Genomic DNA, 72,089 nt, shown 5'->3' with positions numbered 1-72,089 from the left:
TAAACAACATGCATATTAGCATAATAAAATATTACTGCATGTGCAGGCAACTATTTCCCATCATGTGTCACATTTACCGAATTTAACGAATAAATGTCAAATGATACTTAAATGCCTGTTGTATATTTTACAGTCCAGAACAAATCATGCCCAAGTGGGCTTTTAACTTGGGTATATTGTTCAAAGTGTAGAGCCATGATTCCAATTCTGCCCCAGTGGGCATGAAGTCCAACACCTGAAAAAAACACGAAACAATACTTTTTAGCCTGTGTGCCCCCATCAATTACTATTACAGAAAAATTCACAAGTGCTCTTTAAAATCACTTTCCTTTAAAAGTTGCAAATTTCGACAGAGACGCGACAACAATTAATTAATTTTTGCGCAAATTACACCAGTTACTCATACAGGTGTACTGCTAGCTCTTCCCCAAGATTGTGCCCACTCGGTTGGATGGTATTATATTTAATTATATATTTGGACTCTAGTTTTCGTAGATCTAGCCATCTATTCCCACCTCTTTCTTTGTTTTCAACACAATCTAACACCGTAAATGTTAGCAGATTAGGATTCTGATTGTGTACTGCAGCAAAGTGCCTCGCTACTGGGTACTGGTGGTTCAAGTTTTTTTACGGCTCTTAAGTGTTCTAACACTCTGAGTTTAGCTTGTTTTGTGGTGCACCCAATGTAAAATTTGTCACAGGGACAGTGTAATGCATAAATGGCATAGTCAGTCGTGCAACTAAGGTGTTTGGTGATCTTGTGTGCCTCTTGATCTTTAGAAATCTTTATCGATTTACAATTTCTACTTGTTTTACATGCTTTGCACCGTTTACAAGGAAAAAATCCTTGTATAGCATTTGCTTTGGGACATTCTTTGATTAATGTGGTACTCAGGGTGTCCCTCAGTGATTTTGCCTTCATATAAGTCAATGATGGTGCCTCATGTATGGCCTCACATAAATCTTTATCCAATTTCAGGAACTTCTGTAAACTGCGTCTCACTTCCCAGGACTGACTGTCATAACGTGTTATGAATCGAATTTTGTCATCCAAAGGACGTTCTTTAGGGATCAGAAGTTCTTCCCTAGCTTTTTGATCTACCTTTCTTTCTGCCTGTTTAATGATTTCATTGGAATATCCCCTTTCACGAAATCTTGCTATCATGAGTTCTTTTTCTTGTTCATATTGTAGCTCTGTGCTGCAATTTCGTTTAGCCCTAGTCAACTCTCCCAATGGTATGCTTTTTATGAGTGTAACAGGGTGACAACTTTCAGCGTGTAGGAGACTATTCCCAGCTGTTTTTTTGCGGAATAAGGAGCTTGTTAGAACTCCATCCTTAACCTCAAGATTAACATCCAAAAATTCCAAATGCGTCTTACTCATGTAACTAGTAAATTTTAGATTCAGAACATTATTATTGATAATTGTTTCAAATTCATGAGCTTGTTCGCGGGTGCCTCTCCAGACACAGAAGATGTCATCTATATAACGCAGCCAGAGGACGGCGTGGGTACTGAAGTGGGAGATGTTGCTCACCTCTTGCTCCTCCCACCAGCCCATGAAAAGACCAGCAAAGCTGGGGGCAAAGCAAGTACCCATCGCCGTCCCCCGTATCTGTCTGTACATCTTTTTATCAAATATGAAAAAATTCTTTTCAAGGCATATCTGCATCATATCCAATATCATGTTAGTGTGGCTCCAGTGGGAAATAGACCGTTCCTTGAGAAAGTGTCTACATGCCTCTAAACCCAAATTTTGGGGAATGCTTGTATACAAACTGACAACATCAAAACTGATCATCCAATAATCAGAATTCCATGTAAACTTGTTAATTTTTCTGAGGAAGTCAGATGTATCCTTTATGTATGATGGTAATGACTGGACTAGTGGCTGCAAAAAATGATCAATGTACCTTGAAGTTTTTTCTAATAAACTACCCACTGAGGAGACAATCGGTCTCCCTGGTGGTTTACCAAGATCCTTATGTAGCTTAGGCAGTAGGTACAGTGCTGGCACCATGGGGTATTTACACAACAGGTATTTATATTCCTCATCTTCAATGATACCACTAACTTTCCATTCACCAAGTTTGTCAAAAAACTTTTGCTTCATATTGTTATATTCTTGTTTTGTGGTCAAAACATAGTTCTCATGATCATTAAGTTGCCTGTACCCTTCCTCTAAATACATTTCAACAGGCCACAGAACAACATTACCTCCTTTGTCGCTGTTCCTGATAATTACATCGGTCCATATATAGATATATACATATATATATATATATATATATATATATATATATATATATATATTAGGATTGACAAAGGCTTCTGTGAAGCCGAAAAGCGCCTCCTGAAGCCCGGGGAATAATAAAGATGCCATGTTCCTGCAGCTCTCGAGTACGTGCCTTCTTCTTTGGGAGCAGGATTGTTTGTTCATATATATATATATATATATATATATATATATATATATATATACACATACTCCGCAGTGTCTTACTAACTCGAGGGATTGAGAGCTCCGGTGTCCGCCGCAATGATTGGGAGACGCATGCGGTGTGAGATATTTTACCTCCGTTAGGGCATTGTGTGTCGCATGGCTGCCCCCGCATATTGAGTTCCTGAATCATACAGCTGTAGCAGTCCAAGGGGACCCGAGGAGGCGCTTTGGATCCTGGCTGCAAGGGAAGGAGTCACACCATCCAAGCCTGCAATAGACATTGGAGCCGGTACCATTTTGGTTTTGCCCCCCACACCACCAGCCCAGATGCATGAACATGATTCATGCTGGGAGTTGGAATTCGTCTAATGGTTCACGACCCCCAACAGGTGAGCAGATTTCGCTTGGGGAGGAGCCCAGTGTTGTTAGCACTACATCAAGTGGAGCAGAGCAGTTGGATTCATTATAAGACTCTTGTAGGTGCAGGGCGCTGAGGAAAGCTATATCTGCCGAAATGCATTCGCCGCCACTAACCTGTACAGCTATGAAATAAAGTACCTCCAAAGATACCCCCTCTGGCCTCCGCTGTTTTCTCTTTGGGGGGGGGGCTCAGAACAGACCTGACTGCGGGCTGTGGGGGCATCGGCTCCTCACCTTATCCAAACGCTGTGAGGGGAACGGCTGGACTCGCAGCAAATCTCGCAGCGCTGTGAGGGCAACGGCCGTAGTTCCGAGTAGGGAACTACACATCCCAGCAGCCCCGGGGGCGGCGCACATTCTCCACGCCACCAGCGCGCCCGGAGGCGCTTAAAGAAGCCGGAGCACCGTGAGCTCCATGGAGGCTCTGAACAGACCTGACTGCGGGCTGTGGGGGCATCGGCTCCTCACCTTATCCAAACGCCGTGAGGGGAACGGCTGTACTCGTGGCAAATCTCGCAGCGCCGTGAGGGCAACGGCCGTAGTTCCGAGTAGGGAACTACACATCCCAGCAGCGGCGCACATTCTCCACGCCACCAGCGCGCCCGGAGGCGCTTGAAGAGGACGGAACACCTCTCGCACCGCGAGTCGCGCGCGGGAGAAGCCCGGGACAAGGGCGGGGCCATCTGTGGCCATCAGGGGCCAGAAGAGGCCGGGACGGGACACTCCACTTGGCCTCAAAGATGGGGAAGCGCTAATTGAATACTAAAGAGGGTGAAGGTAAGAACGCCAAAGTGCCCAGGAAGTCCGAGACAATAATGTCTTATCGAACATCGGCAGTTGGGGCTTTGAGCACAGAAATTGCTGATGCAGAAAAGGAACTGGGACTAGATATACCTTCTAACATACAAACTGACTCACAACTTCGGGATTTATTGGACTGTGCTCCCCCTATCCCACTAGAACCAGACATCGTACTGATGAATCCCCCGCAGGCTTATCCTGTTGCACAAGACCCTACGGAAGCACCAAGGACCAACAAAGTGGTACAGCCTGAGGGTCTTCAAATCTGCCAATTCTAAAGGTAAACACAACGGTTCCTGGAAACAGCTTAAAGTAAGATCAGACATGACACCCAACCCTAGCCATCCTGCCCACTTGGTCGATCTGGTGGAAGGCCTATTTGAATCACGCTTGGAGCCGGCACTTGTGAGTATCGCAAAGGACATATTGGACACCATGAACTCTTGTGTGGCAAACCTCTTAAAGAAATGTGAACATATTGACGAGTTTATGAGGGAGTTCAGGGAACAACGGTATGACTCTATGCACAGAAAGGAGGAGCGAGAGAGCTTAAAGCTGACTGGTAGCCAGAGGGCATCCCCAGAATTACGGACCTGTCAACCTCCCCATACCCAGCCGACGATCCAAAAAACCCAAGGGATAAGGGTCAACTTAAACCCAGGGGGGCAGCAGACCAAATCCATGGAGCCTAGGCCATTACTGCCCAGTGGCTATGAGCGCCCTGCCGCTGGGCCTGGCCATACAAAGTTACGTATATTAAACCTCCCCCGATGCTGCACCCTTAGTGGTAATTCTAACTGGGGTACCGTGCCTAGCTAATGGCTTTGTGGAAACTGATGTTGATCTTTTGAACAGGACAAAAAGGTGGTGTTCCCAGCTAAGGAGTGGGAGTTTTGATGTAGCATCAAATATCATCATGGCAAGACGGGTTGGGTGGGTAGGGAAGAGAGACAAATGTATACCGGGTGACTGTGTGGTGGTTAATTTTAACAGGCCAAATGTTGCCGATAGCCTGCTGTGGGACGGTTCTGAGATTGATGGTTCTGGCATTAGGCCGCTCCCTTTGGGCTATTTTTATCCCCCTCCTTCCCACTCACAGATTAAATCTCATACACCGAAAGTGCAACTGCCATCACGTCCCCACTCTAAGGCCTTGATATGGAGAATAATTCCTATCAAACACGACAGGCCCTATTGAGGGAAGAGGGCCGGGTCTCAGACCCCCCAGGCTCACCTAGCTCACACCGCGCAGGAATGCACCCTGGATTAATTCTGTCAAATAGGTTCTCTCCCCTCTCCAGTTTGGAAACCAATGATTGACTATCACACTCACAGCAGGGTGGCATAGGACAGAATAGGCAGGTTGAACGACATCCCACCCACAAATTACTAAGTTGGAATGTGGCGTGGCTGAGAAACAAAGCTGCAGATGAAAGGTGAACACATTTTGTGACACAACACGACATTATCGCACTACAGGAGACCTGGGATATAGGAAGCAACTACTGCCTGAATGGGTATTGCAGCTTCTCCGTGAAGGCGGACTCTGGCCTTGGTGGTCGACCAAAAGGAGGGTTACTTACGCTCATATCTTTGGAATTAGTTGGCTCCTTCAGAAAGCTGGAGACGGCCTCAGATAATATTATGTATCTAGAGTGGGTTAACCCCAATTATTCAACAGTTTTGTTGATACATTTTTATAATGCTCATGAGAAGGATCTACGGAATACTCATCTAAGTTCCTTGGTGAGTTTTATAGATGAATACAAGTCAAAATATAATGCTTCATTCAAAATAATTTTTATGGGAGACTTTAACATCCATCAATGTGGTTGGGATTGTTTGGCAGAACAGCAATTGGGCCCCCCTGGATCCATTACCACACACTTCGAACACACCTCACAAGGGGAAGCGCTGGAAGATTCACTAGCTACTATGAATTTGTTCGAGGTAGATGCGGCAAGGTGGGAGGACAGGGTCCCGACATTGAAAGGCAGAGATGCTGATACCGTGATTGATTTTAAATTTGTCTCAGCTGGAATAGTGAATGTGGCCTCATCTTATGAAGTTGTAATCTCAGTTTTCAGTGATCACAATCCCCTGGTACTGTCGCTGACCTTTGGTGATGTTATTATTATACGGGAGGGGAGCCTGATAGACACTAACAACTTAATACCCAAGGATCAGGGCAGGAGACTTAATTGGGCAAAGGTGGTTCCACAAAAAACACACTACATAGGATAGGGTCCGAGGGCTAGTTTAATGACTCCATACTAGATACGTGCCCCAAACAATAACCTAATTAATACAGAAGAAATATCTAGGAGTCAAACAAAAACTCTCATCACAAACAACTATCGACGTGACACAAAAGAGAGGGTGTAAGCTAAATTAATCAGTGACACCACATGATACTATACCAACATATTCACGTGAGGCACATACCCAGGGTGAGAATTTTCCCATCAGTTGTCTATCTGTTCCACCACTGTTAACTCATATGGGTTCTCCTTAGCCAGGAGTTTAGTGCGAACACAATCACACAAATGGTAAGAGTAAGAAGACCCTGGCTATTTTTACCAGTGAACGGTGTTGATGTAATATGACAACTAAAAAAAGCAGTGCAAGTGAGTGAGTAGTGAAAAGATAAAATTAGGTGAGACTGAGTAGAAGTGAAGCCTTTAATGTTTTCTCTCAGCTCCCCAACGCTAAAAACAATAGTGAAGTGACAGATTTAACAAAATATCTGTTCAGCAAGTGGTCGACATGTTTCTGCATATAAGGAAGATTATCTATGCATTCATCGGGACCTAGTTGTTGCTACTGCTGTAAAATTAGTGAGAAATAAAAAGGAATCATATCACCTGATTGTCAGGTTCAGATGCTCCACCACAATCTACAAAATATAATCACATCAACAGAACATGAAGGTGACAAGAGACAAACACTTTTATAGAAATACACTCATCAGTAGTGTTACTTTTGTGATCATGTCAATTCTTATTTCTAGACACGTATTCATGTGGTAAATAAATAAATAATACCCTATTTTTGAATGTATAAATGAATAACAGATAGCTCAATAAATAAGAGTCAAGATTCGAGGTAGTAGGAGTTTCGCAGGTTTATTACAGCATAAATGACAGGAACAGGACAACCTGCATAGGAATAGGATGGCAGGGCCCAGCAGCGCTGCTGGGGTTGGATCTGGGATGAGCGCGCTAGCATTTAATAACAATACACAAGCATATATAGTAAAACAGTTGCATTACAGTACATATGATAGGCGGAGCAGTGGGTGGAGCAAAGGGTGTGACGCGTAGCAGTCGCGAAAGATAAGGGTGAAAGTGGGTGTAACAGGGCGTATACATAGACATGTGATGCAAACGTAACAGAATATGTCATGAATGGGGCGGAAACATGGAGGGGGCTACCTAAGGAGCCGGGACCTCTAACCTGGTGGTGCGCGCAAACTAGCAATGACGTGTTACTAGGAGAAGCTGGGGGCTATGAACTCTGTGCTAGGAGCAGAGACTGAAGTCTGGAGAGTCAGGGCGACATGTACCTAAGCAGTATCTAGTATCTGATGTTTAGAGAACATGTTGATATAAACTAGAAGTCAGGAGGGGAAAGGCTAACTTGATTCTAAGACTGGACCATGCATTATTCTACATGTAGTGCGTGATGAAGAATATGAAATGACCATTAAATGCAGTATTTCTCTAACGTGGAGACGTGAAGGCTAGACAATGACGGAAACTATTGATGCAGTTCAGTAGCTTAGGAATGCAGAGAAGGAGGACTGAACTGATAACTGGAATCATAACATACTCTTGGCAGACTCAGAGGCAGAGCCAGGGTGAACCGGGCACTGCGAGGCAGGAAGTAAGTGAAGGGTCGAGGATACAGGTGGGGGCTGTATCGCTCCTCAGCGAGGTTTCAGGAGACAGGAGCTGAATCTGGTGTCCAGGCCCTTTTGAGGCCTAGAAACGGGGACTTTATAATGAAATAACGTGCACACTGAGAGACGTGGCAACGTAGCTTTGCATAGGCCTGATATTCGTAGTATTCACGAGGACTGGAAACTGACATACTAGAGGTGGACACAACTATAATTGCGTCTTGAATCGAACATAGGGAATACATATGCATATTAATCATGCACACATAACATATGATGGATGACACGTAGGGACACAGAACATGGCAGAATTTACTTTTCCACATTCCCTCCTTGTCACTACGTTTCCATCAGGAAACATCAATATTCATGATACCATCTATCATTTCATACAGTATCATTTGCTCGTCTCGAATTATCCTGGAACGGGATTTAGAACGGGGCTTGGGATTAGGAATACAAGAGGTAGCACAAATGCCGCAAATCGCAGGGCCACATTGTATACAGAGACAGCAGCTGAATATGATCGCTACTGCAATACCTAGGAAGGACAATATTTTCCATCCCCATGCGGAAATTATATTCCAGAACCAACCGGACCATGTCCAGGTACCTGGATCTTGGTGTATCAGATGGGCAATTTTATGGAGTCTGGTTATAGCTGAATAAACAGACGGCGCGTTATTTGGAATGAAAATGCAGCAACTAGATCCGATGACTCTACAGGCCCCGCCCCTATCGGCCAGTATGACGTCAAGGACGAGACGATTCTGTAGAACGACAAATCTCATAGCAGATTGCTCTTCGGTTAAGTTACCTAGAGCAGAGGCAGTCTCATTTACTACAGCTTCGAGGGTTCTGGTTAACCTACGGATCAGTTTACTATTCTGGATAGGTCCTATAAAGAAGAAGAAACCTCTGTTGAAATCTGTATACTGTTCTAGAGCAGTTTCAGTATAATCGACAATTGGGGACTCCCTTCTATGTCTAATGTGTACTAGATGTGTGTTTCTGTGATAATCAGATGGGGCTAGGAAAACAGGTGGCAGTAGGAAGGCAATGTAACAGGTTCCCTCCCAATCGAGGGGCAGACGAACATATGCAGTTTGACCACAAATAAAATAAGAATGACGTGAAGCTTTGAAAATAGATTTCCCACTGTCACTATACTTGACAATAGTAGTACAATCACTATGTCCTACATGTACAGAACCATAATTTCGGACACATAATTCGCCTTTGACTGGTAATACTGAAATAGCAGGTAAGTCTGGAGTAGTATCAGACTGAACATTCAGGACCATGAAATTCGAAGAATAGTTACCTAAATTATACACTTCATTTTCTAGATCTAAACCTGTTCTGTGGGGGAGACCTTGCTTGTCTGGGAAACATGTATTGTTAAGAAAAGACATATCTGTTGAGGATGACGTTAACGTGGACCATGCTCCACACGAACCATTATGTGAAAATGGATAAGGAAAAAGTGGCAGAACTCCCTTCGGTGTCTGGAAAGGGGGGAGTTGACCACACACCCAACAATTAGTGGCATTGCTGGTCTGGTGTGAGTAATGTAACATGCGGATGAAAGAATTATTTCGCATAGCGAGGCGGTAAGAGAGTTCATGGGGAGGTAGGTCACTAAACATGTGCTCTACAGTAGCATTAGAAGACATATTTACATGAAGAACTGGGAAATACAAGAAAAATGCATAACTGGTGCAGGAAATCATAATGCTGAGAAACAATATGAAACTTAGAAAAACTATACATCGGATTGAGTTTTGACTGACTCTCTCACTATGGGGGTCTATTTTATACATGTCAGAAACAGTCTAACCGTTTCACCTAGGGGAGGACTTAGACAATCAAACTGACTGACTTATTTTACTAGACCGGAGTTTTAACTTATACTCCTGTTGCGGAGTTTTCTCTAACAGGGGGGGTGTAGTAACATTGTCTTTTGCGGGACAGTCCTTAAAAATGGTGCTTTGGCAATCCTTCAAATCCTGGGAAATGTTCTTTAAGACGGGTTTCAGTCCATAAAACTTTTTTATATGAGAAAGGTGCACCCAGCCTTTGCGACCTTCCAACTTCACGGCTGTACGGGTGGTGAGGAGGACCTGTCGGGGCTCCTTCCAGCGAGGCTCCAGCGGACTTGATCTGTCAAAATTCCTCACCAACACCATGGATCCTGGAACGATTTCATGCGGTGCCACCTCGGTATTGTCTGGAAATGCGGCGGCAACCTGTGAACGACATGAGTTGAGGGCAGACATCAAGGAAGCTAGGTAATCTGTCAACATATTACTTGAAACATCGGTAATACTTCGGCGTCTAGGAGTACCCCACATGTTAGGGGGGCGGCCGAATACGACCTCATACGGGGACAGACCTGATCTGGAATGTGCGACCATGCGCATATAAAATAAAGCAACTGGTAGAGCTACCAGCCAGTCCACACCTTTTTCTTTGCATACTTTGGCGATACGGATTTTCAGAGTCTGATTATGTCTCTCTACGAGACCGGCTGCTTAAGGATGGCGTACACAATGAAACTTCCACTGGTACCCTAACAACAGGGAAACGTGCTTCATGAGTTCAGATGAGAATGGCTGACCGTTATCAGAATATACGACTCTAGGGAGTCCATAACGGGGGAAGAACTCACGAACCAACTGCTTGGCAGTGGTCGCGGCGGTGTAATCTGGAACTGGATATGCTTCTGTCCACCTGGACAAAGCGCATACAACTACAAGGACATACTTGAAACCTCGACATCGCTCCATCTGAATATAATCCATCTGGAGGACTTCAAAAGGGTGGTCAGGGGGCTGGAATCCACCTTGTTCCACCGGGACACTTTTACCTGGATTAAACTGACAACATATCATACAGGTAAGGACTTTCTGCTTGGCTGCAGCTCGTAAATGCTTGTTGAACCAAATGTTCTGGATACTGTCTAACATAGCTTTTTCTCCTAAATGTGCTGGACTATGTGCGGTATTAATAATGACTTGAACCATAGAGTCGGGGAGAAACCATGTTGCTCTACCCTTCGTTAACCATCCTTGATCTGTCTGGACCCCTCCTTGTTCGGACCATTTCTTAATTTCTTCGGGAGTAGCATGTAACTGGATATCTATGACATCTTGAGTAGGGTCCTTAACTGTCATACATGTAGTCGGATCTGGAGTATGTGTCTGATTAACTGGAATGTCTGGAGTCTGTGCTGTAAGCTTGGCTGTGCGATCTGCTAGATCATTACCTTGGGAAATAATGTCAGTAACTTTCGTATGTGCTTTGCACTTCATGATAGCGATAGATGTCGGTAAGTGTATGGCATCTAACAGAGCTTGAATAAGGAGACCATGCTGAATCTTGGTTCCATGAGAAGTCATGAAACCTCTCTCCTGCCAGAGCACTCCGAAGTCGTGTACGACTCCAAATGCGTAGCGTGAATCTGTGTAAACATTAACTTTCAAGTTCTTGGCGTGTATGCAGGCTTGTGTCAGAGCAACTAGCTCTGCTGCTTGAGCGGACAGGGTGTCAATACGGTGTGTCTCAATAACTTCAGTGTCAGTAGTCACTGCATACGCGGCGACTAGTTCTCCTGTACTAGTTCTCATGCATGAACCATCCACATAAAGTGTCAGGTCGGGGTCTGGTAACGGAGTATCTGTCAGATCTTGTCTTGGCTTTGTCGTAATGTTAACTACTTCCACACAGTCATGTGTGGCAGAATTCGAAGTAACTGATGGTAACAGTGTAGCAGGATTAAGGATGTTGCAGCGTCTGATTTCTATGTGTGGCTGGAATAATGTCAATTCATAACCTGTTAAACGTGCAATTGTCAAGTGCTGAGTCTGTGTTCGGTTTAACAGAACTTCCACGGAATGTGGAACCTGTACTGTCAGGAAATGTCCTAAGACTATGGAATCACTTTGCCTGATAGCTAGTGCTGTGGCTGCAACTGACTTGAGGCACGCAGGCAGAGCCTGGGCTACAGGATCTAATGTGCTCGAAAAATAAGCACAGGGCTTGTATTGTCCTGCTTGATCTTGTGTGAGAACAGATAATGCTGCACCTTCGCGTTCGGTAACGAAAAGTGTAAAAGGCTTACTGTAGTTCGGTGTCGCTAGAACTGGAGCTTGGCATAGGGCTTTCTTTAACTCATTGAAACTAAGTGTATGTTCAGATGTCCAAGGGAGAACAGTCGATACGGCTGCCTCCTGTGTCGTTAACTGTATCAGTGGTTTGGCCAGAAATGCATACTGAGGAATCCATTGTCTGCAATAAGAAGTAAGGCCAATAAAAGCACGTACCTCCTTCTGGGTCTTGGGCTGAGGAAGACTCGCTATTAGCTGGATACGGTCTGGTGTCAACTGCCTACCCCTCTTGGACAGTAAGTGTCCTAAGTATACCACTTGCTGGACACAGAATTGAAGCTTAGAAGGGGACACCTTGTGCCCCATCTCGGCTAGGAAATACAAGACTGTAAGGGATGCTTGCTCGCAAGCACGTTCAGAACGGGCTGTGATCAGTAGATCATCGACATACTGGAGCAGGGCAGTGTCAGTTGGCATGTGAATGTTGTCTAGTTGTCTCTTAAGTGCTTGACTGTAAATGCTAGGGCTTTCTGTGAAACCTTGAGGAGCGCGTGTGAACATATAGCTCCTTCCATTTAAACAAAATCCGAAAAGGAACTGGCTGTCTGGATGAATAGGGACACTGAAAAACGCGTTCTTGAGGTCGATTACAGTAAAGAACGTGGCTTCGGAATCAATGGCTGTTAATAGGGAAGAGATGTCTGGGACAACTGGGTACTGCGGAATAATACATTTATTAAGTTCTCGTAGGTCAATCACTAATCGATATACTGGGGGTGCATTTGGATCAGTACGTTTCATGACTGGAATGATCGGAGAATTACATACATTGGAGTCAGTTTCTACAACCACTCCTTGAGCAATAAGCTCGTCAATAATTTTGGATAAGGCTGCTACAGCCTCAGGTGGCAATCTGTACTGTCTGATTCGTGGTAACACTACACCTGGCTTGAGAGTCACACGATAGGGTGTGATTTGCATGTAACCTACATCAGTTGGACCTTGCGCCCATAAGTGCTGTGGAACATTAGACAGTCTTGAATCAAAATCTCGTAATACATAGTGACCCTTAAAGTCACGTAGGAACAGTCGTATTCCCTCTGGGGAACAGCATATAACTGCACCTAACTCTTTCAGTGTCTTAATGCCTAATAGATTTTCTGGACATGACTTAGTAAGTAACAGATCAGTAGTGCGGGACAATGGACCTACTTCTAGAGAAACTGGCTTTGAGATCTCATTTACGATAGGCTTTCCTGAAAATCCAAGGGAAACATTTCTTGAGCCTGAGAGCGGAGCCCCTGGAACTTCGGCGTGACTAATTGTGGTCCTACTTGCCCCTGTATCAATCAAAAACTTTCTGTCTTTCCCTAATACTTGACTATGAACATAGGGACCTTCTTGATCTACAGGTATCTCGATGAGAGGCAAGCCTACCTCCCTCTCTAGGCTGTTTCATGAATACTGTTGGTACTCTGGATACTCAGACTGTGCATACTGGTACATCTGCTGTGTGACATGCTGTGTTGCAGCGATAGGCTGCGGTGCTGTAACTGTCTGTGGTGCATTCTGTAACTGAGGAGTCTGTGAAACTTGTTCTTGTCTAGGCGGACGTGGTCTTTCTTTAGTCTTACCAGTAGCTATGTTGTGTTTCAGAACTGCACACTCGTTTATAAAATGACCTGGCTGTTTACAATAATTGCAATTCCCTTTAACGGGAGCTACAGGATGACTGGCTTGATTTGGACCCCTCTTCTGACTGTCTTGAGGAACAGATTGTGCAACTAGTACTTTCATTTTCGTGTCTTTCATACGTTTTCTTTCATGTTCCTGCTCTTCTCTGATTCTATTCTGGTGGTATTGGAGCATCTGCAACATCTGGGACGGGGTATTAGCTTGCCAGGTACTTTCGACTTTCAGAACTCGATTTTTAATTGGTGAGCTTGAATTCTCGACTAATTTAGTAACAAAAAGGTGAGGGTATGACTCACTACTTGTCTTGAGGCCACTGTTGATGCTAAAACATTTCTCGAATCTAGAATAAAAATCACTAATATCTTCGTCTTGTTTCTGTTTACAGGCTGAGATTGCATCCCAGTCTTCCTTTCTAGTTGTCAATAATCTAGGTAAAACTTGAATCAATAATTCAGGTAATTCTTTACATTTATCTCCGAGACCGGTACCTGGTACTCGTATCTTATCTTCAGCTTCTAGGACTGCCCAATCGATCTTTTTCTCTCCCACCTCCCAGTCTTTTTCCTTGAGCTTTTCATACACCCCTGCGGGCAACAGAACCTTTAACATTTTAATTATATCTGGATACGTGTATTCTCCCATACGGAGCATGTCTTTTAATTCTCTATGGAACCCTGCTGGATCTTTATCATGACAGGGAATTAATTTCTTCATCTCCAGAAGTTCCATCTTTGTGATCGGAGTGTATACAAACACTCGCTGCATTTCGCCACCCGTTCCTCTAACTGGGTGGACTTCTCGTAACGGATTCTGTCTGTCTATGTAAAATGGTTTACTTTCTGGGGGTGAGACATGAACAAAATGCGGGTTCAGAAACGTTCTATATTTGTGGCGCTGTTCTAGAATGACACTAATTAAATCGGTACCTAGACCTCTCCATCTATACTGGAGTAACTCGTTCAGGATATCATGTAACGGACCTGGATCAGAATGTTGACCCTCATACAGAGTAATGAGGTGCTGAATCATATACATACCCACCAGTCGTTGCTCGGCTGGGGGCATTTTCAGAAACATTTGTGCCACTATTTCGTCTGGAAAAGTGGTAGAATCAGTAATCCATCGGACTGCTGATCGGGCTAGTTCTTGTTCATGCATAGTACTTAACTCACTGTAACCGATTCGTAATTTCAGAATGTGATCGGTAGCTTGAAATACTTGTTCTAGAGAACCTTGGTCTGGTACTGGATGATGGAACGTAGACTTGGGTTCTAGACGTAAATGGCGATCTGGAAATCTAGGTTGTCCTACATACGCTATTCTGGCGGAATTCTCGTCGTCTAACTCTTCAGTATCAGAGTTACTTTCTTTCTCGTTTACTTGTGCTGCTTTACGCTGTTCGTGTAATTTTATTATTTCTTTACGGATTTTCTTGTACATACTCTCCATAGCACCGATAGTCTTGTGCTTACCCTCGGCTATACTATTACTCCACTTCATCAGGGCTTTCATTTCGGCCTGATTTTTGGACGGGTAATCTTGTTCTCTTATTAGACAATTAATCAGAAACTTTAATATCATGAGCTGGGTCTCAGCTTTCCTTTGGGACATGACATCACTAATACTTTCTGGATCTTCCCCTGTACGGATGAAACGATATATTCTGTCTAGATCTTCCTTCATATCTGGTAGGGTGACTAGATACTCGGCCACATTTCTTACGCGTAATGAATATAAAACCATATCATCTTCGCCTGGGACTGGGTCATAGCAGCATTCGGCAAGGGATTTTCTTATTTCTGCAACAGACAGTCTAGGCGTACGTTGTGACGCTTGCATATGTAATTCGGCTGCCGTTAAACGCTTATGTGGCGGCGGGGTTCGAGGAGGACCTCCTCCTGCGGCCCCTAGACTAGAATCATCAACTGATGCTTTTCGTCCTGGCAGGGTGGGAAAATGGAATGCGGGCTGGACTTGTATGGCGGGCTGGACCGGGGGGACCGTAGCAGGTGCTGCAAAGGGTGCCCCGGTGTCTGGAGGAACGGGAAGTGCCTGATTTACAGGGACTGGTGGAGCGGGAACAGGATTTGCATATTCTGGGACTGTGTCGTCCAAATAGGACGAGATGAAAATATCAGCTGCGGTTGGTTTGTGACGTAACTTGATCGGAACTAGTGGTGGCGGAAAATTACTGGATGCCTCCGGGGTCGCTTTTGGCAAGCCCTCGGCAAGAAGAGGATACATACCCTTAATGAGGGCATTCCTCTGTCTGTCTGACTGTTCGGCTTTGACTTGTTCACCTATCTCGATTAGTTCTTTTTCTTGTGCTCGTTCTGAGGATTCTCTACTTAATTCTGACTTTCTGATTTCCTTTTCAGTTCTTTTATGAGCTTCTTTACGCCATAGCTCGATGGCATCTTTCTGTGATTGTCTGGCTTTCTTTTTCCATAATGCCTCTTCTACTCGCATGATGCATTCGGCATCCCATGTACCCGATACGGGCCATCTATACTTTTCTTCTAACTGTTTTGTATACTCTACCCATAAATCTAGATATAGTATGGCACTTATGCCATGCTTCTGATACATAAAATGACCTGGACTGTCCCTAGGCGGGACTGGAACTGCTTCCTCTAACAAACCCTTTCTAGTTTTTAACTGACGTAATTTTGAAAACAAGGGCATGACTGGACTGTAATCTAGACACAATACAATACACAATGAACACGATACTTATTCCCCATTCATACCACGATATTAAAATACATGAAAAACATTATGAATAACAGTTCGAACAGAATACTACCTGGAATACGGAACACAGAATATATGACTTTATATGAATTTTCTCGAGAACAGAACTGACTGGAACAGAAACTAGATGCACTGCTGAAACAGTACGAAACTTACCGGTCTCATAAAGAGACACGTCAGGACCCGCATCCACCGAAGTGGACACTACGTTTGTGTGTCTGGGTACCACCAACCCACGGACCAGAGTCAATTAGATTGACCCTGTCTAGATACTACCCCAGTAATGGTACTCACCGGGCAGCAAGAACGGAAGGCCTCGGACTGGACTGGACTGCTTCGACGACGGACAACGAACTTCGGACTTAAGTTACGGGTGGACCTCCGGATACCTCGGACCTTGGACTCTTGGCTTGGGCTCTGGTCGGGACTCGCCGCATTCCTCCACCGCCTCGTCTGGATGCTGGACCGCCTCCTCCGTCTCCTCCGTGGGCCTGAGGGATACTTGAAGCAGAAATATCTGCATGTGCACGGTATGGTTCCGTCACGGCTGCAGAGGGTCAGGGGGCCGGCGTGGCTTCACCGGCGCGTGGGGAAAGGGCAAGTCCCTGTTCGGGCGCCATTATGTGGTAAATAAATAAATAATACCCTATTTTTGAATGTATAAATGAATAACAGATAGCTCAATAAATAAGAGTCAAGATTCGAGGTAGTAGGAGTTTCGCAGGTTTATTACAGCATAAAGGACAGGAACAGGACAACCTGCATAGGAATAGGATGGCAGGGCCCAGCAGCGCTGCTGGGGTTGGATCTGGGATGAGCGCGCTAGCATTTAATAACAATACACAAGCATATATAGTAAAACAGTTGCATTACAGTACATATGATAGGCAGAGCAGTGGGTGGAGCAAAGGGTGTGACGCGTAGCAGTCGCGAAAGATAAGGGTGAAAGTGGGTGTAACAGGGCGTATACATAGACATGTGATGCAAACGTAACAGAATATGTCATGAATGGGGCGGAAACATGGAGGGGGCTACCTAAGGAGCCGGGACCTCTAACCTGGTGGTGCGCGCAAACTAGCAATGACGTGTTACTAGGAGAAGCTGGGGGCTATGAACTCTGTGCTAGGAGCAGAGACTGAAGTCTGGAGAGTCAGGGCGACATGTACCTAAGCAGTATCTAGTATCTGATGTTTAGAGAACATGTTGATATAAACTAGAAGTCAGGAGGGGAAAGGCTAACTTGATTCTAAGACTGGACCATGCATTATTCTACATGTAGTGCGTGATGAAGAATATGAAATGACCATTAAATGCAGTATTTCTCTAACGTGGAGACGTGAAGGCTAGACAATGACGGAAACTATTGATGCAGTTCAGTAGCTTAGGAATGCAGAGAAGGAGGACTGAACTGATAACTGGAATCATAACATACTCTTGGCAGACTCAGAGGCAGAGCCAGGGTGAACCGGGCACTGCGAGGCAGGAAGTAAGTGAAGGGTCGAGGATACAGGTGGGGGCTGTATCGCTCCTCAGCGAGGTTTCAGGAGACAGGAGCTGAATCTGGTGTCCAGGCCCTTTTGAGGCCTAGAAACGGGGACTTTATAATGAAATAACGTGCACACTGAGAGACGTGGCAACGTAGCTTTGCATAGGCCTGATATTCGTAGTATTCACGAGGACTGGAAACTGACATACTAGAGGTGGACACAACTATAATTGCGTCTTGAATCGAACATAGGGAATACATATGCATATTAATCATGCACACATAACATATGATGGATGACACGTAGGGACACAGAACATGGCAGAATTTACTTTTCCACATTCACTCACCCAATTCGTGTGGGGGTCGCGCCTCACCTCACCTGGCTGCAGCTCAGGTAAATGAGAAGCACCGCTCTGTTTATAAAAAAACACATATAGACATAAGCATTACACCGTTTCTCCCATCAAGGGGTTGAATCTACTCTACTGACCAAATTCATACAAGTGTCTTATTGTACCTCACGATCGTTTACGCAATCAGAGATACTATGTTATTGCCCCGATACATTACTGTATACAATCTCTGTATCTTATCTCGAGATGGTACTACGATGTTAGATATCTTATATCGCTGGCATATCGCTAGGAAATTTTGCTAAACAAAACCTGTCAACACGGGAGGTAGCCGTGTGTGAACGCATCCTCCCTGGTGACAGGATCATTATATGTTGACATATATTCTGCGCGATAAGTCAATCCCACGCAGAAGAATAAATCACACCCATTCTTAGGCTCACCAAACATACCCGATCACATAACTCAGTTTAAACAATGCTAGCATCCTCGAGCATAGAGACGGCGCCGCGGCCAGGGCGACTGACGCTGGAATCTGGGGACCACGGTTCGATCCCCGGCTCCGGCGGCAGGTTAGCCCAGCACCATGTGACTCTGGGCAATAGCTCGCTTAATCTTCCCGACGGCCCCCCAGCGCCTAGAGACCCTTACGGGTGATTGTGCGCTTTACAAATGTGGACTTTACTTTACTTTACTTTGCACTAAACTGCGAGGATAAGCACTTTCAGACGGGCCATTGCTGCGCTTACCTTTCCGTCGGTGCCTCCGGGCGTTCCTCTGCGCTAGACTTGGGGAGGCACCGACCGGAAGGGGCGTAGTCTATTTGTTTGTTTATCCCAGATGCATCACGTGATTGCGACACATGTCACGTGTCGCGCCCCCTGATTGCGTCACGTGATTACACACGGAATCCTGGTTGATGTAGTTACAATTCCGTTTTTGCTCTATATCAAAACCATTTTAACTAGGTAAATTATTACAACTTATTGCGATGGTCTGATACAGATCGTATACTGAAAGGGTCTCATTGCGCATTCACTATAGTGCGATTTTGATTTTTAAACAGTCTATAAAACTTCAATAGCTGAAAATTACTATGAAAGGATATCTAACCGCTGTTAATGGAACAGACCTTCCTTGGGTAAAGCCTCAATACAAATATGTGCAGCCAGAACTTTATCACTGCTAAAAGTTTGTTGATATCAATAGCAACAGTGCATAAGGCTCCAAAACGTAATAACCTATTGTAAAAATAGCCGTCAAATCAATATGTCACTCCATCATAGCGACATCCAAGGTATTTGTTCATTTAGGCCCTCCTTATCGCTATTAAGCTTATAGACCCATTTCTGTTCCTTTTTGAACAGGAATTTGCTTACATCAGGGCAATGATCTGGGATAGTTGACTGTTCCAATATGGTCCAAGTGAAATCATTAGGACCATGTCCTACTTCTAGGAAGTGGGCAGTTAGGCGCGTCGCTTGTTTGCGGCATCGGACTGTACTTTTATGTTCACAAATGCGTGTTCTTGTTTTCCTTGTCGTCATGCCCACATATCTTTTCGGGCATGGACAAGTGATCAGATAGATGGTATTCTCACTGTTGCAATTTGTGAATTTCAACTGTTGCCACGGTAGGCCTGTCCCTATATCCACCACAGTAGACTTAATTGTCTGTGGGCAGACAGAGCAGTTTCCACAGGGATGGTGTCCATGTACGGGTGGGAGATCCCATAAGGTACCCACTTGTCTCGTCATTCTGTTTCTAGGTCTAGTATGTACCAGCTGGTCTTTTATATTTTGACCTCTCTTAAATGCAAAGAGGGGTGGGGGTAATGTATCCCCGCTGGTATTGAGAATAGACCAACGCTTTTTTATGATCTTCTGGACCTGATTTGATTTTGTGTGGAAAGTGTTCACAAAAGTCATCCTACTTGATTTCTCTTTAGGGACCGTTATATCTAAGAAGGTGGTTCCAGGCACTTTTATGAAGGATCTTACGTCCAAGGCTCACGCAGACATGGCAGTCTGCTCAGATAGTGCAGCAGATGGTAAAGCCATTATTGGCGCTTATGTCGCCATATGCACACAAATTAATCAGGACCTGAAGACTAATAGTAAGCGGAAAGCATCAAACCAACCTAGGTGGTTCGATGCTAACTGCTCGGAAGCTCATAAAAGATTATTGCAAGCTCTAAAACAAAAGCCCAGAATTTGTGAGCTTGTTGCTGGGAGAAGGAAAAACTATAAATTGGCCATAGCCAATCGTAGAAGGGCTATTAAAAGGGAGGCCTGGGATAACCTTATGTCGACTGACGTTCTTAGAGACAGTAGCAAATTCTGGGCAATCATTAATCACCCTTATTTTTCTGGAGAAGACAATTCTGTTCTGGATTGTGTGATCCCAGATGAGAAATGGGTTGCCCATTTTAGCAAGATTTATGACATTGTGGAGGGAGCCACAGATGAGATGGGTCTTGTACATATGCATCCAGCCCCCATGCTATGCTTTAATGAGGTAGAGGTCCAAAGGGCTATAGAGGAGATGACAAAAAACAAGGCACCCGGACCTGATGGTGTCCCTGCCGATTTATACAGGACCCCACTTAAATTCTGGGCGAAGACATTAACAAACGTCTTCAATTCCACTAGTACATCAGGGTTCCCCACGTCCTGGGCATCTTCCATAATAAAACGCATATTTAAAAAAGGTTTGAGGAGTGACCCCGCCTGCTACAGGCCCATCTCCCTGATTGACTCTGCCGTTAAGATCTTGGGCAGAGTCATTCTGCATAGACAGGAAGACTGCCTGAAGGAGAGAGGGGTCCTCTCTAACTTACAGTACGGGTTTAGGGCCAAAAGAGGCACTCTTGACCCATGTCAAAATCTCCACATGTTAATTAGTAAATACACTCAGGCCAAGGATGACCTGTTATACATGGTCTTTATGGACCTCTCTTCGGCCTTCGACTTGGTCAATCGAGCGAAGCTGTGGTCCATTTTATTTAACTTAGGGATTGACCCGTCACTAGTACATTTTCTGGCTGACCTCCACCAAGGACTTTTAGCCTCTATTAGAGTCAATAAGGAGGGGGGATGCACCAGCTCCTTTAGGTCCAAATGAGGTGTCAGGCAGGGCTGCATTTTGACGCCCCTCCTTGTCACCTTATACATAAATTCACTGGAAAAATTCTTGGAGGGGGCTACAGTAGACATACCACGAGCAGGGAACTCTGCGGTACCAGTTCTTCTTTACGCGGATGACGCGGTGCTACTGGTCCGCACAGGACCTGGGCTGCAGCGACTCCTGGAAGCATTTGGGGAATTCATGCGCAGCCTGGACCTTCAGGTTAATAATAACAAATCGCAAGTCATGGTCGCGGGTAAACGACCAAAGACCCTCAAAATAAAACGCTTTACCTGTAACGGGGCGGAGGTATCCAGGGTCCCTGTATTCACCTATCTGGGCATCATTTTCGACGAAAGGGGCACCTGGGGACCCCAATTGAAAGCTAAGGGCACTGCTGTTATTAGATCAACTTGAGCCCTTCTGGGCTGTGCTAAACGCTTGGGGTCTCGCCCTATTGAAGCTGTGTTAACAGTGTATAGGTCCAAATGTATGTCTATAGCATTGTATGGCACCGCATTGTGGGGCTTTTTACCTCAAAGTAAATTGCAGATCACAGAGAACAAATTTCTCAGATCCCTTCTAGCGGTTCCCCAATCCACTCCAGTATTTTCGGTGCACTCTGAGCTAGGACTCGGCTATATCTCCGACCAGTTACATTTGGCCCCATTTATCAGCTGGGCCAAAACTTGGCTTAATAATGAGATTACATTGAACCACTCTATCCTAAAAGACTGTATGGCACTAGATATGGCACACAAAATTCCTTGGCTAGTATATATTAAAGACACCCTGTGTAAACTGGGATGTCCAGATTTATATACATCACCTAACTTGTTGCAGAAGGACGATGTAAACTGGATAAAGGACAACTTTCTGGGATTAGCTGTACAAGAACGGGAGGCAGTGGAGGTGTTAAAACCTTGTGTCAGGGCGAATTATTTGCTTCTGACCACTCCACTTATTGAACGTTATCTAAAGATCATTACTCTCCCGTTCTATCGTCACCTGCTTGTCAGATTTAGATTCAATATCATCCAGTTCTCCCTGGGTTATTTTCCAGTATGGGGAAAACCAGATCTGTCCATTCCCTGCAGTTGTGATAATTTCTCTGATCAATCCCTAATGCACTTTATCATGTTCTGTGACCATTATGCTGCTATTAGAAAACTGTTTCTGGTACCATTGCTGAGAGAGGCGGGTTTTACACAAGTGCGGCCGCACTCATATATTTACAACTGTTGGGCAGCACCCAGGTAATATTTGGAGTTGCCTGTTTCTTGGTCGCAGCTTTGCGTAACAAGGCCAAAAGATTGAAGGTGAACGTCGCTGAGGTATTATTTTATCCTCCTGTGTATCATGTTTTTAGCCATTCCTAATGTATATTTATGATGATGAACTGGTTTAAACTGTTTTTAAATTTCTTAATCTTGGGATAATGTATTGTAACCGCTTTTATGATGTTAATTAGTCGAATAAAGCATAATATGACTATATGACTATGACTAGTACCTCAAAAGATACCCCCTCTGGCCTCCGCTGTTTTCTCTTCGGGGAAGGAGTCATGTGATATATTCTGCACCAAGCCAGGAGCGCAGATCGGATGGCCCTGCTATTGAAGTGACCCGGACAGAACTGGCAGCACACTCGAGGGATTGGGAGCTCTGGTGTCCGCCGCAATGATTGGGAGACGAATGCGGTATGAGGTATTTTACCTGATAGGGTGTTGTGTGTCGCATAGCTTCCCCCGCATATTGAGTTGCTGAATCATACGGCTGTAGCAGTCCGAGGGGACCCGAGGAGGCGCTTTGGATCCTGGCTGCAAGGGAAGGAGTCACACCATCTAAGCTTGCAATAGACATTGGAGCCGGTACCATTTTGGTTTTGCCCCCCACACCAGATGCATGAACATGATGCATGCTGGGAGTTGGATTTCGTCTACTCACGACCCCCCAACAGGTGAGCAGATTTTGCTTGGGGAGAAGCCCAGTGTCGTTAGCACTGCATCAAGTGGAGCGGAGCAGTTGGATTCATTATAAGACTCTTGTTGGTGCAGGGCGCTGAGGAAGGCTATATCTGCCGAAATGCATTCACCACCACTAACCTGTACAGCTATGATAAAGTAGTACAAAGATACCCCCTCTGACCTCCGCTGTTTTCTCCTCAGTGGAAGGAGTCTGCAAAATGTCTGCAGCCTACTCTAGTCTGAAGACGTATGAGGCACACTGGAAGTATGAAGTTGTGTCTGGACCGAAATGGAACGCAACTAAAGGCAGGGCACACCACCAAACCACTCATTGCAAACTGTTGTGGCAACAGAATGTAGAAAATGATGGCTCTGATTCACCAAAGAGTTGTGTCCATAAAGTGTGAGTTTGCATGGCAGAACTGTTTGTTATGGTTCATACTGGGTGTTACTAATTACCATGCAACCGTTTGCTAGCCTGTACACTTGATGAGATAAAGGGGTTATCCAAGAAGCATTCCTGCCTCTCTACTTAGCAAGATTATGCACACATGTTTTGCAATGGTCTATCAAGTTGCAAAGTAACATTATGACTTCTGGTGCCTAAGAGACAGTGGTCAGTAGGCAGGCAGATTACAAAAGCAAATGCTGGGGTAGAGATCTGTTGTTCCATCCAGATCTCCATCCTAGCATTTGCTTGTTTTCGCAAGGAAATGTAAACAGATTCCTGCCTCATTCATTTTTAAAAAGCAGTCAGCCTCAGGCCCACTCTTTTATATTACACTTGGCAAATAGTACTCAAATTATCTGATACAAAACCTTGATGCTCCCTGTTCTGTCCTTGATAAAGACGTACCAAGCAATTGGGCATTGAGGATGCATATCTAACATTTAGATAGGCCTCTGTAGGCAATCCGTGACGTAGTTTAGATGTAGAGCAGAGAGCACGTTGTCTGGTGTTTCAAATTGTGACACAGTGACAGTTTGGTTGCACAGTACACTTGGGCATAAAAGCCTAAAAGATAAAAAATAAGCTACAATCATGGAGAAAAGTAAACAGCATCCCAGATTGATGCCAACTATGAGGTTAGCGGAAATGGAGAGAACAGAAAATGTAATAAACTCTCCAAATGTAATGCACTGGCTATCGCTATTCATGCAGCTGGCTGTTTATAGTGTACATGGGAGGGGATGTTCAGACATGCGTCGTGTTTAAATTTACATTGTAACAGGTTTTTAAAACGCAATGTAAACAAACGTCGCAGAGTACAAAAAACTATATGGTTGCCCACTGCCAAATTCATAAATAACACCACAGCTTCTTTGAAACTGAAAGTGTGTTCACAAGACAAATTTCTAAATAAGAAGGGTTGAAGATAAAGCAAAAACATGCAGCCAACAAACGCGTAATATGCGTGCTGCTATGAAAATATTTCTGTAGATGCTTTGTATAAATGATAATATTAGTTCAAAGGCATTGGAGCCAAAAATAAAAATAAAGAACATACAGCACCGGAGCCACAAATAGGAGAAAAAAAACATACAGCTGGCCAGCACAGTAGAAATGTATGCTAACAGAATGAGGTTTCATTTAAATGCACGCTGTATGCTTGCAGCCAAATGCACTAAAGGCGTGCACTAGGGGAAGATAAGTAAAGGTTAGCAGCGAACGCTGTGCAGCTTTAACGTAATCAAAGAAGTTCCACCCACAAAGCGGATGCCACAGGATACTGATAAGAGGAACACACAAGGGGAACTGGAAATGAAATGTCTACAGGCAATAGAAATGGAGGGAAAATAAAGTGACAAGCACACTGAAAAAAAAGAAGTAAAGGGTGGATGCAAGCCCCTTTTTAAGATGTATTCAATAAATAGATTTCACAAGCACAGCACAAGCGCTGTACAGCAGAAACCAAAAAAGTCCCATATCAATGTCTCCAGGTTATAGTCATGCTCAACCTGATTCCTGCTGCATTGTGCAATATCGTCCAGGAAAACTACAGCAATACTAATTCCCTACAGTGTCTTCTTTATTAAGGAATGAAACACAGAGGCTGCGATAAGTCAACTGGACCTAGATGAAATTTAAGTTACGCATGTGTAATCCTGCGCAGTCTCAGCATTTTACAGTATGTTTGTTACTCAAAATGCTTGAGATTCACGCCGATATGCCACATTATTCAATTGAGATGTTGTTTGGGTGAACATCTTACTGCAGGTGCATAGGAACAAAACAACAAACGTAATAAGATCCTGTTTGTGTCACTAATGATTTAGCTCTATTTTTAGCACAAACTAGGTCCTGTGCATTTTGCACTTAAAAACAGTGCTAAATACTGGACTGACATTTTACGTATTGTGAGTAATTACCCACACCCAAATAAACCAAACAAGAATTTTGGAGTATTAAAACATCTCTTAAAAAGTGACAAACGCTGTGAGATATTTAGATTTGTCATCCATCCTGATTGTATGAGGGAGCCAAAGCCAAAACTGGACAGAAAGTAGATCTTGTTTATATTGAAAGTCCTTCTAATTTGAAAAGGGTGAGGGTCTATCCAAATTGCTTTATACATGGGATACAAATATCTACGTATAACCTTAAATCTCTAGTGCTTAATTAAATCACTGTTGTCACTACCTGATATGATAACTCACTGGGCTTTATACTTTTTTATCACACATCTCACTCAACAGTTCTTCAAAATTTGCCTATAAAAGGGGGCATTCCTCACATTATTGGTAAAGGTATTCTCTTTCAAAATTATATAGTTTACTAAACCCTTTACTTACCCTAGCTTTTCATTATATACCACATGGAATTTCATATTTTGCCTCTGAACTTAATCCTCTGGACAAATAATATTATTCTCTCTTGTTTTACATTTTGCTCTAGAGATATCAGTAGAGATATTTGGATTACATCAGTATATTGCTTCTTATGACTCGTAACATAAACTGGAGGATTTGGTCTAGGATCAAACGTAATCCTCATGTCTTCTTGATGAGGTAATTCAAATACTGATTCCCTTTCCTCCACCACATTTACATCGTGTATGAATCCATTACAATAAAGTTCCACCCAAACGTAACTCATCAAGTTGGTAATATGTCCCCATCTCTTCTTAAAATGTATCTATGGGGTGCAGTTTCCAGTCACATCATAAGTTGTCCAATAGAAGTTTTCTCAAAATAGTATACAATGCACAGGAGTCCTCCTTAACTAGGGCTTCTTTGCCATTCATTTTGACCACATACATGGTAGTCCGTTGATTGATCTATCCCCTGCACTGTGGACAACATGAGGTTTTAGAGTTTAAAGGTCATCCTGTACTTTCTTTGACACCAGGTTTATCCTCATATCCAGGGAGCTCCAATTAGCAAATCAGATAGTAAAAAATTTGCCCAACATTTTAAAAACAAGCAGTTCTGAACTTTGCTGAGACACCCAAAGTATGCTTGTTTTGCAATGATTGGGAGAGGCGCAGGAGATCGTATACATTTGTGCTTGCTGCAGGCAATGTTTGTGGTAATATCTGGGAAATTGACAGTAAACATACCTGGCCTGCTAGAGCAACCCTTTGACTATTGTCATATTGCCCTTCAGGCCTGTCAAACCTGTCTATAGCCATAGTTTTAACAGATGCTACCAGAATGCCATGTCGTCTTGCATACATTGCACATTTTTTCTACATCTATGCATGCTTCAAAATTGCTCATATGTTTATAGCCACTGCACCAATAAAATTGATTTTAATTCATTTTTCCATATCCTTGCCCTCAACATTATTATTTTGTCACTCTTCTATTTCTTATTCATTTTATTAATTTCACGAGCAGAGTTTGCCTTTATCTCCTGCATGGACCACTCAGACTTCCACATCTCTGGCAATATAAATACTAGCATTTAGAATGATAACATATCGCACTGTTTAGCCACTCCAAATATTTTTAATACTGTACCTCATTATGATTTGATTGTATAATATATGTTTATAGCTCATGTGCTCAAACTAACTTGCAAATGCCATTTATCTTAGTGCTGCAACACAGTCTATCTACAGGAGGTGACTAAGAAGGACTAGGGTGTCTATCTACAGGAGGTGACTAAGAAGGACGAAGGTGACTAAGATTGGAAGGCACCCAGGCCTCACAGGGTAGCAAAATGGAAAGAGGAACTGATTCGGTGGGTGGGTTATGAGAGCTCAGTGTTATATAGTGAAGTAAGGAAGGATAGAGGATTAATTGAAAGGGTATGAGCATGGATTCATATGTTATATTCCTTTAAAAATGTAGCTATGAGGGATGAATCTGGGGAAGAAAGCAAGTAGAAATTTACTTTGCAAAGTATGATGTGTCTCTAAATGCAGTTATGGAGACTGGACTTAAGGGGGGCAAGTAGGGGTAAGAAGTAACAGTTATTGTACTGTTGTGCACGTTTTATTAAAATGCCAATAAACTTATGTTCACAAAAAAACATAGTCTATCATCTCTTCTTTGCTCTGCCTTCTAGAATATTTCCATTTTTCTACTACTGTACCTAGGCCCTCATTTGGAGTTTGGTAGACAGGGTACACCATCACAAACACAGCCAAGTGTCTTGTCTGCCAAAGCGATGTCCTGCCCACTCTATTTAGAGTCAATCAAACTGTCATAGTGCCACTGCGGTGCTGCCTCTGGTAGAAACCTCACTCTTGCCTAACAATTACCATTTGGATGTCAGTGTAAGTGACTCAGTCTGCCTGCCCTATCTAGGGAGGATGTACTTTTTTCTGTTTGGCATCGCTATAGAAAGACTGATTGTTCTGCATAGAAACATTTGAAAAAATGACCCAATGCCCTGGTGGCAAAATCAAAGGCTTTTAGGGTGCCAATTTTACTACCATTTTCTTTGCCTGCACCGGGAGCCATAGTACCACTGGAGAAGAAACAATTCATGAGAAAACGAGTTGGATGATTTACACAAAATTGCCTGAAAATAATGAGGTTGATGTCTATCTGGCAGCCATTTCGAACTATTTCACAATAGAACACTGTTAGAAATGGGGGTCTCTAGTTGGCATTGGTAAGTGCCTTTGTCCAAATAGGGACCCTTGTTTCTAGTCAGGGTAAAGTGGTTACACTTCCAAAATAAACGCTGCTCACCCCCTTGGTGGCGTGGCATGACGGACAGGCTGATCTCAGAGTCAGTGTGTAAAGCATTTGACAATACGGTCTCTGCACAGAAATATGCTCAGGATGTCCTCAGATTTGTAGTCAGTTGGATGACTGCAAATCTGCTGAAAATCAATCCTGAAAAAACTGAGGTGTTAGTGGTTTCGACCACAAGCTCGCCATGGAGTGATCTATACTGGCCTCAAGAACTGGGTCCCACCCCAACACCCTGTGACAAGGTGAAAAGCCTTGGAATTAAGATTGACAGCGAATTGTCAATGGCCAGCCAGATCTCCTCGGTGGTAGGGACTTGTACCGGCCTAATCAGACAACTGCGCAAACTAGCCCCCCTTCTCTCCACATCCATGCTTCGCACTGTAGTCTCGGCTACAATTATTTCGAGGCTGGGCTACGGGAATGCTCTCTATTTAGGTCTACCAAAAAATCTGAATAATAGACTGCAGGTTGTTCTGAACGATGCTGCACGACTCATCTTCAGACTCCCAAGAAGATCCCATGCTTCCCCCTTGCTACAGAACCTCCATTGGCTTCCTACTAGGCAAAGGGCAGAGTTTAAAAGCCTTTGCACGGCGCATAAGGCAATTTATGGGCAAGCACCTGCCTATATCAAGGATCGACTGGAGATCCATAAACCTAAACGAACTTTGAGGTCATCTGACGCTCAGTTGCTAGTCTGCTCATGGTTTAAACTGGCAACGAAGGGCGGGAGATCCTTCTCAGTTTTAGTTCCTCAAATCTGGAACAGATTACCCGAGTCCCTTCGGAAAGAAGGTAACCTCCTATGTCTCAGGAAATCTTTAAAAAACACTTCTATTTAGGGAGGCTTTGGGTTCATATTAACTTGCACACTCTACTGACTTTTCGATCTGTCTAAGTGTTCGCTTTTTTTGTCCTTCGGTCATGAGCGCCTTGAGACCTGCCGGTGAGTTGGCGAAACTAACAATAACAATAACAATTTGTGAACACATACAGTAATACAGTGAAAACACTACACATGGACACCACACCAGTTTAGAAAAATAAGTAATCTTTATCTGGACCAAAACAAGACCAAACAACAAAAATCCACAATACAGTATTAAAAATATGACTTTCAGATGGTAGAAATAGTTCAGTGCAAAGCAAATTGCAGATGTGACACGTTTCACACAAAGTACCTTGGATGCATCACGCAAACAAACAAAACGGGCTGCAGGGAAGGTGATGCGTTGGCTCCTTACACTCAGGAAAAGGTAATGTGTCTGTTCCTTGCTCCGGGGGAGGTGATGCATTGATTCCTTACTGCAGCGCAGGGAAGGTGATGTGCCGGTTCCTTACCGGAGAGGAGGTGATGGATCGGTTTCTTACTGCGTGGGGAGGTGATGTGTCAGTTTCATACTGCGTCCCTAAATGATGCAACAAACTTGCCACCTCGATGTGACAATCCGGGACAATGTGTGGATTCTTGCAGCCGCACAGCATAGCTTGCGTCGGAATCGCTGCAGTGACCTCGGACTTCAGAGATCGTTGCACTCGATGCGGCGTGCACCAATTTCTCGAGCTGCTGCAGGCGTGCAACAGTTTCTTTGGCGATGCCTCAGAAACAGGTACTGATGCATCACGCCTCTCAGTGCTGCGCTGATTTTCCAGCTCCAAGCAGACAACAGTTCTCTAGGGGTCCAAAACAACAGCAGACACCTCTTGCAGGTCAGAACTCCCAGCAAGGCAGTTCAGGGGAGCTGGTGGTGAAGTCTTTGTGTCCCTGAGACTTCGGAACAGGAGGCAAGGTCAGTTTCAATCCCTTGGAGATCTTCCCCAAGCATGGGACACAGCAAACAGCAAAGTATCCTTTCCTTGGCAGCAAGTAGCCACTGCAGGCCAACCCCAGACAGCAAACATCACAGGGGCAGTATTCCTCCTCAGCTTCTCCAGCTCTTTTCCTTGGCAAAGGTTCCTCTTGATTCCCAGAAGTAATCTAAAAGTCTGGGCCACTCTTTTTATACACAAAAATCCTTGGTTCTCTGAAGGCAGAGAGTGTCTGTACCCAGCCAAAACCAGTCTGTCCTCACTGTTGCAGCTTCTGGGCAGGTTAGTGGAGACAGCATTGTTGATGGCAGACTGTGCCCATTAAGGTGAAAGGAATATCCTCCCCCTACTCCAAATGCAGCCCAAGTCTATTCAGCCCAGCTCTGACTCATCAGCCTCTCTGGAGCCACTGCTCCTCGCCCAGCCCATGTCATCCAAAAGCCAGATATGCACTACACAAACCTAGCAGAGGAACACTGCATGGCTAAGCAGGAAAATACCTACTTTCCAAAAGTGGTATTTTCAAACACAGAATGTACCACGCTAAAAGATGCATTTTAACATTCTGAGTTCAGGCATATCACATTTTCCTACCTTGTCTACAGGAGCAGCTATGTTTATAAGATGTTATAAACAAACTCCCCATTCTATCCTATAGGAGCAGGTGGCCTGGCAATCGTGAAAAACAAAATTGGCAGTTTTTCACTATCAGGACATGCCACACACATCAGGGCATGTCCTACCTTTCACATACAATGCACCCTGCCCACAGGGGTACCTTGGGCCTACCTGAGGGGTGACTAACATGTAAGAAAATGGAAGGTTGGGGTCTGGCAAGTGTGTGCACTTGCCAAGTCGACATGGCAGTACCAGATTGCACACAGGCTCTGCAATGGCAGGCCGGAGTTACATTTTACAGGATGCTTCTGTGGGTGGCACAATCAGTGCTGCAGCCCACTAGCATCATTTGATTTAGAGGCCCTGGGCATGCACAGCGCACTGTAGTAGGGACTGAATAGTAAATCAAATCAGCCAATCATGGAAACACCAATCCATAACAACAATTTACAAAGGGAGCACTTGCACTTTGGCACTGAACAGCAGTGGCAAAGTCACCAAAGCATCTAGACCAGCAAAATGGAGTCCAACACACAGCAAAATCACAGGAGGCAAAAGCAAAAAATGCTGGGGAGACCCACGCCGATGGTGCCAAGGCCTGGTCTAACAAGCACCTTTGCTCATAAATGAAGTGTAAGTCTCATCAAAGCATCTGTAAAAATCAGTGTGCTTTTCTAAAGCACTTTGTTTACTTTCTATTTTTCCATAGTATCCTACCTGTAGTTCTACTATATGATACATTTTGACAGAATTGCTCTGTCTGTCTGGAAGTTGTGGCGTGCTACAACGGTGTATATGTTGTCACATTAATGAAAAGATATTGCAAAGATGGACGCGCTTGACCCTAAGATTGAAGTCACCAAACTCTGTAGGAGTGAGCCATGTAGAAAGACCTCAGAGATACTCAGCTTCATACATTCATGCCAGTAAATAAACACACACACAGTCACAGTCCAACACTTGTGCCCTGCCTCTTGGCGCCAGACTAGTCAACTCCAACATACTGATGGTCCAGAACAGTGACTTGGCCACCAGGTACTTGACGCATGGCACACTGACAAACCCTCAGCACTATAACCAACTCTACGGTATCCAATGTAGCAAAGAAAGAAGACAGTGTCCCAGGATATCTTATTAGGTAGATCTAATAGAACAGTGTACTACTATAGGCAGTGTTCGAAGTGGGTGGGATCGGCGGGGTACAGCGAGTCCCTACTTCTTTAATTTCATAGAAACCGTTCCTCTACTTTCTTATTTTAAACTTTTCTCCTGGATGCCAGAAATCACCATGGCTGATAGTTAAGGCTCAGCTTTTGGGGAGGGGCAGAACGGGCAGAGAATGAAAAGCACTCTCTCTTTTCCTTCGTGCCCAGAGAAGACAAGGACAGTGTCCAGTTCTCCTACCGCTGGCAGCTGCCCCCCCCCCACTCTTTCTTCCTCCTCGCCCCTCTCTTTCTGTCTCGCTCCTCCTCATTTAGTGAAAACCGAGACTTCAGGAAATAGGTACTACCCTCTCTTGCCTCCTTTTCTTTATTTGCTCCCCTGTGAAATGGATCCAACAAAGAAAACACTTTTGCTGGAAATTACATCTTTTTCTGACAGTTTTCAATTTCTAAGTGCAGCCTCGGGGTGGAGAGAAATAAAGCATTCAAACTAAAGTAAGACAGAAGAGTTGCAAGGTGACCAGATTGATTTATTCACACCTGAATATATTAGCGCCACTTTACAGTGTTTGCAATTGAAGCGCTACTTTTGTTTTCTCATCTCCCTTTGAACAACATTGTTTTCCCTGGGTGGGAAATTGCACTATGCCTGCAGGTACTGAAATACCTGCTTGATGGGTGAATTGGAAACCAAAATGTGTACAGAAGCTGTGTGTTCACAGGTGTGGTCTTTATAAACCATACTCCTTGCGTTTTGAAAGGATATAAGCAATGGACATTCAAACGTGTCCCTTCCGGGCCCGGTAGACATTGCCTTTACATTTCAGGCAAAAGCACTCACTGATTTCTAAAAAGTGAGTGTAAAAGTGTTATGGTGACCATGTTGTTTTCACTTAAATTTCACATGCTCTACTTAATCTTGCATTCCCTATGAGTCTTTTCTTTTTCTAGGATGCTGTTCATTTTTTTTAGGCAGCCTATTGCTCTTCTAGTGTGTAATTTGAATTGAGTCACATCCAGGTATTTATAGCAGGTCAGTGCAGTGCAAGTTTCTTTCATGGGGCAGTGTGGTGTTCAATGGGGGGGAGGATGTGGCACTATGGTCAGAGCTGCTGAACTTGGAACTGGGGAACGAGGTTCAGCCTTCATGAACAGTCCACCAGACAACTCCCCCTGAGGGAGCACATTCCCATGCTAGACTTTAGAAGGCCCGTAAGAGCTTAAAAGCCCTAGTGTCTTCGCACCAGCAGGTGTACCCTAGAAGTGGCAAGGGTAGGTTAACCTTGAAGTCCTGTCCGCCACAATTCATTCTGAAGTTCATATCCAGTCTTACAGGCAGGCCTATGAAGCAGCACACCATAGGGTGACAGTGACTCTGTTACTGAGGTCACAGGAGCCTTGAGCTGGGTGGCTCTAGGGCAGTGTGACCACACCAAGCGTTGACCAGCCGCAGTCCCTACAGGTAACAGTGGTGGGGCAGAGGGGCCGGGAAAAGGGTGATTTCGAGGGACAATGCTGAGGGAAAATTAAAGAAATAATTAATTTTCCTTCGGCATCGTCCCTCGAAATCCCCCTTCACCTTGCCCCACCGTCCCAGCGCCATTACCTGTACCAACCGCGGCCGGCGCTATATTCAGGTGGGAGAATTGTGTTTGCAAGTATAATATGGTTTTAAAAGCACTTGCTGCCTCCTTCCTGGCCTCCAACAATTTTCAGCAACAATAAAAATGTCATGATAACTCCAGTGATTAATGTTCTTAGTAGAGAAAGATGGTGCTTTGTCTAGTGGACGTTTTGACTCATGGAAAGGAAGTACAGAGGGTTAATGTGCCTGCTGCTAAGAACATGTACCATGCAGATCACAAAGTGCCTATAATGTAAATAGATCTGTGGGTTACTGCTTTTGTCAGTGAGATCCTTTTGTTACTTGCAGTTTATAAGTCAAAATTCTAACATAAAACAGTGAGCTATTAACTGTCATCTAAGAGCTGCATGCAAACTGCAAGGTATAAATTAGAGCATTATGTTTTTTTCCCCAGTCTTTGATTATCCTATGTTGCAAAAAAGGGATAATTTGGGTAGAAATCAATTCTGATTATTAAAGAGGACTCCCAACCATGGTATTACGTTTTAAATTCTGAGTTTGTGTTCCTCCAGACCAATCACTAATAAACTATGCTGCCTACTTGTATGGTTGTCGTGAGTTCTACACCTTTGTAGTCCTTTGTCTTATGTAACATTTCCTATACAGTGATTTATGCACAGATGATTGAGTGTCTCTATGTATGATGTAAAGTGCCCTGACACCCTACACTGGTATTAGTGGTGCTGTAAATTGTCTGAGACTTTATTATTTTTACATTTTTATACATGCTAACAGTCTCTGCAAATATTTTTCCGTATTAGTATCAGGGGAACATACAACTGCAGCAGTGAGAAAGGTGACCAGTCAACCTTTGCAAAGGGCCCTCCACTTCACAGCAGCACAAGTCACATTTTTAGTAACCTTTGATCTGTTTGAGTTATTAACAATTTATTAGTTAAAATCGTCAGATTATGCAGCAGAAGATGTATTATGTGGCAAACATGGCAGAGACATAATTATGTGGAAAACATTTGCAAACTAGGATATTTTGCAATTCATGTTTGAACTGTCCTTGTGGAAAAAAGGGAGAAGTGCTGATGATGGAATCGGCATAGCTGAGAGGCAAATGGCTTGTGATTCCACTTTTAAGGATATTTGGTACATTCTGCGATTGGAAAATTATCCCACTTTGTGAATGTATTTTAATGTCAATAGCGTATACTATAACCTTAAATAAACATGTGTATCCATTGATTAAATTAAATAACGTAATAGGATGTAACCGGTTAGTGAAATGAGAAACAAATACTGAAAATGTGGATATTTTGCTCTTTCTGCCACACCTCTAACTCCGCCCACTGACCCAATCGATGGGTTATTCCCGCCTTCTGATACTCCACCCACAGTTCCCCAACTTTTTTTCCTCCACCTCGACCACTGACTAGAGGAACGATCAGAAAACCCTACTATTTCCTCCACATTGCAGAAAGGAGCCCAATACAAGGTCTTGTAGCCACTGCGCTGCATGCGGTACTCAACTCTTCAGAAAACCCCCCCATTCAAGCTAAGGTCAATGAATAGCTGTGAGATCTTGGAGATCCAGGTCCCCCTCCTCCAGTGCTTTATTTGTACTGGTGTTTTCCAGTGCTTGGCACTGGCGCTTAATTTTCAACACCGGGACTTATGTTAGTCTGCCACATGGTGGCACTGTTTGCCTGATTTAGAGAAGAGCATAACAAACAACTGTTGTTTATTAATTAAAATACATTACAAATAACAAATACCTGCTGCCCAAGATATTCTTAAAACTTTGGTATTCTGGATTAGTCTGAAATGTCACACTTGTAACAGTGTGATGATTAGTAGTTCTATTGGCACAGTCGTTGGCATCACTAGCAGGGGCAATGTGTAGTGCGCATTGCGGTAGCCTCCTGACTAGGGCCCTGGCACTAATTGTTTTAAAAATTAACCCCTTCGCTGCGGGGGTTATTCTCCCACAGGGCTGGGGGGAAAAAGGGGGGCGCGCACAGCGCCCGCACGCTCATGATGAGCTGAGCTCGTCATGAGGCACGGCGCTCCTGTGCTCATGACGAGCTCAGCTCGTCACAGGTGCATTACCTGCCGTGGAACGCTCGCACAGCAAGGGAATTATCCCCGCTTGCGAGCGTTCCACGGCTCATGACGAGCTGAGCTCGTCATAACCCCCGGAGCGCCGTGGCTCATGACGAGCTCAGCTCGTCATGAGCATGGGAGGGGTTAAGCACTGCCTTCCTCATGTCCTGCATGTGTAACATTTTGCGTTACGCCACTGACTGCACAGTCCCAATGACCATCCTCTGATGCATAATCATTTTACCAACTCACGTCCAGCACACCTTCTATTTCACGCACCTCTCACACACTTTACTCACTGAACTTACTCTTCCACAGACCCCTTATCTATGTTCTCCTCTTAGTTGGCACAGCAGCTACTTACATTGATCCAGTGGACAAGAGAATTGTACTGAAAGCACCAAGCCCTCTGCCTTGCCTCAAGCCTATCACCTTTAGATGGTAAAATAGAGCTTTTGCAGATTCAAGCCACAATGTTTAGGAATTGCTCATTTGGAATAATTACATATTAGTGTAATTCTCTTTAAAATTGTCTGAAAACTGCAGCAGTCAGAATTTCACATCTATTTTGGATGAATGCAAACTAATGAAAAATGTAATTGAATGTTTTTCTAAGAAAGAAATTTGCTTCAGCTGCTCATTCTTGCTTCATAGCCCGCACGGTTCATGAGATCCATTAGCATGACTGGAGCATTTTGACCTAAAGGCCTGCTGCCTTTCAGTACAGTACAGTCATAACTATGCACACACCGAGTTAATGCATTCCACAGAAGACTTAAATGCCCATTGCTCAGCTGAGCAGATCACTAAAGATCAGGAAAGAGCAGGCTATTCATAATTTTCAAATTGACTGTTTAAATGGAAGCATTAACCGTTGGAGGAGGTTTCCTCCCACACTTTCAGGGTTTTTGCTAAGCAGAAATATTTTTCATACTGAAAAATAGTCCTCATCGGTGCTCATGTACCATTCCTATTCAGAAACCAAACATTTGTGATGCGACCCATGTACATGACAAATTGCCTGTTGACAGTGGATACAACAAGATCAGACTAAAGAATATTAACCCCTTGCCAGCTGATGACGAGCCCAGCTCGTCATGAGGCACAGTGGAGCTGTGCTCATGACGAGCAGGGCTCGTCATAACGGCCGCGCCACTCCCCCATGCGGTGAATTCCACACCTGTGCGGACGTTCTATGGGAGTGGGCGGAGTCATGACGAGCCCAGCTCGGCATTTGCACAGCTGCACTGTGCCTCATGACGAGCTGGGCTCATCATGAGCACCGTGGCGGCGCGCGCGGCCCCCCTCCCCTCGCACAGGAGGGGAATTACCCCCACGGTTAAGGGGTTAATTAGGCAGGTCACAAGTTGCACCCTCTTGTTATTGGCTATAAATACAAGGATGGAGACCTAAAACTTTATCCCTGGCTTTGAGTTCCCAAATGGAGAACATTTTGTTTCATGCAGCCTAAGGGATAGGGGCTTCTTTGCAAAAGTAGGTGGGTTCCTAGTTGGTAACACATTGGTTCGGGTGCAGGCAGGGGTGGTGCAGGAGGCTCGTGCATGGAGAGGACTTGCTTGAAAGAACCAATAGTAGTTTTAATCTACTGCAGGTTCTAGGTCGCAATTGTTTAAAATGAATTCAATCACATTATTCAGTCAGTGATGAAGTAATTTGAGGAGCTGTTAGCAAGTAGTTGTTTGGAATTTGATAAGTTTTTTTTAACAAAACCTAATGATTCAATGTATCAGGAGCATCAGCAATTTAGCAAATAGGACCAGAGATTCATAATTAGCCACAGCCCATGCAGGTAAGAGCGGTGGGGCCGGGAAGGGGGGATTACGACAGACAAAAAAGGGAAAATTAAATAAATACATTTTCCCTCCCCATCGTCTGTCGAAATCCCCCTCCACCCGAACCCACAGCCTACCGCTCTTACCTGCACGGGCCGCGGCTGCTCATTATAACTTTCATACATATGTGGCCATGTCTATAATTTGATATGGCATAGAGTTCAGGTTGTGTGTGCATACTTACTCTAGCTCCTTAGATAAATACCACTAGGCTTGATGCTTGAACATACAGGGACTCATTTATCTGTAGGGCAGCACCGCAGGCCTTCCTGCTGCGCTGCCCTACGGCGAAAGAGAAGGGCAGGAATGCACTGTATCTATCAGATACGGCGCATTCTGTCCTCTTTCCCTGGGCCAGCGCACAATGAGCAGCTGTGCGCCAAAGCAGGCATGTTTGCACCATGGTGCACGGGTGCCTGCATTGCCGGGATGATTGTTTTTGTGCACAAATAGAAATCTTCCTGCACAAAAACAATCACAAGGGGACTCAGTTATGGGTTTGTACCGTAGGGCAGTGCCCCAGGCCTTCCTGCGGCGCTGCCCTACGGCAAAATAAAAGGGCAGGAATGCGCTATATCTATTAGATATGGTGCATTCCTGTCCTTTTCCCCTGTGCTGGCACGTAATGGGCTGCTGTGCACCAACACAGGCATGTTTGCACTATGGCGCAAGGGTGCCTGCATTGCGGGGAAGAATATTTTTGTGCTGGAAGGAATCTTCCTGCACAAAGACAATCACAAGAGGCTTTTTCCCCTTTCTATGTGTCCTGCAAAATGCAGCACACATAGAAAGAGGAAATATGAGGAGAAATAAAGATATTTCTACTCGTTGTGCCTACCTAACATCTCTGTACGTTATTGACACTGCCTCTGACTGATGATTTGTCGTAAATCTGGGGTAGTGTCCCAAAACTATGGATGTTGCTGGGAACGCCCCTAGCAACACCCATGAAACACACCTTTCACACAGTTTTCTGCTTGAAAGAGGCCCATACATATATGGACATGAAAAGCCACATAACATGGTTTCAAGTGGCCTCATAAATATGCCAGTGTCACAATGTGCCACTAGAAGGTCAAAAAAGTGACGTTCCGGTGGCGGAAGGGCATCATGAGGCCCTCAGTGTTGTTCTGCACGCAATAGGAAAACTATGACTGCTATATGTTCCAGAATAATGCACCTGTTTTTTATATATTTGTCTTGTTTTTTGGGAAATACATGAAACTAATTTTTTTTTTATAGTTCTCCTAGTTTTTATGTTTGCATTTCTTTATTATTTTTTAACTGCAACACATGAACATGACAGTATACGATTAATGCCCCCTCATCAGTACTGTAGAATATGCGACCTTTTCAGGCGAGTCAATGTAAAGGGGTAAACCAGATAGTATGCACTCCAACCCATCCATCTATATCACAAACATAAATTAACTCAGAAAACAGAAATTCCCCCCAACCAGCACTTCCTTCCCCCAGCCCAGCTCCCACCCTCCCACGTGTTCCATGTCCACTACCTAAGCTACTTGAGGCTATACAAGACCCCGGGTTTAGTCCGTCTTTGGGGGTTCGGTGAGACGCAGCATCCGTAAATAACGAGGACATGTGACCTCTCTAAATTATGTAGCTAGTAGCGATAGAAAGGGTTGCCACAACTCGTTATATTTGGATCCCTCCCCCGTCATTGTGAGTGTGACCTTCTCCATTTCAAGTACATGCCATAGACGGTGTAGCCAGCCTGTAAATGTTGGGACATTGGGGGTACGCCAGTGTGTAAGAATGTTTTGATTCGCCGACCCCAACGCAATTGCAATCTGCCTACCTCTGCGGGATTGCAGTGGGTACATCAAGGGATTAGGAAGGCCAAGCAGGATAAACGTTGGAAAGCGTGGCAGCTCGGTCTCGAAATGTTTGTCTATCTCGTCCAGCACCTGAGTCCAGTAGGACTGAATACAATCCCACTCCCACAATAGGTGCACGAGAGTGCCTCCTTGGCCACAGCCATGCCAGCAGGTCGCATTCCTAGTGCGATCTATCGCATGCAGTTTCTCAGGGGTATAATACCAATAGGTTACCACCTTTGTGAGAGTCTCAGTAAGCCCCATATGGTATACAGAGTGCCGGGCTCTATATAGTATATCCCCTTCCATTCCTTATGGCTGAGTGTCCTGCCTAGGTCTCTCTCCCAGCGCTCTTTACCTGAATTGTATGCGTATGAGGTGGTGACTTGCAGCATCTTGTATAGATCAGAGATGAGGTTTTTATCTGATGAGCGTGTAATCAGCCATCTACCCTAAGGGGAAAGGGGCCTATCTGCTGTAGGGCGGACCTGGGGTTGAAGTGCCCAATGTCTAACCTGAAGATATGTAAGCCGCTCTGCCTCTGAAAGCCCATATTCCTGCTTAAAATGAGAAAACAGTACCACTCCTTCAGCATCATACATATGATACAAACAGCGACACCCTGCAGGTCTCCACTTGGCAAAGGTGACCGTGTCTGTACCAGGAGTGAAATCAGGATTGTCCATCAGCGGGGTGAGCGGGGACGGAAAGGTTGTGAGCTCGTGTTTAAGATTCGTAGCATCCCACACCTCCAGGGGAACCTGTGTAATATACGAGGCATACAAGTAAGGGGGTCTGTGGGGCTTGCGCAAAAATGGAATTTCCTGCGGGGGTCGAGCTGCTACCGCCTGGTTCTGAAACAACCAGTGTTTCTCCGACTCCCAATGACTCCACTCAACGAGATGCCGCAGCTGAGCGGCCTGGAAGTAGAGCCGAAGATCAGGAATCCCGAGTCCTCCCCTCTCCGGTGCCAGCGTCCCCAAGGCGTGCTTCATTCTCGGCTTTTGGCTGCTCCAAATAAACTGTGCAAGGTCCGACTGTGTCTGCAGTATCCAACCAGCAGGGGGTCGAAGTTGGATGGTGCGGAAAAGACAAGGAGAGGTTGAGAGCCATCGATTTATCCGCGTTCACTTTAAATCCTGCCGCCTGCGCACATGATTCTAAATCTGCTAAGCATGCCGGAAGCGCGCTCCTCGGGTGGGCAAGCGATAGCAAAACATCATCAGGATATAAGCTGCGCGTATGGCCATAGCCGCCAAATTTTTAATCCCGGTGACGGCCGGGTTCTGCCGCAGCCGCTGGGCAAGAGACTCCATGTACAGGGCAAAGAGCAGGGGTAACAAAAAGCACCCCTGTCTCACACCCCTTTCTATAGGGAATCGTGGGGACTTATGCCCATTGACACGGACCACCGCTGTGGGGAATGTGTAGCAGTTGAGGATGTGCGTACGGAACTGTTCCCCTATTCCCGCTCTCTCCAAGACTTGCTCCAGATACGGCCAGGGCACGCAATCAAACACCTTCTCGGCGTCAACGGCGAGCATCATGAACTCCCCTGGGTATGTGTAGCCTTATCTATGAGATGAAGAACCCGCTTGGTGTTATCCGACATCTGCCTTTCAGGGATAAATCCCGCCTGGTTTCGGTCAATAAGACCTGGCATATGAGGGGCCAGCCGCGCAGCCAAGATTCCCATATATAACTTAAGATCTATATTAAGGAGAGATATCGGGCGATAAGCTCCACAACTAGACTTATCCTTCCCGGGTGTGGGAATGACCACTATGGAGGCCTCTAGGAGATCACTTGGGATCGCCCCAGCAGCCGCGAAGGAATTAAACAGCTTGGTAAGCAAAGTAGCGAGCAGGACACAAAACATTTTGTAAAAAATGGCAGAAAAGCCATCCGTGCCAGGGGCTTTAGCTGGCTTAAGATGGGAAATAGTGGCCATGACTTCCTCTGTGTGGATATTCCGATCGAGGTGATCGGCCTGGTCCTTGGTCAGTGCCAGCAAGGAGACCAAGTCCAGAAAAGCCATCCCGTCCGCGTTATCTAGTGGGGCGCCGGTGTATAGAGTAGCATAAAAATCGCGAAATGCCTCGGCTATGTCCGCATCCTTTTGTAACACAGTTCTCATCTGCCCTACGGATTTCTCGGACTCCCTGCCGCTGACGGGCTTCTCGCAACCTGTTAGCGAGAAGGCGTCCACACCTGTCTCCCCAGTATAGTTAGAAAGCTTTAACCTAAGATCCGCAAATTCCGCCCTGTCCTGGTCAAGCGCTGCTAGCTGCTGGCGTGCAGCCTTGAGCTGCCTCCAATCCCTAGGGGCCCCCGTTCTTTGATGCATCTGCTCCAGCTCCCTGGTCTGTTGCGTAAGCTCTACTCTTTTTTGCTGACGCTCAACATTATCCACGGCCGAAAGGGCAATGAACTCTCCCCAGATCACTGCTTTCAGTGCTGCCCACTGCGTCGCAAGTGTTGTGTCAGAATTGGCATTGTGTGCGATGTAGTCAGAAATGGAGCGCTGTATGTGCTTGACAACATCCTCCCGGTGCAGGAGCATATCTCGAAGGTGCCATACCCTGGAGGATCACGACAACGGTGGGAGAGTGAGAGTGGCAATTACCGGTGCATGATCTGACAGAGAAGCAACTCCTGTGTGATTCTTTGCTGGCACGAGAACCGCGTTGAACTGTTGAGAAAATTGAACTAGAATACTTCGAACGCTTTTTAATTAATGATGCCAATTGAATTTTAAAATTGTTACCTGATAGCACTATTACATTGCTGCACGAATCACTGTCAGGGGGAATTGAGGGGGAACTTTCAAATCACCGGGGCTATATCAAGCCCGATAACGCGACCGTGCCAATGGTGCGCCGGAGGTGCGCCAGAGGCAAGCCCGTCTGCGCTCGTCCGCGCCCCTCCGGGCCCAGGGGCCAGAACCCCTGTATGTTCAATATCAGGAAAGCTCCGGTACAGCCCAAACCTACTCAAATCACACAATTCATCCTTAGACCCTGTCTGCCTGCATTGCATCGCTCCTGATCGGTGGAACTACAAATGTAAGCACTGTTCCCATAATTTTCAGGACCTCTGTCCTACTAATCTAAATGCTGCAAAACCCATCAAATATTCAAGATATTTCTATTGAACTGTCGTTCCCGACCAAAACATTCAGTGGAAATATCCCTGCTCCTTATGGAGGAAAGCCCATATGCCTTGATCGGCAACGGAAACCTAGCTGAACTCAGCTACGGATCCTGATATAACACTATCCCTACCTCCTGGCTATATTATACAGAGACTCAATCGAATTCATGGCAGAGGGGGTGGAATTGCGATTATTCTAAAGAATCATTTTATTTGTAGAATCCTTTCAAGCCCTCTCTCAAACTGTGAAAATTTCCACTTCTCCATAGGATTTACTCCCATGTTAACTTTCTCGGGGATTTTTGTTTATCGTCCCCCAGGACCCGCAGGTCAATTCTGCAACTCACTTACAGACACTGTCTCTAATTTAGCAAATTTCACAGCTAATTTTACCATTCTTGGAGATTTTAACATTCACTTCGATAATATAAATTCTAAGTTTGCAACCAAATTGACTTCTGATATAGCAGCTCTACAGTTAACCCAAAAAGTACAATTAGTAACGCATTCGAAAGGACATCTCCTAGACCCCATTTTTTTAGGTCTAAAGGAGCTATCCTGCCAACCATCTATACCCATTCCTTGGTCGGACCATTTCCTTATTCCTTTTTTTTGGTCCCCTGCCCATGCCATTACCCCATCTGGACTAGTGCAAAGTGCTGGTTAAAACTCCCATTGGACTCTTGGATAACTACTCTAGAAACATCCAAGCCTGCTCTTAATTTGGACCCGATAGTGGCCAATTCGAATTTTGATAATTGGATTAACAACTCTCTGGACTTAGTTCTCCCAAAAACTATTATTAAGCTGCATAAAGATTCCAATAAAGCTGCTCCGAGAATTGAAACAATTGTGTAAGAAAGCAGAGAGAGGTTGTAGAAGGAATTTCTCCATAGATAAAAAGCAGGAATATAAAGATGCCATCAAAACCTATAAAATGGAAATTAGAAACACTCAAGCCCTTTATTATGAAAAGATTATAGTCTCCTCGGCTAACTCCTCCCGGGAAACTTTCAAAATTGTTAAGAAACTATTAAATGTTCCCTCCCTTCCTGACTCCACCACCACATCAAACCAGCGCTGTAACGAAATGGCGGAATCCTTTCATAGCAAAATTCAAAATATCTATGAATGTTTCTCCTCCACTGAGGATTCCAACTTCATCTATTATGATAAGCCTCATATAGAAGGCAAGGAAATTAGTCTAGCGGCCTTCTCGACAATGGACTACAACTGTTTGTTAGCAACGTCTGGTCAAGTAAAAAGCGGATCACCTAACGACCCCACTCCACTTAGCATTCTTAAGCAGGCAGCAGAGACAGTGGGCCCGGTCCTTCTAGCTGTGATTAATTCATCCATTGTATCCGGAGAGCTCTCCTGAAGAAACCTACTTTAGATCCTGACTGTCTGTCCAATTATCGTCTGATCTCTCTTCTTCCAGGGATCAGTAAAATTCTGGAGAAATAAGTAAATATAACTCTCTCTGCTTACTTAGAAGCAACCATCTCCTTCACCCAACCCAAGCAGGATTTCACCCCGGCCACGGCACAGAGACTGCACTTCTAGCAGTCCTGGAAGAATCAAGAAAAACTCTTGATTCTGGAGGATCATCTGCCGTGATCTTACTTGACCTAAGTGCGGCATTCGATACGGTGAATCACCGTATTTTAATTGACTGACTTAGAAGCTTGGGGGTGACCGGAACAGCATTAACATGGCTGAGGTCATTCCAGGAAGGGCACTCTCATGTGGAGTCCCACAGGGCTCTTCGTTAAGCCCAACACTTTTTAATGCCTATATGGACCCACTGGCAGAGATCATACAGCCTTATGGAGTAAATATTGTACCCAATGCTGATGATACTCAGCTAGTGGTTTTACTCAACCAGTAAGATTCATTGATATCTTGCCTCTGTACTTGTCTTGAAGCAGGGGCCAAATGGATACATTATTCCCATCTGAAGCTGAATGGAGACAAGACGGAGCTAATGCTCCTCGGTAATCCTTCATTATTTAAGCCAATGAAGGTGTGGCCGATGGTAATGGGAGCAGTACCTGTTCCCAAAGAAAACATAAAGAGTTTGGGGCTTTGGTTGGACTCAGACCTTACTCTCAAAGTCCAAGTCAGGAAGGTGGTTGCCACATGTTTCAACATGCTTCGAATGCTTCGTAAAGTGCTGCCTCTACTTACTTTTGAGGCTAGGAAACTTGATGTCCAAGCGCTAATTCTATCACGCCTGGACTTTAGCAATGCACTTTATTTGGGCACTTCAGAGGCAGAGCTCTCTAGGCTCCAAATGATACAGAATAGTGCGGCAAGAACCCTTATGGGAACTTCCCATCGACAGTCAGCCAAACCTGCTCTAAAACCTTACACTGGCTCCCTATCCGGGAAAGAATTTGTTTTAAAGCACTCTGTATCACTCACAAACTGCTGGGAGGGAATGGACCAAAGATCATTTCCTCATTGGCCAAACCCTATCAAGCCAACAGGTCGCTAAGATCGGATGAACTATACCTGGCCTTTCTACCAAGGATTAGAAAAACTAGAAGTGGAGGTCGACTTTTTTCCTATAATGCCGCAAAGCTTTGGAATTCTCTCCCTCTCCAGCTACGGAAAGAAACGAATCATTCAACCTTTCGCAGGCAGTTGAAAACCTGGCTCTTCCCCAGATAAGCTTCATATGCTTCTTACTTCTAGAGCTGGGATGCCCATGGGTAGCCATGAGCTTTATAAATGCCACTTCTATTCTACTTCTATTCTATATCCACCTCAGTTGTGAGTGCGTGCACAGGTGTAGAAAAATTATCTAGCCTCGCATATGTCTTATGTGCATTGGAATAATAGGAGTACTCTCGCTCGTGAGGGTGAAAGCTGCGCCACAGGACACACAACCCCAAGTCATGTATGCAAGTGAGTTCCTCAGCCGAAAGAGCACCCGTCTGATGAAAGCGTTGGCAAGACCTGTCCTTAGTGTTATCAAAAACCAGATACAAGTCACCCCCCAGGCGGTCTGTCATAACATGGCGGACTGTCGTGGCCGTGGCAGCTGAAAGGGCAGAGTGTAAAAACCTTTCCTGGCCCTCCTTAGGGCCATAAACAGAGCACACAGTGAAGCTCAGGCAGCCAATGGCGAATCTAGAAGTCAGTATTCTCCCCCTAATTTCGGCTTCCTTTTGCAAGGCTTCCCCATGAAAACGCTGAGCCACCAGAATCGCCACCCCCGCAGTTTTAGTAGTGCCTGAGGAATGGAATTGTGTGGGAAATTTCTGGGATCTGAGATGATGGTGACCTGACCTGACCTGGTCAGAGCCGGTCGCTCCACCCGCCGTGTGGCCCATCCTTAGTGTGTCCGGTCTCCGTTTGTTGCCGCTGCTGCCCGTTCGTATCTGCCTCACTGTTGTGCCCCTGATCTCGTTGTGCCAGTAATTGTATTTTTCCAGTGATTGTATTGTGCCAGTAATTGTACTTTTCCAGTAATTGTATTGTGCCAGTAATTGTATTTCTCTCGTCCTCTGTTGTGCCCCTGATTGCTTTTGTGTGCCTCCACCACCGTTTCTCTCCCACTGCTCCACCCCGCTCCCTGCCGCTGCTCCCCCGCGGCCCCACCCCGTTCCCTCCAGCATCACCGCACCGCTCCCCTCCCCACTCGCCACCCCGCTCCCGCCTCCCAGCTGCTCCTCCCTCCCACTGGATACATAAGGTGGTGTCCGCGAGGCGGGGGCTGTGACCTGACCTGACCTGGTCAGAGCCGGTCGCTCCACCTGCCGCGTGGCCCATCCTTAGTGTGCCCGGTCTCCGTTTGCTGCCGCCGCTGCCCGTTCGATTCTGCCTCACTGTTGTGCCCCTGATCTCGTTGTGCCAGTAATTGTATTTTTCCAGTAATTGTATTGTGCCAGTAATTGTACTTTTTCAGTAATTGTATTGTGCCAGTAATTGTATTTCTCTCGTCCTCTGTTGTGCCCCTGATTGCTTTTGTGTGCCTCCACCGCCGTTTCTCTCCCGCTGCTCCACCCCGCTCCCTGCCGCAGCTCCCCTGTGGCCCTACCCCCGTTCCCTCCAGCTTCACCGAACCGCTCCCTTCCCCACTCGCCACCCCGCTCCCGCCTCCCAGCTGCTCCTCCCTCCCACTGGATACATAAGGTGGTGTCCGCGAGGCGGGGGGCTGTGACCTGACCTGACCTGGTCAGAGCCGGTCGCTCCACCCGCCGTGTGGCCCATCCTTAGTGTGCCCGGTCTTCGTTTGCTGCCGCCGCTGCCCGTTCGTATCTGCCTCACTGTAGTGCCCCTGATCTCGTTGTGCCAGTAATTGTATTTTTCCAGTAATTGTATTGTGCCAGTAATTGTACTTTTCCAGTAATTGTATTGTGCCAGTAATTGTATTTCTCTCGTCCTCTGTTGTGCCCCTGATTGCTTTTGTGTGCCTCCACCGCCGTTTCTCTCCCGCTGCTCCCACCCGCTCCCCGCTCACTGCCGCTGCTCCCCCGCGGCCCCACCCCCGTTCCCTCCAGCATCACCGCACCGCTCCCCTCCCCACTCGCCACCCCGCTCCCGCCTCCCAGCTGCTCCTCCCTTCCTCCCACTGGATACATAAGGTGGTGTCCGCGAGGCGGGGGGCTGTGACCTGATCTGACCTGGTCAGAGCCGGTCGCTCCACCCGCCGCGTGGCACATCCTTAGTGTGCCCGGTGTCCGTTTGCTGCCGCCGCTGCCCGTTCGTATCTGCCTCACTGTTGTGCCCCTGATCTCGTTGTGCCAGTAATTGTATTTTTCCAGTAATTGTATTGTGCCAGTAATTGTACTTGTCCAGTAATTGTATTGTGCCAGTAATTGTATTTCTCTCGTCCTCTGTTGTGCCCCTGATTGCTTTTGTGTACCTCCACCGCCGTTTCTCTCCCGCTGCTCCACCCCGCTCCCCGCTCCCTGCCGCTGCTCCCCCGCAGCCCCACACCCGTTCCCTCCATCATCACCGCACCGCTCCCCTCCCCACTTGCCATCCCGCTTCCGCCTCCCAGCTGCTCCTCCCTCCCACTGGATACATAAGGTGGTGTCCGCGAGGCGGGGGGCTGTGACCTGACCTGACCTGGTCAGAGCCGGTTGCTCCACCCGCCGCGTGGCCCATCCTTAGTGTGCCCGGTCTCCGTTTGCTGCCACCGTTGCCCGTTTATATCTGCCTCATTGTTGTGCCCCTGATCTCGTTGTGCCAGTAATTGTATTTTTCCAGTATTTGAATTGTGCCAGTAATTGTACTTTTCCAGTAATTGTATTGTGCCAGTAATTGTATTTCTCTCGTCCTCTGTTGTGCCCCTGATTGCTTTTGTGTGCCTCCACCGCCGTTTCTCTCCCGCTGCTCCACCCTGCTCCCCGCTCCCTGCCGCTGCTCCCCCGCGGCCCCACCCCTGTTCCCTCCAGCATCACCGCACCGCTCCCCTCCCCACTCACCACCCCGCTACTGACTCCCAGCTGCTCCTCCCTTGCTCCGCCCCCCCACGCTCCAGCGGGCGCACCGATTGTGCGCCGAAGGTGCCCCAAAGGCAAGCCCGTCTGCGCCCGTCCGTGCCTGGGCCCAGCGCCAGACCCCCTGGGCCCCGCAGATGCCATCCTACCCGCCGGACGGACGCCGCCGCCACCCTCAACGCACTCAACAACGGCCGGATCCCCGGCTGCCACCGAGCCACCCCAGGACGCACCCACGGACCCTTCACCTGCGCATCCTGCAAGTTCTCCTGCATCCGGACCTGCACCGCACCCGCCATGCTGAGCACCAGCAGCAACCACCTGAAGTGCATCCTGCTCAACACCCGCTCCGTCCACAGACACGCCGTGGAACTATGGAACCTGCTCAACACCACATCTCCAGACGTCACCTTCCTCACGGAATCTTGGATGAACGCCTCCTCAGCGCCCGACATCGCCATCGCCATCCCGGACGGATACAAGATCACCCGGAGGGACCGCGTCAACCAGACAGGAGGAGGCATCGCCATCGTCCACAAGAACACCATCCGCATCACGACCAACTACGACGACACCCTCACAGCCGCCGAACATCTTCACTTCCAGATACACACCGACCCCAAGACCACACTCAGAGGCTCCCTCATCTACAGACCCCCAGGACCCCGCACACAATTCAGCGAAGACATCGCAGACTTCATCAGCCCACACGCCCTCCCCTCCGCTGACTACATCCTCCTAGGGGACCTCGACTTCCACCTGGAGAACAACAACGATAACAACACCACCACCCTGCTAGACAACCTCGCCAACCTCGGACTCAAGCAACTGGTGAACACCCCTACCCACTACGCCGGACACACGCTTGACCCAGTCTTCTCCTCCAGCAAGTACATCTCCTTCAGCCACTCCACCGGACTCCACTGGACAGACCACAGCTGCGTCCACTTCAGCTTCAGAAGGACCACGACTCACCACCACCCGCAACAGTTTCCCCGCAGGAGCTGGAACAAGATCACCACCGACCAGCTCACCACATCACTGAACCAGAACCCTCCCGCCAGATCAACGGGCCCCAACTAAGCAGCCAACAACCTCACACAGTGGATCACCAACTGCGCTGACGACCTCGGAACCCCTGAGAAACCACCCCAGCAGGCCCGGCAGCAAGAAAACCTCCTGGTTCAACGACGACCTCAAGAACTCCAAGAAGAACTGCAGTACCCTCGAGAAAGCCTGGCCAAAAAACCCGACTACAGACAACATGACTGCCCTCAAGCATGCCACCCGCAAACACCACCAGCTGATCCCCACCACCAAGAAGACAGCATTCAAGGATCAACTAGACAACAACGCACACAACAGCAAGGAACTCTTCAGCATCGTCAAAGAGCTCTCCAACCCTAGCACCGGAAACAACGACATCACTCCCTCACAAGACCTCTGCGACTCACTCGCCTCGTTCTTCCACAGCAAGATCGCAGACATACACAACAGCTTCGGCGTACAGACCACACACCCAACCACAGAACCAATGACCCCCACCACCACCCTCCACACCTGGACCCCGGTCAGCACCGAAGACACCATCCACACGATGAACACCATCCACTCCGGATTGCCAACCGACCCATGCCCCCACCACGTCTTCAACAAGGCCGACACCGTCATCGCACCCCAACTCCGGGACATCATCAACTGCTCCTTCAACACCGCCACCTTCCCGGAGAGCTGGAAGCATGCCGAACTCAGCGCCCTCCTGAAGAATCTATCAGCAGACCCCACCGACCTCAAGAACTACCGCCCCATCTCGCTCCTCCCGTTTCCTGCAAAAGTCATCGAGAAGACCGTCAACAGACAGCTTGCCGCCTTCCTAGAGACGAACGGATCCCTCGACCTCTCGCAGTCCGGCTTCCGAGCCAACCATAGCACCGAGACCGCCCTCATCACAGCCACTGATGACATCCGAGCCGTGCTCGACAACGGGGAAACAGCGGCCCTCATCCTCCTGGACCTCTCCGCAGCATTCGATACTGTCTGCCACCGCACCCTAGTACAACGCCTCAACAACATCGGAATCCAAGAGAAGTCACTGGAGTGGTTCATCTCGTTCCTCGCCGGAAGGACCCAGAGAGTCCGGCTCTCCCCGTTCAGATCCGAGGCCACCGAAGTCATCTGCGGCATACCACAAGGATCTTCACTCAGCCCCACCCTCTTCAACGTCTACATGAGCCCCCTTACAGCCATCGCACGCCAACACAACCTCAACATCATCTCCTACGCCGACGACACCCAGCTGATCCTCTCCCTCACCAACTACCCAGCCACCGCCAGAACCAACCCCCACGAAGGGATGAATGACGTAGCCGAGTGGATGATGAACAGCCGCCTGAAACTGAACTCAGACAAGACGGAAGTCCTCATCCTTGGATCATCACCCTCTGCCTGGGACGACTCCTGGTGACTCCTGCCCTGGGCAGCGCACCCAAACCAACGGACCACGCACGCAACGTGGGCTTCATCCTGGGCTCCTCCCACTCGATGACCAGACAAGTCAACGCCGTCTCATCATCGTCTTTCAACATCTTACGCATGCTCCGAAAGATCTTCCGATGGATCCCCACCGAAACCAGGAAGACGGTCACCCAGGCCCTCGTCACCAGCCGACTAGACTACGGAAACACCCTCTACACCGGAACCACAGCCAAACTGCAGGACACCTGAGAGACCTGCAATGGCTCCCCGTTAGCAAGAGAATCACGTTCTGACTCCTCACCCACGCACACAAGGCCCTCCACGACCTGGGCCCCATGTACCTCAACAACCGCCTGACCTTCTACACTCCCACCCGCCAGCTACGATTGACCAGCCACGCCTTAGCCGCCGTTCCACGCGTTCGAAGAACCACCATGGGAGGAAGATCCTTCTCCTACCTGGCAGCCAAGACCTGGAACTCCCTCCCCATCCACCTCTGTCTTACCCAAGACCACCTCTCCTTCAGGAAGCAACTCAAGACCTGGCTGTTCAAGTAGTAGCGGACCCCTCTCCCCCAAGCGCCTTGAGACCCTTCGGGTGAGTAGCGTGCTATACAAATTTCTTGATTGATTGATGGATTGATTGATTGATTGATTGATTGATTGATGGCAGTCCCTTGCTAAAAGATGTGTTTCCTGCAGAAGGCAGAGATCTGCCTGGGAGCTGTCCAGATAGGACAGCACCGCCCTACGCTTTACTGGGTTATTGAGACCCCGGACGTTTAGAGTTAGGATCCTAAGTGTGGTGACGGGCATACGCAACACCAATAAAAAATTAATAGCCTAGATTCTGTGCTGTAGAGGGTGGAGCTGTAGTGTGAGCCGCTCTGATAACAAGGAACCCCGTGATTACCCGTGGCTGACCTATCTCCCCATGAAGAGTGGACACACAACCCATGCGAGGTGTCCGGATGACAGAGGGCCCCGTGAGTCTGCAGGACTGACCTAGCTCTAGAGGGAAGGTCCATCCATCGACGATTGGTAAAAATGTAACTGGGGTTAGACTACCAATATCAACCCACCCTTCCTCCCGCCCACGACCTGGCCCATAATAAATCAGTCAGCCAGCTAGCCACCACATCCGCCATCAGCCCGGTGGGAGGTTGGCCAGTTCCGCGGAGACAGCCGCTAAAGCCGCCCCCTGACCCTGAGCAATCTCCGCCGCAGGAGGTTTCTCAGGCCGTCATCTACGGCCCTGTACACGCCATCGAGGTCTGGAATCAGCTATGTCTACTTTGGCGCTCTCCTCCTCGCTCTCCTCTTTTAGAACATCCACGCCCAGCAGACTACAGGCTTCTTTCAGGGAACGCAGTTGGTAGAGGGTATTATCCTTGCGAAACACCAGGCGACAGGGATGGCCCCAGCTGTAGGGTATGTTGTGCTGTTGGAGATGTAAAGTGACAGGTCTGAAGGTTCTGCGTTTTTGCAGCGTGAGGGCTGATAAGTCCTGATATAGAACCGGTGTCTGGTCTCGGAACTGCACTGGGTGCATCTGCCGTGCTTTATGAAGAATAGCTACTTTAGTGCAGAAGTCTTGGACGCAGACCAGGATGTCTGACGGCGGGGAAGATGGTGCACGCGGCGGTCCCATTCTGTGGGCGCGATCTACGTTGAGCTCTGTTTCTAGCGGTCTGCCCAGGATATGGTTGAACAGTTCCCTTGCATAGGTGAACAGGTTCTTCGAGTCGTCACTCACCTTCGCTCCCCGAATGCGGATGTTATGGCGCCGGGAGCGATTCTCCAAGTCCTCGAGGTGAGATTGGAGGTCGACTTGCTGATCGTGGATCCTAAGTATCTCCTGCTGCAGAGTCGCCAGTTCCGTGTCTCTCCCGTCACTCTTGCCTTCCAGATCCGCAACCCTCTCCCCAATTCCATCCATCTCTATGCGGACCTCACGAATCTCCTTGGTGAACTCCCGTTTAAGGGTGTGGATGTCTTTTTGTAGTGCTACAAACATGGACTCCAGAAACGCCTTAGTGATGGGCTCCGCTCCTTCTTCACGTGTTAGAGACATGGTCCGAGGCACCTATCGCCATGCCAGAGGGCGCCTGTCCGGCCTCTGCTTTTGCAAACAAGTGTCTCGTCTTTGCGTCCCCTGGAGGAGGACATAGTTCATCTCCCCGGTATTATGAGAGCCGCTAGACGTCCCCGCCAGCCGATCCATGCTGCTGGGCGACTCCCCGCCCGGCGGTGCATGTTGTCACTGGGGCTCAGCATCGAGAGTGGGGTCCAATGGCCGGCCCTGTGGCGGTCGGATCCTCAGCAAGTCAGTCTGCCACCCCTATCTCGGCTTCAAGGGGAACCAGGCCCGGGGGTCGCCGCCCCTCCAACAGGCCACCCCAGCCTTGCGGTGTAGGTCCCAGACGGCGTGCCAGGACAGGGACTCACCCTCCCGGTGTTTGTCTCAGTGTGTTTGCAGCCACTCAGGCAGTATTGGCCCCTCAACTCCCCGGTCGCCAGGGGGTCGAGTCTGTCCTCAATTGCGGCAGCTGCTGTGTCTACCCTCTGGGTCGGCACACACTAGGCCCAGCTCCGTGGCTCTTCTCCTTCGTAGCGGGCCCCCGCTCACTCAAAAGGCCTGTGCTAGGCGGCCCGTGGGTAGTGCCAGGCAACACGCTCTGCCTCCCTCCGTGGGGGGTCAGTCAGTGGCAGGGCTCGATCCCCATCTCAACCCCCATGGACCACCACAGTCGCTGCTGAACTCCGCTCCCTCCAAGCTGCTGGCCCTCACCACACTTCGCTATTGGGTGATCTGTCCGTGCTGTAGCTCTGGTAGGCGCCCTGACTCTGCGCCGACCTTTCAAACCACCAGCGACGGCTCAGGCTGTAATCTTCCTCCGCCAGGGGCCAGGATCCCAGTGCACCTCCCCTACGCGGCAGGGCCACCCCTCTCCAGGCCTCTGACCGCTGCCCCACACAGCTGCCGGGCCGATCACCCCAGACGCCGCTCAGGCCTACCATGTCTCTTCGCCTTGGGGTCCGCCCCACTCGCTGGGCCCTTCGTCCACTCCGCTGTGTTGCTGTGGGGGTGGATCCCCGAACCTGGGCTCGGGCTTGATTGTTCTGTCTCCGGGCCGGATGGCAGCAGCAGGGGTCAGCACACACGCCTCGGACCGCCACAACACAAAATGACGGCCCGGGTTCGCACCTCCAATTCACTGCAAGTCTTTCCTGTTCGGGGGTCGCCGAGGTGCCGAGCTCTCACATGCCACGTCAGAGGGATCGTCCCGCCACCAGCTCCAGTGCCCCTCTTCTCAGTGATGCTTCCCCAGAGTCTTGCTGTCCCCCTCCAGGCACAGCCGGCCCAGGCGTCACAGACCACCGCAAAATGGCGGCTCTGTCCCGGCTCCCGCGCGTTACCTCCAGTCGCCACTGCAGGGGGAACACCGGACCGCGCGGTCAGGCTCACCGTAATGCCACCTCCAGCCTCGGCACCAGGTCCCACGGGCTCCAGTACCCTCAGGTGAACTCAGGTCTCCCGCTGTGCAGTCGCGGCCTCCAGTATCCCGGGCCTCTTGCTCTTCAGTCGCAGCCTCTGGCCACCTCCCCCGGAGAGCCATCCAGACCGCCGGCCCCCGGCCACCAACTAAACCGGGCCCGCCGTGGCTGCTTTCTCCTGCGCTTGCTGCTCCGTTGCTCCAGGGTCACCCTGCTCCAGACACGATAGTCGACCGCCTCCAAAACGTCCCTATAGCTGGTGCTAAGCCAGGCCGTCAGCAGGAGCTCCGGAGTTGAGCGTCCGACCACGCCACCATCTTAGCCATGCCCCCTTCTCCTAGTTAAAAAAAACCAAACATTGTAACTGTTGTTTTTATTGTGTCTACAACTCTGTTGTCGGCTTTACCACCCCCACTGGTACAATACTAGTTATATTTATTTTTTTGCATATATATGGACTTATGGATTACTCTACCATTGTCTGCTACCGAGAAGATGCTGAAGACAATACAAAAAGGGTAAACTGTCACAAAAAAACACAGTATATTTTAACAACATAGCTTGAGAGTTGGTAACTGATCAATCATCTGTAACCATAACAGGAAGCCACGTGTCAAGATGTGGCTGTGGTGGGGGATGTCGAGGACCAGGCGTGCAGAGGCGTTCTGAATCCGTTGTAGTCGTTTCAGGAGTTTGGCCGAGGCTCCTATGTAGAGGTTGTTTCCGTAGTCCAACCTGCTGCTGACGAGGGCCTGGGTGACCGTTCTTCTTGTTTCGGTGGGGATCCACCTGTAGATCTTACGGAGCATGCGGGGGGTGTTGAAGCAGGAGGACGAGATGGCGTTGACCTGCTTTGTCTTGGAGAGAGTAGAGATGAGGATCAACCCCAGGTTGCGTGCGTGGTCGGTGGGTGTCAGTGCTGTTCCCAGTGCGGTCGGCCACCATGAGTTGTCCCCGGCCGAGGGAGTGGAGCCGAGGATGAGGACTTCTGTCTTGTCCGAGTTTAGCTTTAGGTGGCGGGTCTTCATCCACTCGGCAATGGCTTTCATTTCTTTGTGGAGGTTGGTTTTACTGGTGAGGGGGTCCTTGGTGAGTGATAGGCTCAGCTGGGTGTCGTCGGCGTAGGAGATGATGTTGAGGTCATTTAGTCAACCACCGCAGATTGATGTAGTATGCCGCAGATGATCTCGGTGTCTTTGGAGCGGAAGGTTGATGTCACAAAGGACTTGTTGATGGCTTTCGGGAGGTGGGGTGCGATGATGGTGCTGGCTTTCAAGGATGTGGTGTGGGCAAGGGTCTGACGGAGATTCAGAGTGGATGGTGTTCATGACTTTGATGGTGTCGTCATCGTTGGTCCAGGGGAGCAGGGGATCGGTGCGGATGGTGGCCGTGGGGATGGGGGTATCAGTGACTGTCGGGCGGTCCTGACGTTGAAGCTGTCATGGATGTCTGCGATCTCGCCATAGCAGTAGGTGGCAAGGGAGTCGCACAGGTCTTGTGAAGGTGGGATGTCGTTGGTGCTGGAGCTGGGTTTGGAGAGTTCCTTCACGAAGTTGAAGAGCTCTTTGATGTTGTGTGCATTGTATTCTAGGCGGTCTGTGAAGGAGGCACTTTTGGGGGATCTGATAAGGTGATGGTGTTGGCGCATGGCGTTCTTGTGGGCTGTGTAGTTGTCGGGTGTCAGTTCACGGTGCCATGTATTCTCTAGTTTTCTGCAAGTTTGCTAGGAGGCCTGGAGGTCCTCGTGAACCAGATGGCTTTCTTGCTGGTGAGTCTGTTGGAGGGTTTCTTGATCGGGTCGAGTGTGTTGGCGCAGTCGGTGATCCACTGTCTGAGTTTGCAGGCAGCGGCGGGCGAGTGGGCTCCGGGCGAGGGTGATTGTTAGCTGGTAACTTTGATCCAGCAGCGGCGAGGGATCTGGTGGGTGGTGCGTGGTGGATTTCCGGAAGGTGAAGTGGATGCAGCGATGGTCGGTCCAATGGAGTTCGTGGAGTGGCTGAAGGAGACGTGGGAGCTTGCAGGGAAGATGGGGTCAAGTGTGTGGCCGGCAGAGTGGATGGGTGTTGTGACGATCTGTCTGAGTCCGAGATTGACGAGGATGTCAATCAAAGTGGTGGAGTTGGTGTCGTTGTTGTTCTCGAGGTGGAACTTTAGGTCTGTGGAGGCAAGGGCGTGTGCACTGGCGAAGTTGGCGATGGAGTAGCTGAACTGTGGCCGGGGTCCAGGCGGTCTGTAGATGAGAGTTCCTCTGATGGTGGTGTTCAGATCGGTGTGGATTTGGAAGTGCAGGTGTTCGGCGGTGTTGAGGGTGTCGTTGGTGTTGGTTGAGACTCTGAGAGTGTTCCTGTGGACAATGGCGATTCCTTCTCCTGTTCCGTTGGTGCGGTCCCTGCAGATGATCTTGTAGCCGTCCGGGATGGCTATGGCGATGTCGGGTGCCGAGGAGGGGTTCATCCAGGTCTCCACCAGGAAGGCGACGTCTGGGAAGGTGGCGTCGAGTAGGTTCCAGAGTTCAACGGCGTGTTTGCGGGCAGAGTGTCAAGACTGTTAGCAGCGCCAAGTATCACTAACCTTGAGTATGACCAGCGGGAACGATGCCGTGAAGATAAGTTCCCAACCTCCCTTGAACACTGATCTCGCCACAATGAAAGAACACACTATGGGAAGAGAAGTATTCGGGGGAAAAGGGAAGGGGAGAAAACAACAAAAGATGTCCTGTTTCTGCACAGGAATTGGTAACGGTCTCTTGGCACCCTCAGGTACTCCTGCAGTAGATAGAAAGCAAGAACAGTATGAGAAACACCTCATACATTCAAAATACTATACTATAGGATAGCCCTAAAAAGTACACTCACAGGTATGATGTAAGGAAATACCGCTTTCCCACCAAGTGTTCCCTGAAACAAGTTGCAATGGTAAATTTTGTCCCATTTGTAAGGGATCACACACTCTATACGATTATTACAACTCCAAAGTACAGAAAATGTTTGCAATATAGCGTGTTTGCCAAGGCGATACAAAGTAAGAAAAGGTAATACCACGTTATGAGAGGAGAGCGCCTTGATGCGCAGTCTCCGACTCTCATGCGCGATATGCGATACCTGTGTACTTCTGGTGCCGTGATATCCGGGTGGAGAAGGAGGAAAGCTGATGGACGGTGGTGTATTCGTTAGAGAGGAGAGCGCCTTTATGCGCAATCTCCGACTCTCTAATGGGTCTTCTCCGATCTCCTTATCGACTTTGTGGTCCCAAAAATACGCAAGCTCCACGAGGGTAAATAACTTGAGAAGGAAATAAGATACGCGCTTCCTGCGCAGACTTCTTATGAGGCAAAGAACAGATATGCCCCGATCGTGTTGCAAGCAAACTGTGTTCCTTACTTGCCACACTCTCCGATCACCGTAATTCTGAAAGCGCTCCTCAAGCTTTAAGCATACGGGTACAAGTGAAATGCGGGGTGTTTGTGAAGCGAGAGCCTTCTCGCTCCGCTCCGAAAGAATAATAATAAAGCACCCTCCTGACCCAGAGGTGCCTTGGGTTTGAAACAAGAGAGGAACTCTCTGCCGAGTTCGAATTAGCGCTAATGAACGCTGTACTGGAAGGACTGGCCGCGGCTTCTTCTCTCAGCGATCCACGTTTTGAAAAGAAAGGGCGTGGCAAGCCAGGTCCGTTTGAAAAGGCTCCGACGGCAGTTTGCCAAGCCCCGTTGTTGGCGGATGCAGGACTTAAGTAGAGAACAATCCTGTGATACGCCTACTTCCGGTAGCCGAGTCCCCAACCTTCTTGGGACTTGTAGTTTCCAGTTAATATGTCTATTTCTGTCATTCGTGCCTTTCACGACCAGGGAAAGTGATGTGTGCTTATGGTATAAACGTGGGCCTTTCATGTTAGGGGTACCCATTATCGCTACAGAACACCCTCTCGAGGACCTCCGACTCGGAGGTCGACCGGGCTTTCCAGGATTAGCGATATGGTATTGTTCCACCAGTTCCGGACAGTGTAGATTCTGTACCGGTTCCCAAGTCCTGTCCTCAACCCCGAAACCTTTCCAGTCAACAAGATACTGGACACACCCTCGAACTAGGCGAGAATCTAGAATAGCCTGAACCTCATTCTCCTCCTGTCCCTCAACGTCGATAAGGAGAGGCCTATCTGGCAATCTCATGCTAGAGGGACATGGTTGGAGCAAGGAGACGTAGAAAACAGGATGAATTTTCCAAGACACCGGCATAGACAACCTCATGGCCACTGGATTGATAACCTCTTCTATCCCGTAGGGACCTATAAATCTGGGTTTCAGTTTGTTGATCCCCTGAGATGTAGGTTTTTGGTTAACAGCCAGACTTTGTCTCCCACTTGGTTTGTCGGTTTGGGGTTCCTTCTCCTATCCGCAAAATGCTTTTGAGATTGCTGGGCCGAGAGGAGATGTCTTCTTGCGTCCAGTAAGATGGCCTTGAGGTGGGCATGATGCTCCTGTATACTTGGGTGCCTGGACTGGATTGGCCACTCGAATGGAAGCATGTTAGGGTGGTATCCGTTTACACAGAAGAAAGGAGAACAACCCAACGTTGTATGTTCAGCATTGTTATAAGTGAATTCCGCGGTCCATAACAACGGATACCAATCGGTTGAAGATTGGAGGGAAAAGCATCATAAGTATTGTTCAAGGGTTTGATTCAAGCGTTCCGTTTTCCCATCCGTTTGAGGGTGGTAACTGCTTGATAATTTAGCCTCTATTTTCATGGATGTACATAAGGCCTTCCAGAACTGAGACGTGAATTGAGACCCTCTATCCGTGATTAAGACACTCGGAATCCCATGCAGTCTCACGATGTTCTGCAAAAACACTAAAGCCAGTTCAGAGGAAGTGGGTAACCGTTTGAGTGGTATAAAGTGGCCCATTTTTGTTAAATGATCAATGACCACCAGTATGGTCGTATACCCTTCACAGGATGGCAATTCAACGTTAAAATCCATAGAAACTGTATGCTATGGTTTGGGAGGAATAGGTAGAGGCCGTAGAAGCCCTGTGGGTTTTTTATGTCTTGCTTTCCCTTGAGCACACACCGCACAATTTAATACATACAACTCTACGTCCTTTCATAATGAAGGCCACCAAAACGATCGTTCAATGTTTGCAATAGTCTTGTAACGTCCCAAGTGTCCTCCCAAGGTGGAATAATGAGCCCATGCTAACACTTGTTTCTGGAGATTGGAATGGGGAACATATAAGGCATGGGAGTGGTACAATAAGTCCTCGTTTTTTGTGCGATGGTCTGGGTGTTCTTGTATCCAAGTGTTGCTATCTACTTCAGATATGGATACTTTCAGGTCTTCCAGGAAATCGTGAGACTCTATCAACGCTAATAGAGAACCCGGAAAGCATGTCTTGGATATTATAGATGGAGGGTCGTTAGTTTCCAACTCCATTGTATTGTGAAGGTCTTCGCAATGTGAGAAGGCATCAGCCTTTCCGTTTTGTAGCCCTGGTCTGTATTTGATCACAAAATCATAGTCTGAAAAGAACAAGGTCCATCTCAACTGACGCGGTGTTAAGGCCTTAGCCGTTTTCAAGAACAACAAGTTTCTGTGATCTGTATAGATTTCCACGACATGGCGCGCCCCAAGGAGGTAGTGTCTCCATTCTTCGGAAGCCCTTTTGATAGCCAGCAGCTCCTTGTCGGATATGGAATAGTTAATTTCGCTTGGGGAGAACTTTTTCGAGTAATACGCCACAGGGTTAAGTTGTCCCGTAGAAGGATGTCGCTGTGATAGGACTCCACCAAGGGCATACTGGGAGGCGCCTGTCTCCAACACAAAAGGTAGTTGCATGTCAGGATGCCTTAGAATAGGGGCTTGAGTAAAGTGTTCTTTGAGTGTCGTAAAAGATTTATCGGCTTCCTCTCCCCATACAAAGGGGGTGTTTTTCCGTAAAAGGCAAGAGATGGGGTGCATGATCTTGGAGAAGTCTTTGATAAAACGCCTGTAGTAATTAGCGAAACCCAGGAAACACTGAACGGCTTTTACATTCTGGGGAGTTTTCCAGAAGGCTATAGCTTCTACCTTGCCTGTTTCCATCTGAAAGCCTTTTTCGTTAATGATATATCCCAGAAAGGCTACCTCTCGGACGTGAAACCCACATTTCTCCATCTTGGCGAAAAAGTGAATTCTGGCGAAGTCGTTCCAAGACGGTTTTGACATGGAGAATGTGTTCCGGAAGAGAGGGGGAATAAACCAGGATATCGTCGATATAGACGATGCAAATGGTCTCATAATGAATTTCTCCCAGTCTCATGAGGATAGGGACGGTGTGGTGCCAGATAGGTCCTGATGTGATGGCTGTTCCGTCCACTGTTTTTACTTGGGTAGGTACTTTCTTTCTTACCCATTCCACCCCTATGGTTCTAGAGTATCCTTTATCTATAAAGTTGCCGGTGGCTCCTGAGTCCAATAAAGCAGCTACTGTAATGTGATGGTTATTTCTAAGTACAGTTGTACTCCAACTGTGATATTTGTAGCCGTTACCAGGGAGGTTTGTGCGATCACTGAAGAGATCGTTGTCCAGGCGCCTGTTGAATCAGAGATCTCTTCCTGGTTCAGGCCTGTTCGTTTTTCGACACCTCCTTATTTCCAATTGAAGCTTGCCCTCTCTGAGTCATGCTTCTGTCGGGAAGCTGAGCTCAGGCCCTACATTCCTTGATGAAATGGCCCGCTTTTCCGCAATATATACAGAGTTTCATCTTCCTCTGTTTATCCTGTTCTTCAGGAGTGAGAGGACCCCTGATACCCCCGATCTGCATGGGTTCAGACCTGTCGCCCTGCTTCGGGGCTTCTTCCGGATGAGGTTTTGTTCTCGCAACTAAGTAACGGATATCACCCTTCGATCTATCTCCTTTCCGCTCCTGTATCCGGTGATCCAGTTGCACCGTCAGGTCTATCATTTCTTCGCAAGTCGTGGGTAATTGCACCACTTGAGATAGGACGTCTTTTAGTTCGCCGCGCAGCCCTTGATAAAAAAGGGATGTTCGTTTTTCCTGGGGCCAGTCGTATTCCACAACAAGCAGGTTGAAGGTTGTGATATAGGACAGGAGATCTTAAGCACCTTGACGGAGGGTCAGTAATTCAAGATCTAAGGTTAACATGTGGGATTTGCGATTGAACAATTTTCTCATCTCCAGACAGAAATCTGTAAATCGGTGCAAGACAGGACCGTTACGTTCCATTAGGAGTATGGTCCAACTTGCCGCGTTTCGTCCCATATACGACATCATAAACGCGGTTTTAGAGGCCTCCTCCTGAAACACCGCAGGTTTGCATAGGAAATGCAGTCGGCATTGATTCAAGAAAGTCTCGAACTTCCTCGGATCCCCATAGAAACGCTCAGGAGGGGCCAAGGGTATTCCGGTGTTCTGTAGGACATGAACCGTGGGGACCTGACCCGTAGCTGGGGGGAACCAGGTTTAGAACTGAAGAATCCTCCACCTTGACTAGAGGCTGGTTGCGTGGCTGGGGCAGGAGGAGATAAAGTGGCATCCCTTATATATGACCTGCCACCTGAACGGGAAATACCCGCTACTTCTCTTCTAATGGTACCCATCTCTTTCCTGAGTTCCTGGTTTTCTAGTCTTGAGGTTTGAACCTCCTGCTGTATGGCAGTAAGGCTTTCTAGCAGCGAGGTTAATACTGCATTAGTATCCATCGCTCGGGCTGGCAATAAACTTGGGCTTGGCAATCTGTCAAGACTGTTAGCACCGCCAAGTATCATATATCACTAACCTTGAGTATGCCATGAAGATAAGTTCCCAACCTCCCTTAAACACTGATCTCGCCACAATGACAGAACACACTCTGGGAAAAGAAGTATTCGGGGGAAAAGGGAAGAAGAGAAAACAACAAAAGATGTCCTGTTTCTGCACAGGAATTGGTAACAGTCTCTTGGCACCCTCAGGGACTCCTGCAGTAGATAGAAAGCAAGAACAGTATGAGAAACACCACATACATTCAAAATACTATACTATAGGATAGCCCTAAAAAGTACACTCACAGGAATGATGTAAGGAAATACCAATTTCCCACCAAGTGTTCCCTGACCCAAGTTGCAATGGTAAATATTGTCCCATTTGTAAGGGATCACACACTCTATACGATTATCACAACTCCAAAGTACAGAAAATGTTTGCAATATAGCGTGTTTGCCAAGACGATACAAAGTAAGAAAAGGTAATACCACGTTATGAGAGGTGAGCACCTTGATGCGCAGTCTCCGACTCTCATGCGTGATATGCGATACCTGTGTACTTCTGGTGCGTGATATCCGGGTGGAGAAGGAGGAAAGCTGATGGAAGGTGGTGTATTCGTTAGAGAGGAGAGCGCCTTTATGCGCAATCTCTGACTCTCTAATGGGTCTTCTCCGATCTGCTTGTCGACTTTGTGGTCCCAAAAATACGCAAGCTCCACGAGGGTAAATAACTTGAGAAGGAAATAAGATACGCGCTTCCTGCGCAGACTTCTTATGAGGCAAAGAACAGATATGCCCCGATCGTGTTGCAAGCAAACTGTGTTCCTTACTTGCCACACTCTCCGAACACCGTAATTCTGAAAGCGCTCCTCGAGCTTTAAGCATAATTCGGGTACAAGTGAAATGCGGGGTGTTTGTGAAGCAAGAGCCTTCTCGCTCCGCTCCGAAAGAATAATAATAAAGCACCCTCCTGACCCGGAGGTGCCTTGGGTTTGAAACAAGAGAGGAACTCTCTGCCGAGTTCGAATTAGCGCTAATGAACGCTGTACTGGAAGGACTGGCCGCGGCTTCTTCTCTCAGCGATCCACGTTTTGAAAAGAAAGGGCGTGGCAAGCCAGGTCCGTTTTGAAAAGGCTCTGACGGCAGTTTGCCAAGCCCCGTTGTTGGCGGATGCAGGACTTAAGTAGAGAACAATCCTGTGATACGCCTACTTCCGGTAGCCGAGTCCCCAACCTTCTTGGGACTTGTAGTTTCCAGTTAATATGTCTATTTCTCTCATTCGTGCCTTTCACGACCAGGGAAAGTGATGTGTGCTCATGGTATAAACGTGGGCCTTTCATGTTAGGGGTACCCATTATCGCTACAGAACCCCCTCTCGAGGACCTCCGACTCGGAGGTCGGCCGGGCTTTCTAGGATTAGCGATATGGTATTGTTCCACCAGTTCCGGACAGTGTAGATTCTGTACCGTTCCCAAGTCCTGTCCTCAACCCCGAAACCTTTCCAGTCCACAAGATACTGGACACACCCTCGAACTAGGCGAGAATCTAGGATAGCCTGAACCTCATTCTCCTCCTGTCCCTCAACGTCGATAAGGAGAGGCCTATCTGGCAATCTCATGCTAGAGGGACATGGTTGGAGCAAGGAGACGTGGAAAACAGGATGAATTTTCCAAGACACCGGCATAGACAACCTCATGGCCACTGGATTGATAACCTCTTCTATCCCGTAGGGACCTATAAATCTGGGTTTCAGTTTGTTGATCTCCCTGAGATGTAGGTTTTTGGTTAACAGCCAGACTTTGTCTCCCACTTGGTATGTCGGTTTGGGGTTCCTTCTCCTATCCGCAAAATGCTTTTGAGATTGCTGGGCCGAGAGCAGATGTCTTCTTGCGTCCAGTAAGATGGCCTTGAGGTGGGCATGATGCTCCTGTATTCTTGGGTGCCTGGACTGGATTGGCCACTCGAATGGAAGCATGTTAGGGTGGTATCCGTTTACACAGAAGAAAGGAGAACAACCCAACGTTGTATGTTCAGCATTGTTATAAGTGAATTCCGCAGTCCATAACAACGGATACCAATCGGTTGAAGATTGGAGGGAAAAGCATCATAAGTATTGTTCAAGGGTTTGATTCAAGCGTTCCGTTTTCCCATCCGTTTGAGGGTGGTAACTGCTTGATAATTTAGCCTCTATTTTCATGGATGTACATAAGGCCTTCCAGAACTGAGACGTGAATTGAGACCCTCTATCCGTGATTAAGACACTCGGAATCCCATGCAGTCTCACGATGTTCTGCAAAAACACTAAAGCCAGTTCAGAGGAAGTGGGTAACCGTTTGAGTGGTATAAAGTGGCCCATTTTTGTTAAATGATCAATGACCACCAGTATGGTCGTATACCCTTCACAGGATGGCAATTCAACGTTAAAATCCATAGAAACTGTATGCTATGGTTTGGGAGGAATAGGTAGAGGCCGTAGAAGCCCTGTGGGTTTTTTATGTCTTGCTTTCCCTTGAGCACACACCGCACAATTTAATACATACAACTCTATGTCCTTTCATAATGAAAGCCACCAAAACGATCGTTCAATGTTTGCAATAGTCTTGTAACGTCCCAAGTGTCCTCCCAAGGTGGAATCATGAGCCCATGCTAACACTTGTTTCTGGAGATTGGAATGGGGAACATATAAGGCATGGGAGTGGTACAATAAGTCCTCGTTTTTTGTGCGATGGTCTGGGTGTTCTTGTATCCAAGTGTTGCTATCTACTTCAGATATGGATACTTTCAGGTCTTCCAGGAAATCGTGAGACTCTATCAACGCTAATAGAGAACCCGGAAAGCATGTCTTGGATATTATAGATGGAGGGTCGTTAGTTTCCAACTCCATTGTATTGTGAAGGTCTTCGCAATGTGACAAGGCATCAGCCTTTCCGTTTTGTAGCCCTGATCTGTATTTGATCACCAAATCATAGTCTGAAAAGAACAAGGTCCATCTCAACTGACGCGGTGTTAAGGCCTTAGCCGTTTTCAAGAACAAGTTTCTGTGATCTGTATAGATTTCCACGACATGGCGCGCCCCAAGGAGGTAGTGTCTCCATTCTTCGCAAGCCCTTTTGATAGCCAGCAGCTCCTTGTCGGATATGGAATAGTTAATTTCGCTTGGGGAGAGCTTTTTCGAGTAATACGCCACAGGGTGTAGTTGTCCCGTAGAAGGATGTCGCTGTGATAGGACTCCACCAAGGGCATACTGGGAGGCGCCTGTCTCCAAGACAAAAGGTAGTTGCATGTCAGGATGCCTTAGAATAGGGGCTTGAGTAAAGCATTCTTTGAGTGTCGTAAAAGATTTATCGGCTTCCTCTCCCCATACAAAGGGGGTGTTTTTCCGTAAAAGGCAAGAGATGGGGTGCATGATCTTGGAGAAGTCTTTGATAAAACGCCTGTAGTAATTAGCGAAACCCAGGAAACACTGAACGGCTTTCACATTCTGGGGAGTTTTCCAGAAGGCTATAGCTTCTACCTTGCCTGTTTCCATCTGAAAGCCTTTTTCGTTAATGATATATCCCAGAAAGGCTACCTCTCGGACGTGAAACCCACATTTCTCCATCTTGGCGTACAGTGAATTCTGGCGAAGTCGTTCCAAGATGGTTTTGACATGGAGAATGTGTTCCGGAAGAGAGGGGGAATAAACCAGGATATCATCGATATAGACGATGCAAATGGTCTCATAATGAATTTCTCCCAGTCTCATGAGGATAGGGACGGTGTGGTGCCAGATAGGTCCTGATGTGATGGCTGTTCCGTCCACTGTTTTTACTTGGGTAGGTACTTTCTTTCTTACCCATTCCACCCCTATGGTTCTAGAGTATCCTTTATCTATAAAGTTGCCGGTGGCTCCTGAGTCCAATAAAGCAGCTACTGTAATGTGATGGTTATCTTCTAAGTACAGTTGTACTCCAACTGTGATATTTGTAGCCGTTACCAGGGAGGTTCGTGCGATCACTGAAGAGATCGTTGTCCAGGCGCCTGTTGAATCAGAGATCTCTTCCTGGTTCAGGCCTGTTCGTTTTTTGACACCTCCTTATTTCCAATTGAAGCTTGCCCCTCTGATTCATGCTTCTGTCGGGAAGCTGAGCTCAGGCCCTACATTCCTTGATGAAATGGCCCCCTTTTCCGCAATATATACAGAGTTTCATCTTCTTCTGTTTAACCCGTTCTTCAGGAGTGAGAGGACCCCTGATACCCCCGATCTGCATGGGTTCAGACCTGTCGCCCTGCTTCGGGGCTTCTTCCGGATGAGGTTTTGTTCTCGCAACTAAGTAACGGATATCACCCTTCGATCTATCTCCTTTCCGCTCCTGTATCCGGTGATCCAGTTGCACCGTCAGGTCTATCATTTCTTCGCAAGTCGTGGGTAATTGCACCACTTGAGATAGGACGTCTTTTAGTTCGCCGCGCAGCCCTTGATAAAAAAGGGATGTTCGTTTTTCATGGGGCCAGTCGGATTCCACAACAAGCAGGTTGAAGGTTGTGATATAGGACAGGAGATCTTGAGCACCTTGACGGAGGGTCGGTAATTCAAGATCTAAGGTTAACATGTGGGATTTGCGATTGAACAATTTTCTCATCTCCAGACAGAAATCCGTAAATCGGTGCAAGACAGGAGCGTTACGTTCCATTAGGGGTATGGTCCAACTTGCCGCGTTTCGTCCCATATACGACATCATAAACGCGGTTTTAGAGGCCTCCTCCTGAAACACCGCAGGTTTGCATAGGAAATGCAGTCGGCATTGATTCAAGAAAGTCTCAAACTTCCTCGGATCCCCATAGAAACGCTCAGGAGGGGCCAAGGGTATTCCGGTGTTCTGTAGGACATGAACCGTGGGGACCTGACCCGTAGCTGGGGGGAAACAGGGTTAGAACTGAAGAATCCTCCACCTTGACTAGAGGCTGGTTGCGTGGCTGGGGCAGGAGGAGATAAAGTGGCATCCCTTATATATGACCTGCCACCTGAACGGGAAAGACCCGCTACTTCTCTTCTAATGGTACCCATCTCTTTCCTGAGTTCCTGGTTTTCTAGTCTTGAGGTTTGAACCTCCTGCTGTATGGCAGTAAGGCTTTCTAGCAGCGAGGTTAATACTGCATTAGTATCCATCGCTCGGGCTGGCAATAAACTTGGGCTTGGCAATCTGTCAAGACTGTTAGCAGCGCCAAGTATCATATGTCACTAACCTTGAGTATGCCATGAAGATAAGTTCCCAACCTCCCTTAAACACTGATCTCGCCACAATGAAAGAACACACTATGGGAAAAGAAGTATTCGGGGGAAAAGGGAAGGAGAGAAAACAACAAAAGATGTCCTGTTTCTGCACAGGAATTGGTAACCGTCTCTTGGCACCCTCAGGGACTCCTGCAGTAGATAGAAAGCAAGAACAGTATGAGAAACACCACATACATTCAAAATACTATACTATAGGATAGCCCTAAAAAGTACACTCACAGGAATGATGTAAGGAAATACCACTTTCCCACCAAGTGTTCCCTGACCCAAGTTGCAATGGTAAATATTGTCCTGTTTGTAAGGGATCACACACTCTATACGATTATCACAACTCCAAAGTACAGAAATTTTTTGCAATATAGCGTGTTTGCCAAGACGAAACAAAGTAAGAAAAGGTAATACCACGTTATGAGAGGTGAGCACCTTGATGCGCAGTCTCCGACTCTCATGCGCGATATGCGATACCTGTGTACTTCTGGTGCCGTGATATCCGGGTGGAGAAGGAGGAAAGCTGATGGAAGGTGGTGTATTCGTTAGAGAGGAGAGCGCCTTTATGCGCAATCTCTGACTCTCTAATGGGTCTTCTCCGATCTCCTTGTCGACTTTGTGGTCCCAAAAATACGCAAGCTCCACGAGGGTAAATAACTTGAGAAGGAAATAAGATACGCGCTTCCTGTGCAGACTTCTTATGAGGCAAAGAACAGATATGCCCCGATCGTGTTGCAAGCAAACTGTGTTCCTTACTTGCCGCACTCTCCAAACACCGGAATTCTGAAAGCGCTCCTCGCGCTTTAAGCATAATACGGGTTCAAGTGAAATGCGGGGTGTTTGTGAAGCGAGAGCCTTCTCGCTCCGCTCCGAAAGAAGAATAATAAAGCACCCTCCTGACCCGGAGGTGCCTTGGGTTTGAAACAAGAGACAAACTCTCTGCCGAGTTCGAATTAGCGCTAATGAACGCTGTACTGGAAGGATTGGCCGCGGCTTCTTCTCTCAGCGATCCACGTTTTGAAAAGAAAGGGCGCGGAAAGCCAGGTCCGTTTGAAAAGGCTCCGACGGCAGTTTGCCAAGCCCCATTATTGGCGGATGCAGGACTTAAGTAGAGAACAATCCTGTCATACGCCTACTTCCGATAGCCGAGTCCCCAAGCTTCTTGGGACTTGTAGTTTCCAGGTAATATGTCTATTTCTCGGATTCGTGCCTTTCACAACCAGGGAAAGTGATGTCTGCTTATGGTATAAACGTGACCTTTCATGTTAGGGGTACCCATTATCGCTACACAGAGCGGGTTTTGAGAAGGATGCATCTGAGGTGGTTTTGGTTTTTCACAGTGGGTGGCTTGGGGGATCAGATGCTGGTGAAGCTGCAGTTCCGGCAGGAGAAGGGTCCTTGAGTGCTCTTCGGGGCCGCCAGGAAGCAGGTGTGTGATCGTCCGGTGTTGAGTGCCTGGAGGGTGTTGGCATTGTAGCAGTGTCGGGGTGTCGTGGTGTTCGCGGGGGCCAGGGGTTCTGGCGCTGGGCGCAGACGGGCTTGCCTTCGGTGCGCCTTCGGCATAAGAAGGGGAGGGGTGAGGGAGGAGCAGCTGGGAGGAGGGGGTGGACGAATGGGCGAGCGGGGGTGCGGACCTGCAGGGGACGCAGCGGCAGGAAGAACAGGGCAGGAACGGCAAGGGAACAGAAGGCAAAAGGGGCACAGGGCACTGAATACAAGGGGAAAGGAGGTAAAACGAAATAATTAAACAATATAAAAACAGAAGCAATACAGTACAAAGGTGGCGGGTGGGCCGCAGGGGTTGCAGCAGCAGGAAAAACGTGGCAGGAATGGTGAGGGAACAGAGGCAAAGGGGCACAGGGCACAGTGTACAAACAATTAAACAATAAAAAACAGAAGCAATACGTACAAGCAAACCTACAGCCAACCACTGGCCACCAGGGATGAGGCACAGATGGTAGCCTGCGAGTGGAGGAGGGCCTCGTACTCGCAGCAGTGGCAGTGAGCAAGGAACACGGGCACAACAGGTGGTGCTGTTGTGGTGTGGGGAGCGATCTTAAGGATCTGGTTTGTGAATAGGGCTAAAATTTCTACCTTAGATAAGGAGGATCTTTATGACTGGGTCTGAAAGCTAAAATGAGCACCTTAAATTTAATATTTTTGATGACAGGGAGCCAATGAAGATGCCAGAGGGGATGAGAGCCTGACAGAGGCAATGGAATTTTGAGGATTAGGCAAGCAGAAGCATTTTGGATAGTTTGGAGACGTTGAATTAGGAAAGCTCCAAGGCCTGAATGCAGCCTATTGGTATAGTCCACTTAGGACATGACTTAAGCATGAATAATTATTCTCCAACTGTCTTCAGGAATCAGGTGGGAGCCCTCAAAGTGGCAAAGCAAGTGGCAGATATTGTTTTGACCTGAGGATCAAAAGTGAGATTGGAATCAAACTTTATCTCCAGGTTCCTCACTACCACCGCCGGGTAGGGAGGAACACCTAATTCTGGTGGCCACCAAATGTTAGCCTCTGGAGAAGACTTGGTGCCCAATAAAATAAGTTACAGGCAGCTTCTATTTATCCATTCCGCAGTAGCCTTCAGGCAGGGTTAGAGAGAACACAAGGTTGATGGCGCGTTTTCGTGAAAGGCCAAGAAGAGCTGGGTTTCATCTATATAGGACACCACCCGCACTCCCCAAGACGCCACAAGTTTAGCCCGAGGCTCAAACTAGATAGTAAATAGGGTGGGGCGAAGCTCAGAACCCTGAGGCACTCCGTACTGCCTGTGAATTAACCTTAAAAAAATAGTTGAGCCACAGCGGGGGAACTGCCTGGAAAAATTTCCATTTAGGGCAGGAATCCACCGTGCACCTAAGAGTGTGCGCCTGGGGCCTGGGGCGCACATTCTTAGGTGCACGGTTGGAAATTTTTCCAGGCAGTTCCCCCGCTTTGGACTCATGATGCAAGCTGCATCACTATTTTAGGCTACGACTGATCTAGGATATCCCTGATGATCAACGTGGTGAAACCGTGAGTTTTGCCACTGCACTTGACCAGAGGTTAGGGTATGCCTTAGAGTGCGTATACCGCCATGGTCTTCGTTTAGGTCCTCATGAAAGCTTTGCAGAAAGTGCACTTTTAAGCAGAAACATGTTGACCAGTATTCACTTTTCTATTTAAATCGGATCCTCCTGGCTATACTTATGAGCTTGTATAGATCCGTCATGTATTTTTAATAGTAACCAAATCACCTCGAATAAATTATTTATAGGTAGTATTTGGTAACTTTTTAATCTGCACAGACCCCTCACACAAGAAACCAGCTCCGCTGCAGTTGCAGGCGTTGTAGCACACTAGGGAGGCACTCGGCTTCCTTGGTGAGGACCCATGATGAAGCATGTCACCAACTATGTTGGTGAGTGAGGGTTCTTTTACATATATTTGTGTGTTCCCTTTTCCAGGCTTTATGTAGTCACTCTTTTGTTGTTTTTGCATATCTACTTGGGGGACTAAGAGTGCCTCCCACCCTCTCTCTCTAGTTGTTTTGATTGAGAAGAGAAATTGGCCTGAAATTGCTTAAGACTTTTGGGTTATCATGCGTTTTTATTAACAGAGGGAGCAAAAAACCTTGAGCCAGATGTAAGACCCTAAATTGCGTGCACCAACAAGTTTGCGACCCGTTTGCACATGCAAAATGTTACAGGGCTATGTACAATTCCTAATTGGTGAGTTTTTTTTTGCGGCTCGCTAATTAGGAATTGTGAGTCGCTATTAGGAAGGGGCGTGCCAAAGGCATCCCTTTCTAATAGCAAGTCTCTACCCTATGAGAGAATGTTTTATGTCCGCAATTGCGGTTGCAAAACACTAGCAAATTACCACCCTCTTCAAGAGGGTGGTGGTGGAGTCGCAAATGGGAAGCGGTCCCCATGGGACTCTTTCCCCTTTGGGACTGGCTCCAAAAATATTTTTTAAGCTCAGGCAGTGGTCCCAGGGACCACTATCTACCCGTAAAAAATTAAACGAAAACGTTTCTATTTTTTAAAAAAATGCATCCCCTTTTCCTTCAAGGAAAACATGCTGCAGTTAAAAAAAAGAACTGCTTTATTGAAAAGCAGTCCCAGACATGGTGATCTGCTGAGCCCAGCAGGCCACCATCCCTGGGAGGGCCAGCCATTCCCAATGGGGTTGCAAATTGCGAGTGGCTCACTAATATTCATGAGCCTGGCATTTTGCAACCCCTTTGGGAATCGCTAACTGTGTCTCTGACACTGTTGTAAATTTGCTTTTGCAACTCGCAATTTGTGAGTCGCAAAAGGAAATGGTTGTACATCTGTACCCATGTTTCCAATTTTTGGGAACTATTGCTGATTCAAGAGAAGTATTCATTAGTTTATTAAAAACAGAGTTGATCACACTGGTGGCAAGACTTAAAATGGAAGGGGGGCAGGAATCCAAAAGGGTGCCAGATTTGCATAGTGCAAGTTCAGCCGCTGAGTCTTAGAGGGAGATAGGGACAGACCTTGTGAGAACAGGGCCAGGTTGAGCACACCGTCCCCGGAGGTACCTGCATAGTGAATTGCTTGTAGATGATCTGGATCTTATTGAAAGAGAACTCAGACAGCTATTGGCACAGCTCCCCTGAAGGGGGTGGAAAAAATTTTTGGGCGGTGAGAGAAAGGAAGGAATTGACAACTGAGAAAAGGTCACGAGGTCTCTTAGTTGCCTCTAAAATGGAGGCAATGAATAATTTGTGGGCTTTCTGAATGGTGGTGTGGTAGCTTTTCAACACAGCCTGGTATATTGCTTTAGCTTCTGTATCATAAACCAACTCCATCTCCGATCTAGTCTTTTACAATGGGATATTTTTCCCCTGAGAGAATCAGAAAATCATGGTGCAGACGGTTTGGATGCATTAGACCTGAGGGCTTTTTGGGATGTGATATTATCCAGTCAATGTGATGAGATAGAGATATTTTGAGGGTAATGAGAGGTTAATATTTTAGCATGAACTCAATGGCAATGCAATAAGATTGCTAACTATGTATTCATCAAATAAATAAGGTTTTGTAATGATATTCAATTAATATGCATCCAGTGAATTTACATATATAGAATTACAGTTGAGATGATTTGCATATTTGCGGGTCACTCTAAAAACCCGATTGACGTATTGACAACTAAAACGTACACATGGATATATATATACAATATTTATTTTTGTTATACGTCTTTTCCTCTTCTCAAACCGATAATGTGGTCCACCCCGTTTGGGTGGTTGCCCAGGATAAAATGTCTCTGCAGTTCGGTACAGTCAGGTAACAGCT

The sequence above is a fragment of the Lissotriton helveticus genome, chromosome 3_1 (genome assembly GCF_964261635.1).
Source record: "Lissotriton helveticus chromosome 3_1, aLisHel1.1, whole genome shotgun sequence".
Classification (NCBI taxonomy): domain Eukaryota; kingdom Metazoa; phylum Chordata; class Amphibia; order Caudata; family Salamandridae; genus Lissotriton; species Lissotriton helveticus.
Note: the sequence above shows the minus strand (reverse complement) of the source record.